At 38.0% G+C, this 72,089-nt stretch overlaps 4 protein-coding genes and 1 pseudogene across 4 annotated transcripts; 3 read left to right on the top strand and 2 right to left on the bottom strand.

Moving 5' to 3' along the window:
- Positions 1 to 2,033: 2,033 nt before the first annotated feature.
- Positions 2,034 to 3,022, top strand: LOC114710450 (olfactory receptor 508). Its single transcript, XM_028894613.1, is given in 2 exon segments — positions 2,034 to 2,796; positions 2,799 to 3,022. Coding segments are annotated over 2 exon segments (930 nt in total). The 5' UTR covers positions 2,034 to 2,090.
- Positions 3,023 to 28,292: 25,270 nt separating this feature from the next.
- On the bottom strand, positions 28,293 to 28,386 carry LOC114710468 (annotated as a pseudogene).
- Positions 28,387 to 32,694: 4,308 nt separating this feature from the next.
- Positions 32,695 to 33,639, top strand: LOC114710447 (olfactory receptor 502). The gene has a single exon (XM_028894610.1). It carries the CDS (start codon positions 32,695 to 32,697, stop codon positions 33,637 to 33,639), a length of 945 nt encoding a protein of 314 aa, XP_028750443.1.
- Positions 33,640 to 53,093: 19,454 nt separating this feature from the next.
- On the bottom strand, positions 53,094 to 54,132 carry LOC114710449 (olfactory receptor 502-like). Its single transcript, XM_028894612.2, has one exon. It carries the CDS (start codon positions 54,036 to 54,038, stop codon positions 53,094 to 53,096), a length of 945 nt encoding a protein of 314 aa, XP_028750445.1. The 5' UTR covers positions 54,039 to 54,132.
- A 9,271-nt stretch (positions 54,133 to 63,403) lies between these two features.
- Positions 63,404 to 64,360, top strand: LOC114710441 (olfactory receptor 10T2-like). The gene has a single exon (XM_028894599.1). It carries the CDS (start codon positions 63,404 to 63,406, stop codon positions 64,358 to 64,360), a length of 957 nt encoding a protein of 318 aa, XP_028750432.1.
- Positions 64,361 to 72,089: the final 7,729 nt, after the last annotated feature.

Raw genomic sequence — 72,089 nt, 5'->3', positions numbered from 1 at the left:
AAAAGATACATCAAATATACAAATATAATGACATAGGGGAGAATCTAAAAAAGAAACAATATCACTCTAAACATTAATTAAAGAAAATGGGAATTGCCACATGAAAATTTGACAGCTCAGAACAAAGATGACTAGGTATATACATAGGAGGGTGTTATATAATGATGAAGCTTTTGAATGACAAAACTAAGGGATGGGGAAGATATTGTATGTTGTCAGAGATGAAGGAGAGAATTGGGAAGAAAGGGATATTCGTGTGGTTATAATTGACATCATGAGAAATCCTCATGGTAGTGGACATGGTCTGTGTCTTGATTGTATCTCAATTCTGTCACTATACTGGTTGTGACATTGTACTAAGGTATGGAGAAATGCAACAAAGTACACATAGGGTCACTATAGTAATATCTCCCACTGTTGCATGTAAACTTTCTACTAATTAAAAATATAAAACTAAATTTAAAAATAAAGATGGTACCATTTAGAGATGTATAAAAAGCACTTTGTTTCCAGACAGCATTTGAGTTTGAGCTAAAAGTCTTTCACTGCACTGTAGGCTTGTTTGCTCCTGACAGTTCCAATAGTGTTAGAGGGATGTTTATCAATGCATGAAGTTTTCATAAAAAGTTGATGCACGCAAAGCTTAGTTGATAGGTGATAGTAGATAACATATTTATATGAACATGAATTTTCAGTCCTGATGGGGTTTCAGTGGAATTTTAACAAGCAAGTCAGGTACTCAAGGGGTCATTTCCCCTAAGACCCCATTTCTCATAAAACATAGCCTTGCTTTAAATTGGCAGTTCTCTGTTGTTTGTCCTTGAGGAACAGACACTGACAGGTAATAACTTTCCTTTTCTATAGATATAAGGATGTTTATTTCTCACTTTTTAAATAGAAATCATAAAGATATTTTAAAAGATATTAATAAATTATTTTCATATTTGCTCATTTCTATGATCAACATATGGAATTATGTATAGTATATTATTCAAATTAAGAATATCATGAGGTGGCATGTTTTAAAATAAAGCAATGGTGAGTGTTGTATAGTACATGTCATTTTTCTAGGTTTTCATAAATTGTCGGTGACAAAGTCAGACTCTTGTCACTGGCTTGTGTGGCTAAACCAGTCATGGCATTTCTGTATAATGTGTTTCATCCATGCCATACAATGCTCACTTCAGCTTTGATACTGTTATATTCATATATTTTCTATAAAAGGTTAAATTTCATTAACAAATTTTATACCTCTGCCCTGTAAAGAAGAGTAATACAATGGAGTTCAGACATATGAAAGTAAACTGTTAATAGTGCTTGCTCTTGCCAGTCAATTCACATATACCATTATTAACAAGTACTAACATATAAGCACACATATATGACGTGGATATAGACAGTGGACTATTTAGGAAGAGGAAGGGGAATAATGTGAAGAAGAATAAAGACAAGGAGAGGGTATCTGAGGTGCTTATGGTCAAAGCAGATGAGATACTTGAATAAAACTACCATGAACCTGTGGCTTTGTGCAGTGAATATGAAGTAATCATTTTTAAATAAACTGAAAAAGTAATGGTGTCTGAGCACAGTTTTAAAAGGCCAGTGTTGTGTGTGTGTGTGATGTGTGTCTGTGTGTATGTCTGTGTTCATGTGTATGTACCTGTGTGTCTGTATCTGTGTATGTTTTTAGTGTGTGTGTGTGTGTGTGTGTGTGTGTGTATGTGTTCACACATGCGTGAGTATCCACATGCATTTCACTGACATTGAATTCTTGAAAAAATAAAATGAGTTGTTCCATTCCAGTTATTTTTCATTCCTCATGTGAATACAAACTAACAACTTGAGGCAAAAATGATGTGAGTATTACAAAGAAGAAAATAAATGCTAATTTTTCCTGTCCGTGCATCAAATGATATTTACTGTTCTAATATTTATGTAAAGTAGTACATGAAAATATTTTTCCTAAAATTATACATAATATATGTATTTCTGTCATTTATATTATATAGCTACTATGAAAATAGTAGGTTGCAATTTTGTATTCAATTCTAATAGCTATTTTTCTCTCAGTGGCAGTATTCCTAACATAGATGGGACCTGAGAACTACACAGTTGTTACAGAGTTCATTCTTGTGGGGCTAACAGAAGATGCTACAATCTGTGCCATTTTATTTGTTGTGTTTTTAATAATCTACTCTGTCACCTTAATGGGCAATGTGAGCATAATCATGCTAATCAGAGGCAGCCCTCAGCTTCACACCCCCATGTACCTTTTCCTCAGCCATTTGGCTTTTGTAGACATTGGGTACTCCAGCTCAGTCACACCCATCATGCTGAGGGGGTTTCTCAGGAAAGAAACATTTATCATTGTGGCTGGCTGTGTGGCTCAACTTTGCTCTGTAGTGACATTTGGGTCAGCTGAGTGCTTCCTGCTGGCTGCCATGGCCTATGACCGCTATGTAGCCATCTGCTCGCCTCTGCTCTACTCCACACAGATGTCCTCCAAAGTCTGCATCCTCCTAGTGGGAGCTTCCTACCTGGGGGGATGTGTGAATGCTTGGACATTCACTGGCTGTTTATTAAATCTGTCCTTTTGTGGACCAAATAAAGTCAATCACTTTTTCTGTGACTATTCACCACTTTTGAAGCTTTCTTGTGCTCATAACTTTTCTTCTGAAGTCATTCCAGCAATCTCTTCAGGATCCATCATTGTGGTCACTGTGTTTATCATTGCTCTGTCTTATGTCTACATCCTTGTCTCAATCTTGAAGATGCGCTCCCCTGAGGGCCGCCACAAGGCTTCTCCACCTGCACCTCCCACCTCACTGCAGTCTCTCTGTTCTATGGGACCATCACATTCATTTATGTGATGCCAAAATCCATCTACTCCACAGATCAGAACAAAGTGGTATCTGTATTCTACACAGTGGTGATTCCTATGTTGAACCCCATCATCTATAGCCTCAGAAACAAGGATGTTAAAGAGGCCATGAAAAAACTGATGGCTAACACTCACTGGTAGCTACAAATACCCAGGATTTTAAACAGTGTAATGAACTCTGAACTTTCAGATGAATGGACAGTATGCTATGGAAATTTATAATTATATCAATGATATTTTAGACATAAATTTTATCATCTTACTATCAAGAACTTCATCATCAAAACAGTAGATTCATTATATAGCCACATTTAGCAATTTTCTTTTTTTAATCCTTTCATTGACCACCATTTTCTGCATCTGTAAACACAAGTCTCTCATATAAGTTCTGTTTTCTTTTAATGAAGCCTTTAGACTTGAAATTGTAGACTCATCTGGAATCCTTTGCATGAGAACAGTATTGCCATCCAAGATCTTAACCTGAAAGAAATGACCTCCTGGTTTACAGAAATCTAAATGTTAAAGGCAGAGGTGTCAGTGGCAGAAAACTTGTGTTAACAGCAGGATTCCTCTTGTGCTGTCTTGTCCAGTCAGCTCAAGAGGTTGCTCAAATTCTCCCTTATCTATTGACCCTTCCGTTTTAGCAATCTGTTGAACTCAATGTCTAAAGGAGCCCCTTAAGGACATCCTACTAGGAATAATTGGGGTGATCTCACTCCTGGAGAGATGAAGATGTAGGGATTCAGTTTTCTTGGATTGTTTCAGTCTTGGGATATACTGAATTCTGCTGTATTTTTTGAACAATGTGTTTCTTTGATGCCCTTGAAACTGGAAATTCATAGCATTTTACACCTAATTCTGATATGGTCACAATATTAGAAATAATTTTCCTGAGACAGACCAATTTTCAATTTTGTGCTTTAATTTACCCAGCTGGTTTTTGTATATCAATTGTCTTTTGTGCGAATATATTTTCATCAAAAAGCATAACGTTTTAAAAAATATTTTTGTCTGTAATAAAAATGTAAGCATCAGATTAATCCTAATGCATGTTGTAAGATGTTTTTTGACTGATAAGAACTACTACTATATTTGAATTTATCCAAAAGGCCAAACTGGGATTGATACTATTCAATTTTCAGCATTGTTTCTTCAATCTTCAAGATCTAGTTTGAATTCCTTAAGTATTAGATTACATAGCACCCACATTTCTTCACCTCTCTAGCAGTCAAGTAATTGAGAGGTTGGCTGAAGTCTCTTAAATTCTATTTCTCTAGGATTTTCCAATTATATTTCAATATCTAATTACCTGAATTAAATTATTTTCTGCTCCAAATAACTAGGAGCTGTTAGTCTTTACTTAAATAATCCCTTGAATGAAGTGTGTTAGATGCTTATTGAGGACTAAACACTACATAAATGAATGCCTCATGAATGTCATGATGTGCTCAGAAGACCACCTCACTGTGTCAAAAGAAAGAAAGAGGATAAAATGATATACTGTGGCTGGAGGTTTATCTAGTACTCAGAGAAATTTACTGACTTTTATGAATTTACAGCATACATTTTTTTAATTTTTACTGGAGTTTACAAATCAACAAGAAAGAAAGGAAATTAACTTAAATGTTTATTTTGATGGTGTCATAAATGTGTTTTTAAGAGGATGAATTCCATATGTGGCCTTGAAACTTTTATCCTCCCATCACACAAAACACAATGACATAAGATGATACCTCCACATTGCTTCATAAGATCAGACTGTAGGCCAGCCTCTAGGGTATGTTCTTAATTAGTGATTAATGGAGGCAGGCCCAGCCCACTGTGGGTAGCACCACCAGTAGGTTGGTAGTCCTAGGTTCTATAAGAAAGTATGAAAAATCAATTTGAATGTTTAGTTTTAGGGGTCTGTCATAAATATGTTCAGAAGAGGATACATTCCATATGTGTAATTTCCAGAATTTAACATTGGCTTAATGCCCTTAGTATGCAGTTTGAAGCCTTTGTCCTCTGTCATTCAAAACACAATGGAATGAAGTTAGCATCTAAGATAGCTTTCATGTAGTAGTTTGAAGGCAACAGTGTGCAATAAAATAGGCATATTAAGTATTCAAACCACAAAATTATGACTTATGTTTTCCCCTATCATCTATCAAAAATTTTATTGTATTCCTAAACAACATCAACTCTCCCTATATTTCTTAGTTAGAACTGTGTAAGCCCCTTTAAGGTGACTGTGTATTATCTTCATATTTTACTGCTTACCTGGTTGTAGAGAAGGCAGAGAGATGTGCTTATGTGATTAAGAACTTACCAGCAAAAGATGATGACAGGAAAGATCAGATATTTGGAAGTCTATCTAAGGAAATGATGATTGTGGTGGAGTATGGATCTAGTCTCACATGAATGGACATGGGAAGATGAAGAGAGTGGTGAAATCACCCTGAGATCAAGAGATAAGATTTCTTAGTGTGATTAAGGATTTTTTAAAAGTGTGGTTATTAAGCTGTGATTTCAGGTTCCTAGAGATTCCTCAAATTTAATGTATCATGATGTACACATCCTATGCAAGCCCTCTGTAATGCCCTTAGTCTCTTAGGTCATGGGGTGCAGATTATCAGTGTCTATGGCCCCTGTGATAAAAAGGTCATGTTTTCTACCCAGTCATCCTTCCATGTACCAACCTATCCATGTAATGTATACTAGTTAAGGACATAGTGCTATTAAGGTATAATATCAAGGAAATAAAGACCCAACCTTGTTCCTCAACATGAGAACAAAGACTTAGGAGAGATAGACTCAACAAATTAAATTAAATTGTTAACTAGGTTAAAAAATGCAAATATTTAGAATACTCTATACAGGCACAAAAAGAGAAATGAGCTTTTCTGGGAAGGCAGTATTCTACAAAGATCCTGGATGGAGTGTTTTACTGTATATCTCCAGATTAACTTTTCTCTGGACTTCTCACAAACATAAATCTGAATACCAACCTAAGATTTCAGTTACATTTCAGCCTAGCACAAACCTGCTTGGTCATCTGATGGCAAGTAGATCCAGCCTGGGAAAGATTAGATCATAATGCCAAGTGAAAGCTCTCACCCACAGTTTAGATTGTTGTCTTGTATCAATATGCCCTAAGCAAAAATATAAGCCACAATGCATAGAAATTGTTTCCAAGGGTTCAGGGAGGGATTCCTACACTAAAAATAACTCACTCTATTTGTTCTGTTATGCATGTTAGTGGCTTTGCGCAATTTGAATAATTAATTTCGAATGTCATAAGAAGAAGATTTTTTTTTTAGATTTAATCAAGAAATTAGTAGGGCTCTGCTTCTTCTGGGGGCTTTAGGAAGGAATCCATTTGCTTGTTTTTTGAGATTCTAGAAGCTATCATGTTTCTTGGTTTCTAGCCTTCTTCCTCAGTTCAAAATCAGCAAGATTTTGTATCTTTTTAAGCCATAATTTCCCTTGCAAGCCTCTTCATGCAGTTCTCAGCTGCCAAGATACTTGTAATTATACTGGATTCATTTGGATAACAGATTTTATCACGTGAATAGCTATCTTAATCTCATCTTTACAGCAATGCCTGCTTTCAATTAATCTAGCATATTGCTGGTTAATGATATTTGTTCTTCATCATTGTGATGGCTAATTTAGAAAATGTCCCACTGGACTGGTCTGTGGGCAAGCCTGTGGTATATTTTCTTAATTAGTGATTGATGTGGGAGGGCCCAGGCCACTGTGGGTGGTTCCACCCTTGGGCTTTTGTTCTGGGGTGTATAAGAAAGCAGGCATTAGGAAGAAAGCCATTAAGTAGCACTCCTCCATGGCCCCTGCATCATTTCCTGCCTGGAAGTACCTGCCTTGAGTTTCTGTCCTGAATTCTCTGGATGATGGATTACAAGCTGTAAGATGAGATAATACCTTTCCTTCCCAATTTGCTTTTGGTCATGGTATTTATCACAGCAGGAGAATCCATAACTAAGACAGTCATCTTTGAAAATACTTAGGATGCCTTCTACATTCAGTAGTAAGAGACATTTTACTCTAGAGAACTTGTGGTCATCAGAAACTTTCTAATTATTGCTGCCACATAATTAATATCTAAAATTTAAAATTTTTAATATTCTATACACAATTTACAAAAACCAAAATGTGAAACTCTAATTGAGTAATTGTTAGTTACTAACAAGTGTATAAACTGTATAAGTCAAGCATGCATCATAATACAGAGCATTATCATAAGCCTCAAATGTTCCCCTACCATCTACCCTAGCTGGGCTTCAATCCTACCCTATATGAAGCATCCATCAAGTCTGTTTATTTTTCACTGTGCTTAATCACAAATGTTCATACAAATGGAGCCAAACATTGCGCCCATTTTAGTTAGTATATTCATCAAATTTATCCATAACAAATTACTCTGTATGAGTAATTCAATATCATTTGTTACTAAATTGTATTTTTCTGTATATGCTATATATATGTATATATATATATAATAGTATGTGTATGTATATAATATACTATAACATATGATCCTTTCTCTATGAATGGAAACCTGAGTTATTTCCATTTTGTTATTTAAAATAAAGCTGGAATAATAGAAATTTGTTTTTAAAAATAATTGAAATTTACCCTCGCTATAAGGATTGGTTGTCCTTTCTTGGAGGCCTGATCATTTCTGAAGAGGAAACAGAGGAGGAGTGGATCTGGGGAAAGGGGAAGGTAGGAGGAGCTGGGAGGGGCAGAGAGAGGGAAAACTGTGTTGTGTGAGAAAATCTTTTTTCAATAAAAAGTAAAGTTCAGTAAAGAAAAATCAATGAAACCTCAAGTTCTCTGTTCAAAGTGAACATTGTAAGTAATAAGTCAGATTGACCAGTACAAAGTAAAAGGCAAATTTAAATAATCAGACATGAAAAGGATGTGAATTGAGATTGGTCACTGAAGGAGTTAGACATCGGGCAATTATGGAAATTTTTGTTTTATTTCACAACAATTGAAGCAATGGTTAGTTTCTTCATGCCACATGAAAAACAAAGACCTGTCATTGTGCGGGGATGTCTATTTAGCCATAACACATATATAATTTAAAAAAATGCATCTTCAAAAGACTAAAATGCTCTGCAATATCATTAACATTGTGCATTTGATCTCATTTGTAGGCTTTTCAAGAAGTCCATGGAAAGAAATACATTAAAAAAGAAAGCTGATCTGCCATGATTTGGAAGACAAATTGACTTACAGTACTCTCTTGAATATGCCATTCACTTAATAAATATTCATAAAAGCTTTTAAAAGTGTCAAACTCTAACTTCATTTGGTATCCACTTGTCTAGTAAGCCTGTTCCTTGAAGTGTAATTTACTTTCTTATTTTAATTTCATTAAAACCTACCTCAGTCTCCCTTCTTAACCAGAAAATGGATTCTAAGTGTGGTGCCCATAACCTTGGACCACTTCACTTGGACTGAGGTATTTTCTTGTCCTCTCTGAACAGTCTTGGTTCCACTTTTTGATTTGCCAACTCTGGGTGCCTCTGGAACTTACTCACTTTCCCACACTGTAGTGAATCTTTGGAGTAAACTTTTACTTTTATTGTTGCAATAATTCTTGCCTTTGTGGTCTGTGAGTTGAATTGTTTCTTTGGCAATCCAAGAATCTCCTGAACTCCTAGATGTAGCTAGAGTTTTCCTGCCTTGCCCACAGTCAGGTCAAATCTTTGTCATCCACCAGTCCCACAGCTGCTCAAACCCAACCAAGTAAACACAGAGACTTATATTGCTTACAAACTGTATGGCCACGGCAGGCTTCTTGCTAACTGTTCTTATAGCTTAAATTAATCCATTTCCATAAATCTATACCTTGCCACGTGACTTGTGGCTTACCAGTGTCTTCACATGTGACTTGTCATGGTGGCAGTTGGCAGTTTCTCTGACTCAGCTTTCCACTTCCCAGAATTCTTCTCCTCTTTGTCCTGCCTATACTTCCTCCTGCCTGGCCACTGGCCAATCAGTGTTTTATTATTGACCAGTCAAAGCAAGAGATTTGACATACAGACCATCCCACAGCACCTAGACCCAAAGACTCCTAGATCCACTTACTTGTCTTAAATGAAAACAATTATAAAATTAAAGTCTGTGGGAGTAGCCAACCAATGACTGATTTGACTTAAGACCCACTCCATGAGATGGAATGCACACCTGACACTGCTTTAGTTACCAAGAACCAGAGACTAAATAGCCCAGAGTCATCCAATTCCAAGGCATCTGATGTTCTCTTCCAAACTCTACAGGTACCATAAATTCATGTGATTCACAAACATCCATTAGCACAAGACACTCATATATATATAATAAAATAAATATTTCTTTAAGCCTTCAAAGAGACAGGAATTTAGTTTAGTTGGCAGAGCACTTGCCTAGCAAGCTGGAAGCCCTGGGCTCAATAGCCAATACCACCTAAAAGGGATGTGGTGGCATACAGCTGTAATCTTGTGGCTCTGCTTCTTCCTCGGTATTGTGGGCTGCACTGGTCCACAAGGGTGGAGGGAGCAGAAGCAGGGAACGTGGTTTGGAGGGCTGTAGGTACGATGGAAAAAGCCCTCTGGGAGATGACTTCAATGAGTTAGCTCAGCTTTATTCCAGAGTATAGAAACCCCTTTTTGTTTCTGATTTTGTTAATTTAGATACTGAATATTCTCTCTGCCTTATAGTTAGCTTAAATAAGTGTTTGCTCTTGTTGATTTTCTAAAAAAAAAAGTTCTGTTTCTATTTTATTGATTTTAGCCTTCAGTTGATTATTCTGTGCCATCTACTCCTCTTGAATGGGTTTGACTCTTTTTGTTCTAGAGCTTCCAGGTGTGCTGTTAGGTTGCTAGCATGAGATCTCTCCAAATTCTTTGTGAAGGCACTTCACAAAGTTAACTTAACCTGTTAGCACACACAGCTTTTATCCTGTTCCATAATTTTGGTTATGTTATGCTTCATTTTCATTGAATACTAGGAAGGCTTTAATTTCCTTCTCTATTTCTGCCTTGATCAATCAAGTGGTCATTCAATATAGTGCTGGAAGCTATGCTCCAGATGGGTTCAATGACCTGGGACTGATGTGTAAAGTCATCACTAAGAAGAGACTGTGACCACCTGTTGTTCAAGCAAGTGGCCCAGGTACCCTGGGCTTTCTTTATTTATCTATAGTTTCAATGGTTTGCATGAACAGTTTTACAATTAGTTTTTACTTTCTAAGTTTCTAAAAATGGTTACAATAATTGCCAGTTTATTCCTTGCTTCTTTCCCCTTCTGTCCCTCAACTTTCCCACTGGTAACCATTACCTATTTGATCTATGGCTCTGCTATTAAAAGCATAAGTACTGTTGCAAGTCACAAAGGAAGTTTTCTAACTAGTCACACCTACAGGTAGAACAGTGTGCCCAGTTGGCAGCATATGTGGTTACAGGGTCATGCAGGGCAAGAGACAGTTTTGTCTCTAGTAGCTAATATTTACACCTGGTGGGGCTTGGGTTCTCATAATCAACTCACTAGCCAAAGTTAGATCAATTCATTCCACATTCTGTACTGATCTATCTCCTCTAGGGATACACTAAGTTTTTCTATTTATCCTATAGGCAACATAACTTGAAAACTTACTCTTAATAGTTGGCACTGTTTATCTCTTGTTCTCATGTCCTTCTCCATTAAGTTCTTGGGGTATTGGCTCAGTTGTTAGAAATGGGGGAACTGTGGGTTTCTATGATTCTGCTTCATTCACTGTCTAGACTGTTCCCATTAAGTCTTGATATCACCTATTTATTAACATTTCTCAAAGACTCTCTTGGTTAAAATCATTCTTTGCAGAACAGTTATGCAAACATGTAATATGAAACTTCATGAGCTACCATGACTTTCAGTGAATGGTCCACAGGTTTTTGCCAAGTGGGTCAGGGTCTCCACTGCCCTGTCACAAGGAGAGCCATTTGTGCTATTCTCTGCCCTTTTTCCCAAAATGTCATATGGCTCCCACCAGTATAGAGTTGTTCAGTTTCCCTGAGTTTTTAGGCTTTCTGTTGTTTCTGTTGTTGCTGAAACCCAAGTTTAGTCCATGGTGGACTGTGGTGGTATTGTGTTCGCCAAAATATTATGCACACTAATAAACTTATCTGTGGTCACAGAACAGAACGGTCACAGTATTAAACACAGAGGATAGGCAGTAGTAGCACACACCTTTAATCCTAGCATTCCAGAGGCAGAAATCCCTCTGGATCTCTGTGTGTTCAAGGATACAGCCAAGCATGGTGACTCACACCTTTAATCCCAGAAAATGAGCCTTTAATCCCAGGAAGCGATTTAGAAATTAGGAAGGTATATAAGGTGTGTAGACCAGAAACTAGAAGAATTTTGGCTGGTTAAGCTTTTAGGCTTCTAGCAGCAGTTCAGCTGAGATCCATTAGGATATTATGACTTGTCAAAGCACTCGCCTTATATTTAAGGCAACTTTTATAGTGCAGTTTGCCCATCAGTTTGCATTGAGGATATGAGGACTCAGAGGCTTCCAGTCTGAGGAAACAGGATCAGCTGAGGAATTGTCAAGGTGAGGTAGCTGTGGCTTGGTCTGCTTCCCTGATCTTCCAGCAATCACCCCAATACCTGGCTCCAGGTTTGTTCTCATTAATAAGACCATTTAGGATTCATGCTACAGTGGACTGATAGGATACAGAGGGATATTTCAATTTTCTTGTATCTGTTAAGACTTGCTTTGTGACCAAGTATGCAGACAATTTTGGAGAATGTTCAGTGAGGTGCTGAAAAGAAGGTATATTCCTTTGTGTTTAGGTGAAATGTTCTGTAGATATCTGTTAGATGTATTTGATTCATAACATATGTCATATCCATTATTTCTCTGTTTAGTTTTATCTCTGAATGGCATGTCCATTGGTGAGAGTTGGTTGTTGAAGTCTCCCACTATCATTGTGCAAGAGTCCATGTGTGATTTAAGCCTTAGTAATGTTTCTTTTACAATCGTGGATGACCTTGCATTTGAGGTATAAATTGTCATCATGGTAGAATTTTCCTTTGATGAGTATGAAGTGTCCTTCCCCATCTCTTTTTTTTTGGTTTGAAATCTATTTTGTTAGATATTAGAATAACTACACCAGTGTGCTTCTTGGGAGCATTGGCCTGGAAAACCTTTTCCAACCTTTTACATTGAGGTAATGTCTATCTTTGATGTTGATGTGTGTTTCTTGTATTCAGCAGAAGGATGGACCTTGTATTCTTATCCATTCTGTTAGCAGGTGTCTTTTTATTGGCAAACTGAGTCCATTAATATTGAGAGATATCAATGACCAATGATTGTTAATTCTTGTTGTTTTGTGGTAGTTGTGTGTGTGTGTGTGTGTATGTTTCTTCTTTGGGTTTTGCTGGTGTGAGATTATTTATTGCCTGTGTTTTCATGGGTGTAATTAACCTCCGTGGGTTGGAGTTTTCCTTCTGGTACTTTCTGTAGAGCTGGATTTGAGGATAGATATTGTTTAAATTGGCTTTATCATGGAGTATCTTGTCTTCCCCATCTATGCTGATTGAACATTTTGCTGGGTTCAGTAGTCTAGGCTGGCATCTGTAGTCTTTTAGAGTCTGCAGCACATCTGTCCAGGCCCTTCTGGCTTTTAGAGTCTACATTGAAAAGTCAAGTGTAATTCTAATAGGTCTGCTTTTATATGTTACTTGGCCTTTTTCTCTTGTAGTTTTCAATATTCTTCCTTTGTTCTGTGTGTTTAATGTTTTGATTATTATGTGGTGAGGGGTCTTTCTTTTCTGGTCAATCTATTTGGTGTTCTGTAAGCTTTGTGTACCTTCATAGACATGTCTATTTTTGTAGTTAGGAAAATTTTCTTCTCTGATTTCATTAAAAATATTTTTTGGCTTTGAGCTGAGATTCTTCTTCTTCTTCTTCTTCTTCTTCTTCTTCTTCTTCTTCTTCTTCTTATTCTTATTCTTATTCTTATTCTTATTCTTCTTGTCCTCCTCCTCCTCCTCCCCTCCTCCTCCTCCTCCTCCTCCTCTCTTCTTCTATTCCTATTATTCTTAGGTTTGGTCTTTCACACTGTTCCAGATTTCCCAAATGTTTAGTGTCAGGAATTTTTGACCAGTATATCTACTTCTTCAATTGTGTCTTCAATGCCTAAGCTTCCTTCTCTTATATTCTGTTGGTGAAGCTTGTCTCTGTAGTTCCTTTTTACTTACCTAGATTTTTCATTTCCAGAATTCCCTTGGTTTGTATTTTCTTTATTGCTACTATTTCCAGTTTTGGGTCTTGAACAGTTTTATTCATTTTCTTCAACTGTTTGTTCTATCTTGGCTTTCTTTAAGAGATTTATAAATTTCCTCCAATTTTTGTTTGATTTTCCTTGCTTTCTTTAAGAGAATTATTCACCTCCATTTTAAGGACCTCTATCATCTTCATAAAGTTGGTTTTAAGATCTTTTTCTTGTGCTTCAGCTGTGTTGGAATATTCAGGGCTTGCTATCATGGGATGTCTGGGCTCTGGTGGTGATATATTGCTCTGACTATTGTTGACAATGTGCTATAAGCCACAGGAATATAGTAAGAATTCAGCTGATTATGATAAAGCTATTCCTAGAAAAATCAAGGCATTCTTCTAGAGGAACCAAAATCTCAAGGAGTATTTGGTATCATTCAGCTTTCAATATATCAACTGTCTCCTGCTATAAATTTCACATGTGCTCATAACTTTCCTAAGAACTTTTAACAGTATATTTTACCTGAAATTCTTCTCAAGCATCCGAGGCCAAAACAGAAAACAGTCTCCTGAATTAAGGTAAACACCCTTCTGGAGATAGTGCCTAGGAAACAGGCAAAGCTAGGTACATAGCTTTGTTTCTTGTGCAGATGAAACTCAGACCCTCGTTTCTCTTACAGCCAAGTAGCATTCTAGAGCATTTGACTCAGAACAAAGGGCTTTTTGCATATGAGGTGCAGTGTAACTATGAGGCAGGTTTTCTAGCTCCAAGCAGAGTTACCCCACCCTGCCAGTATTTGGTAACATAGAAATAGAGAGGCAGTTATATTTTAGTGATGTATAGACTCTTTTACCTAACCATGTGTAAGATTGTAGTTTGATCAAATTTATGATAGAATCATAACATTCCACCTAACCACTTATAAGAATATATTTTGAGCATATAAATTCCCTTTCTGACTTATTCCAGGTCTTATCTGACCCCATCTCTTCTATTTACTCCTTTTTTGGGTTGCAAATGAAGCTAGCTATCACTACTCTTATAGGGACCTTAGAAGCTTGGCATGATATTGTAAGAGTCAGTCGGCTGGTAGTACAGAGACTGGACTCTGGAAGAGGAAGAGGAAGGAACAAAGATGAAGAAGAATAACAAGGATGAAGATGAGGACAGAGACAGAAAGGAGTTAGAGTTATAAGAGGACAGGAGGAGAAGGGACAGAGAAGAGCTGAGTATTAGAACAGAGCTGAAGCCATTTAGAGGGAGAACTGACTCAGAAAAACAAAGCAAATAAACTAAAGAGTTTTGTGTACATGGATTCATTTAATAGCATCAAAGATTAGATTATCAGCTGGTTGTAGATTCTTCCCAGACCCTGGGAGAGGGCTTTCAAGGGTCTGGACCCCTATAGTCCTCATTAACTATGTTCTTATGCTGGTGTCTAGGAGTCTGAGTTTGGGGTGGTTATAGGTCTAAATGTGGATTTCTGAGTTTGTCTTTGTTGAATGGGTGTTTTGTTCCTTTGCTTTTGTTTTCTTTCAGGTCATGCATCCTGTGTGGCCTGTGGCTGAGCATAGGGTGTAGCTAGAGTTTTCCTGCCTTGCCCACAGTCAGGACAAATCTTTGTTACCTGCCAGTCCCACAGCCGCTCAGACCCAACCAAGTAAATACAGAGACTTATATTGCTTACAAACTGTATGGCCATGGCATGCTTCTTGCTAACTGTTCTTATAGCTTAAATTAATCCATTTCCACAAATCTATACCCTGCCATGCAGCTCGTGGCTTACCGGCATCTTTTCATGCTGCTTGTCAGGGTGGTGGCTGGCCGGCAGTGAGTCCTTCTGCCTTCGTGTTCTTTTATTTCTCCTCTCTGTTAGTCCCGCCTATCCTTCCTGCCTAGCCATGGGCCAATCAGTGTTTTATTTATTGACCAATCAGAGCAACTTGACATACAGACCATCCCACAGCACAACCAAGTGCAGACCATCTCAGACACTTGCACTCAGGCCCGTGGTCCTAATCATCCTCTATGCGGACCTGCTGGATGAAGCCATGAGGAACCCGAGAACAGGCTCCCACAGGACATACAGAACATCCCACAGCAATAGGGTCTTCACCTGAGTTGCAGGGTGGCCTTCTGGCTGTCAGTGTTGCCTCTTTGTTGAGCAGGGGTCTTCACCTGAATTCAGGGCTAGGACACAGTGATGAAGAGAGCACAGGGAATTGGGGATAGTGTTTGGGAGGAGGTACTGAGTGAGTGGAGGAGGTTTGTGAGGTCACATACACATTACCAGAACTTCAGCCCTCAACTTGGGTGGCAACTCTGGATGAAAGGCCATCCAAACCAACTCAAGCAGAGACCCTCTACTCAACTGCAGGTCACTCCAGCCAAAAAACAGAGAGGACAGAAAACACCCATCCAACAAAGACAAACCCAGAAATGGGCACCTACACCTATAATCACTCCAGTCTCTTTTTGGTCTGTGGCAGTACAGTAGTATCCCAAAGGTTAGGGTAGCCCAGAACAAGTGTATAATACTCCCTAAATGCTCTGAGTTGTTTCCCATCACTCATTTGCTTAAAAATGGCCTTAGATGCATTTGAAAAATATGAGTATTATGAATCAGAGAATAGATGAATTTTCCTTCATCTGAAAAACACTAGGTCTCCAAAACTGTTTCAGGAATAGGAATGGGATGAGGAGGTATGAATACATTGCACATGTTTCAGATCAGGCCTGTGATCTCTGACTTCACAGTTCACAGATATCACAGTTATCAAGCACAGTCTCGCTGGTTGCCCATCTGTGTTCCTAAGGAACAACTAGAGATTCTCTGAGTCACACATTTTTTAAATGCTGTGACAATTAACCATTGTCAACTGACTGGATTTGAAACTACCTAGGAGATACACCTCTGGACATGTCTGTGAAGACTTTTCCAGAGAGGTTTAAGTGAGAAGGGAAGACCACCCTGAGTATGGGTAGTGCCATCCCATGGAATGAGGTCCTGGATTTAATTTAAAAAACACAAGAAGGAACAAATAAGCTGAGTCCTGTGTTTATCTCCCTCTGCTTCCTGACTGCAGCCACCTCATGCCCTGCCACCATGATGAGCTTTATCTCTTCTTAAACCATTATACAAAGTAAACCCTTCCCTCCCTAAGTAAATTTTGTTGAGAATTTGGTCACAGAAATGAGAAAAGTAATCAATACATATTCCATGTTATGATAGCTAATCTCAGTGTGGTATATTTAAGCACACATACAATCTTTGACCCACTCTAGGGTTTTAGTATCATTCAAATTAGATCCAATTTTAGAATAGTGTGTCTTGTTCATATCCCTAGGCTACATATTATAGCTACTTCAGTACTTCTTAAAATATTTATGTTCCTTCACCAATCAAGCTCTGAATGGCATGGACTAGAAGATTCTGTGGACCCTCCTTAGAATGCATACTTGGGCATATACATGGAATATAAACAATGAGCCTAGAAAGATTTGTTGTAGAGCACCTGAACTGAGCCCTCTCCCCAATTCCCATACCTAGCCTAGGTCACACATCCTCTGGTCAGGCACAGTTGGATGAATCTTCTTGAGCCTGATATATCCCCAATGTTCTGGCTAGTTTTATGTCAACTTGACACACAGGCTAGAGTTATCTGAAAGGAGGGTACTTCGTTTGAGAAAAAGCCTCAGTAAGAACCAGGTGTGAGGCATTTTCTTAATTAGTTATTGGTGTGGGATGTCTCAGTCTATTGTGGATGGGGCCATTCCTGAGCTGGTGGTCCTAGGTTCTGTAAGAAAGCAGGTTGAGCAAACCAGGAGAAGCAAGCCAGTAAGCAGCTCTCCTCCATGGCCTCTGCATCAACTCCTAGCTCCAAATTTCTGCCCTGCTTGAGTTCCTGTCATAACTTTCTTTGATGATGAACTGTGAAGTGGAAGCATGAGCTGAACAAACCTTTTCTCCCCAAGTTGCTTTAGTCATATGTTTATCACAACAACAGTAACCCTAAAATACCCAATCTCTGATCTTAGTCTCAGTCACACATTTTGTGCACTATACCAGCCAGTGAATCCACATGATTCTAATTTGCCTCTTCTATATCTAACCTCCAGGCCTAGGCCAGGTCTCATATCCTTTGCTCTTGTCTAGTCCAGTCAGTTCCCTGGACCCTAGTCTGCCTACACCTGCCTCAATACCCAGACATAGCTAGCCTAGCCTCTTGAGCTCCTGGTACCTTGACTGCCCAGGTTATCCCCAACACTCAGGGGTAGCCTAGGTTGGAAAACTTGTATACTGGCCTAGCTTATTGAGTGCCCAAGACCCTAGCCACCCATGTCATCCTCACACCTCCAGATATAGCTCAGTTAGTACAGCTTGCACATCAGCACACCAGCCCAGGATATCCAGCTATGTCTGGGAAGTGTGTGTGTGTGAGGGTATGTAAGTATGCACATGCAGGTAGTCTGAGACATAGGGAACTCACCAGACTGGGCTGGTACATATGATATGTGACTGAAGATGAGACTTACCAGTCTGGTCCTACTTCACTATTCTGAGACATCAGTCTAGCGAGGACATAAACATAAAGAAGCCTGTGACACAGAAGACAAACTATTTAGGTAACAGGACAACATCAGTGTTGGTGAAGGTCTTAATGGTGACTTTGTGTTATTCATGAAAATATATGTAATTTGTTTTGGGGCATTAAAAACATAAAAATGGTTACTGACTGACCCACACACTTTATTATTTATTATCCCCTAAGCCCACCAATGGAGCATTCTCCAATTTTAGTTCCTCTTTGTGCACATCTTTGTGGAAGCTGCTTTCTAGGTCTAACACAGTTGACTTTTTCAATCATGGGAGGTCATAGGTTCTCTTGACATGGCTAGAAATAAAATTTATAGTTATTTTCTGTAGATGGAGTTTCCCTATTCTACCAGCCTGCTCCCAAATCACCACACAGAGACTTAATATTAATTACAAATGCTCAGCCCATAGCTCAGGCTTATTACTAACTAGCTCTTACAACTTAATTTAACCCATTTCTTTTAATCTATATGCTGCCACATGGTTCATACTTGTTACCTCATTTTTATATGTCCTGCTCCTCTGTGTCTGACAGCAACTCCTCTTACTCAGCCTCCTTCTTCCTTGCCTCTTCTGTGTCTGGCTGACACACCTATACTTCCTGTCTAGCTACCAGCCAGTCAGCATTTTATTAAACCAATCTGAGTGATAAATCTTCATAGTGTACAAAAGGATTATTCTCTCTTTTGTCTAATTAAAAAGGAAGTTTTTAACTTTAACAAAGGAAAATTATATATAACAAAACAGTTATTAGATAAGAATTATAGTTACAATATCCAGTCCATTTGTATTTGGCAAAATTAGAGAAAATATTCTATTATATATCTTTTTAAGTCTAAAGTTTCATATCTAATTTACCTTTTTATCATAACTAAAGAAAATTTTAAGTCTAATTATTTAATCTTTAACTCCAACAAAGACCCTAGAAAGATAAAATGTCATCTAACAACAGGGACATCTTGCTGCCTGGATCCTAGGTTCTTTTATAACATTAGGGAATCCAATTTTGGCCTACAGGCCTTGTATATCTGACAGACATTTTTGAGAAGCAGGGAATTTTGAATAACTGCCCTACCTTGTCTTGGCAAAGTTTGGTAGTCACTTTCTTTTGCATCCTGATCATCCAGTTTGGAAAATATACTGTCACCAATTTGAGGCAAGAACAGTTTAATTGCCCAAATGGCTAGCTTTTTCCATAAAAAAGCAAAATCCATATGGACATTCTTCGATGCCCATCATCTTCTTTTGACATAAATGGGTGCTGTCAGGAGCACACATGTATCAGTGTCATGAAAAGCCCCAGGTTATTAAACATATTAAATGCTCTATTCTGTAGGTTTGAAGATCATCTATCTATCTAAATATATCTGTGTATGACCTTAAAAACATGCCTAACATGACTATAAATTTGACTATTATAGATGACTATTAATCTGTATTTCTTAATTATACAATATATATTAATGAGCTGCATAAACACAATATACCAACAAAGAGTAGAAACATACATATAGTATGGCAAAAATAACCTCAAATTTGTATCAATATATAAAAGTCCATACCCATGTAAAATATGTAAGACTAGTAGTTGCTCTTTTGGTTTAAAAGTAGATTCAATAATCTACCCTTTTATTCTTTTATTTCTACATGCCCCCTTTTTCTTTCCAGAATGAGATAACTAAATCTAATCTCCTTTGTTCAGCTTTTTTCCTCATCATTACCAATAACAACTTGTAACCAACCCTCTTAAATGATGACAAATATCCATAACCCACTGAATGACCAAAACCCACCCATACCACATCTCCTGGGAATGTGGGCATCATTCTCTAGACTACTTCCTGTTGTTTGTGGTCACTGGTATCTTTGGGGGGAACCTTCAGAAAACCAGGATAATTGTTAAGTCTTGGCTGGAGTATTTTGTGAGGCTGGACCATCTCAGCCAGCAGCCTTGAAGCTGTTTAAGATGTAGAACACACAAACTGTAATGGTGGCATTCTGAGATGTTGGATCACCTGGGCCATCCATTTTTATTGGTGTCTTGTCCCCCTGTTCTAAAATTATATAAATTTTTAAAGGTAACATACATTACAAGTAGGGAATACGTGGTGTGTACAAGTCAGTTAAAGCTGGTTTTTTTATGTTTGAGCCGGTAAAATATACATGTTTTCTAGTTTTTCTAGGTTTATTTCTTTATATCTATAGCCAGGATTTCAGAAAGTTTTCCCCAATCAAGCCTGATCCATAACAACCTGGAAGGAATCCACAGTCTCTTATCTCCTATGGAAATAAAAGCATAACCTCTTCCCCAAAGTAACCTATCTTTTGACTTCCATTTTGAAGTCAACACATTTTTTAAATATATAGGTTGGCTTAATCCAGCAGTTTTCAAAATCCAATGTGTCTTAGCATCTTTCATTTCCTTATTAGCAATCAGAAAAATCTAAAGACAACACAGTAACATACAGAATCCAGACTCTATGTATTTCCCATCTTTAATATATGTGTGTGTGTATGTATATATGTATATATACATATATATACCAACACTAGCACATGGCAGTTGGCTTCATTCTGCAGGCAGTAGCCAGGGAATTCCTTTCTGTATCATGGCCCACCTGAGAGACTGTGGGAACCTGCCATGAAGCTTAGCTCATGGTGTGCTGGCAGGGCTCATGCTGGCAGCTCAAGCCTACAGATAGTGGCTGGGAGATGTATCTCTGTACTGTGGCCAGGAGGAGAGAAATGAGACTAGGAACCATGCTTGGCTCTGTGTTTGTGTGAATCCTTTTTTAAGCTTTGTCAGGTCTTAGTGGAAATTCTGGCCCATGTTTGGACATCATTTGTAATCAAAGTTTTCCTGTCCCATCAGCCCATTCCCAAATTACCACACAGAGACTTAATATTAATTATAAATGCTTGGCTGATAACTCAGGCTTATTACTAACTCACTCTTACAACTTAAATTAATCCATTTCTTTTCATCTATGTGTTGCCACATGGCTCTTGGCTTGTTACCTCATTTTGTACATGTCCTATGTAGAGAACAGAGCCTTGTACACACATATAAGCACTGGAAAAGCCAGGAAAATTTAACACACAGCTTACCTATTCAATGGGATGAGGTGCAAGGCTGCTCTTCCTGGAATGCTAGGAATGATGTTGTTTTACAATCTGGTTATCCTTTGCTGTGTGATGGGACAGGCAATCCTTTCTCTCCCAGAAATTATGTTTTTACTCATCTAACACCTTTTCCCCCAAATCTTGAGCACTGCTTTTATACCATAAAACCCACTCTTATGAGTAATGTCACTTGCACTTTACAACAGCCTAAGTGACTTCTAGGTTTTCTTAGTACCATGCCAATCCTGACACCCACAAGCATTATGTTTACCTCAGTCAAACTCCCTAGACCCTAAGTCTTGGGCACTATCTCTGAGTCAACAGTACCTATTCTTGTGAAAGAAGCCAGATGTACTTTGTAGAAATTTCAATGTAAACATGTCTTAAATTGTTGTACACTTGGAACTGAGTTAATAGTTACCTGAATTCCTTTTTCCAAAATTGTTCTATGCTTAAATATGGCTAAAGTAAAATGATCTGGGTCAGACTCTAGAAGTCTTGGTTCAGCACCAACTACAATTAAATCGGGCTGAGCTGAGTTTCATTTTTATCTCTTCATGGATCACTTCTTCCCCTGACTGCTGTAAAGTCAGCAGGGGAATCACCACAGTCTTGCTCTTCTTTATCTAGATGGTGACTCCTTTGACTCCACCCTCCTTCCCAGCCTCTTCTGTGTCTGGCTGTCTCACTTATACTTCCTGTCTAGCTACCTACCAGTTAGCTTTTTATTAAACCAATACAAGTGACAAATCTTCACAGTGTACAAAAGGATTATTACACAGCAATTTTCCAAGACAAACTTTAGGCTTAAGTTTTTTGAAGATGTAGATAAAATGATGTTTCTGTTACTCTATAATTACATTGTTGTAACTTCCAGAGAATGATTGTTTCAATATTTGAGTTTTCACTTAAATGTACCTAACTATAATATACTTCAATGTCTTACTGAAATTTTTCTATACAGTGATAAAGTGAATAAAAGTAGTTTTTACAAAAAGAGGCCATTCAGCCAGCAGGTGAGAGAACACCACCCCCACCACCCACTGATATCTGTTCTCCCATGATCCACTCTGCCTCCCAACCCTACCTATCTCATCATCCTCCCCACTGACCAACCATCCATCACAACATCAGCAGCCCCTATAGGCACATACACCACCTACATCAATTGGAAGAACAGGTGAGTGACTGGTCTCACAGCTAAACTAGCCCAATTTTTAGGCTCTAAGTCTCAGGGAACATCAGAACATCCTGGGCCCCTCCCTCTCCCATCTCAGTACCAGCAAAGCAGCTGGGCCCTTCCCCCAACTCTGGTGGAAATCCACTGTACTGGTATAGTCCCCCAAAGCCAGCTAGCAGATAAGAGATCTGTGGGCAGACCACAGCACCACTGCTGTCACCACCCACTGGACTCTATACATTCTATGACCCATTCTGCTGCCCAAACCCCCCAACACCATCATCCTCTCCATGTACAGCCCTCCCCCACATCAGCAGACCCTATAGGCACAAGCACCACCCACACCAGTTAGCAGAACAGACTCCATAGGCACTGGCACAACCCACACAAGTAGGAGGAACAGACTCCATAGGCACAAGTAACGACCACATCAGCCAGAAGAACTGGTAATACACTGGATTTAGGAACCCAAACCCTCACAGACCTCAGCTGAGGCAACCCTACTGTACCTGATGACCATCAAGTCACAAGAACTCTTGGCCATTCAGGCCAAAGGACAATAAAGGAAACAGATAATAAAGGAACAAAAGACCCAACCAACAAAGACATCTCAAGAATCAATATCTGTACCTATAATTATCCCAAAGCCAGATGGGTAAATACCAGTATAAGAATACGTTAAACAACATAAAGGGCAATATGGCACCACTAGACTCTAGTAGTCCTACAACACCTAGACCAGAACATCCCAATGAAGATGAAGCAGAAGAAAATGACCTTAAAAATAACTTTATGAAGATAATAGAGGCCCCTAAAGAGGAAATGAAAAATTCCCTTAAAGAAATCAAGGAAAGGGCAAACAAAAATTGGAAGAAATCACTAAGTCCCTTAAAGACAGCTAAGAAAAAAAGAATCAAACAGGTGATGGAAATAGTTCAAGACTTTAAAATAGAGGCAATAAAGAAAACACAAACTGAGGGAATTCTGGAAGTAGGAAATCTGGATAAGAGAACAGGAACTACAGATGCAAGCATCACCAACAGAATACAAGAGATGGAAGAGAGAATATCAGGCATTGAAGATACAATAGAGGAAATAGATTTATGGGTCAAACAAAATGTTAAATCTATAAAATTCTTAACATAAAGCATCCAGGTAATTGGAAACACCATGAAAAGAACAAATCTAAGAATAATAGGAATAGAAAAAGGAGAATTCCAGCCCAAAGGCACAGAAAACACATTCAACAAAATCATAGAAGAAAACTTTCCTATCTTAAAGAAGGACATGCCTATGAAGGTACAAGAAGCATACAGAACACCAAATAGATTGGATGAGAAAGAAGAGTCTCCTTGCCACATAATCATCAAAACACTAAACATACAGAATAAAGAAATTAAGAGCTGCAAAGGGGGAAAAGGCCAGGTAACATATAAAGGTAGACCTATCAGAATTACACCCAACTTCTCAATGGAGACTCTAAAAGCCAGAAGGTCCTGCACAGATGTTTTGCAGACACTAAGAGACCATGGATGCCATTCCCAGACTATTATATGCAGCAAAACTTTTGATCATCACAGACAGAGAAAACAAGATATTCCATGACAAAACCAGATTTAAACAATACCTATCCACAAATCAAGCTTTACAGAAAGTGCTAGAAGGAAAACTCCAACCCAAAAGACTTAGCTGCACCCCCCAAAAAAAAACAGGCAATAGATAATCTCACAACAGCAAAACCCAAAAAGGAGAAACACACACGCACACTACCAACAACAACAAAACCAAAAAATGATAGGAATTAACAATCACTGGTGATTAATATCCTTTAATATCAATGGACTCAATTTGCCTATAAAAAAACACAGGCTAACAGAATGGATAAGAAAACAGCATCCATCCTTCTGCTGCATACAAGAAACATACCTCAACTTAAAAGTCAGACATTACCTCAGAGTGAGTAAAGAGTTAGAAAAAGGTTTTTCAACCAATGGACCTAGCAAGATAACACTTGTAGCTGTCCTGGTATATAACAAAATAGACTTCAAACTGAAAGTAATCAAAAGAGATAGAGAAGGACATTTCATATTCATCAAAGGAAAAAAACAACAAGATGAATTCTCAATTCTAAACATTTATGCCCCAAATACAAGGGCACACACATTTGTAAAAGAAACATTACTGAAGCTTAAATCACACATCAAACCACATACATTAATAATGGGAGATTTCAACACCCCATTATCACGAATGGACAAGTCTCCCAGACAGAAACTTAACAGAGAAACAAGGGAACTAACAGATGCTATGACTCAAATGGACTTAATAGACAGCTACAGAACATTTGGCCCAAACACAAAAGAATATACCTTCTCAGCACCTCATGAAACTCTCTCTAAAATTGACCATATCTCAGTCACAAAGTAAATCTCAAAAGATTTGAAAAAATTAGAATAATCTCCTGTATCTTATTAGATCACTATGGATTAAAGTTAGAATTCAACAACAACACAAACTACAAAAAGCCTACAAACTCATATAAACTGAACAACTCTCAACTGAATTACCACTGGGTCAAGAAAGAAATAAAGAAGACTTCCTAGAATTCAATGGAAATTAATCCACAGCATACCCAAACTTATGGGACAGTATGAAAGCAGTGCTAAGAGGAAAGTTCATAGCACTAAATTCCTACATTAAAAAAAGTGGAGAAATCTCACACTAGCAACTTAACAGCACACCTAAAAGCTCTAGAACAAATAGAAGCAAACTCACACAGGAGGAGTAGACAGTAGGAAATAATCAAATTTGGGGCTGAAATCAATACAATAGAACAAAGAGAGCAATATAAAGAATCAATGAAACAAAGAGTTGGTTCTTTGAGAAAATCAACAAAATATACAAAGCTTTATCCAAACTAACCAAAAGGCAGAGAGAGAATATCCAAATTAACAAATCAGAAATGAAAAATGGGACATAATAGACAATGAGGAAATCCAGAGAATCATCATGTCATACTTCAAAAAGCTGTACCTGCAAAATTGGAAAATCTAAAAGAAATGAACAATTTTCTGGACCGGTACCACATACCAAAATTAAATCAGGACCAGATAAACAATTTAAATAGACCTATAACCCCTAAGGAAATAGAAGCAGTTATTAAAGACTCCCAACAAAAAAAGCCCAGGGCCAGATGTTTCAGTGAAGAATTCTACAAGAATTTCAAAGAAGAGTTAGTGACAATACTCCCCAAATTGTTCCACACAAAAGAAACAGAAGAAACATTGCCAAATTCTTTTTAAGAGGCTACAGTCATCCTGATATCCAAACCACACAAATATTCAATAAAGAAAAAGAATTACAGACCAATCTCCCTCATGCACATTGATGCAAAAATACTCTTTAAATAATGGCAAACCAAATCCAAGAACACATAAAAAAAATCATCCACCATGATCAAATAGGCTTCATCTCAGAGATGCAGGGATGGTCCAACATACAAAAAATTGTCAATATAATGTGCCATATAAACAAACTGGAAAAAAAGCATACATTCATCTTATTAGATGCTGAAAAAGACTTTGACAAAATCTAATAACCCTCCATGATAAAGATCTTGGAGAGATCAGCAATACAAGGAACATGCCTAAACATATAATAAGCAATATACAGCAAGCTGACTGGCAGCATCAAATTAAGTGTAAAGAAACTCAAAACAATTCCACTAAAATCAGGAACAAGACAAAGCTGTCTGCCCTCTCCATATATCTATTCAATATAGTACTCAAAGTTCTAGATAGAACAATAAGACAACAAAAAGAGATCAAGGGGATGCAAATTGAAAAGGAAGAAGTCAAACTTTTGCTCTTTGCAAATGGTATGATAGTATACACAAGTGACCCCAAAAATTCTACCAATGAACTCCTACACCTGATAAACACCTTCAGTAATAAGGCAGGATACAAGATTAACTAAAAAAATCAGTAGCTCTTCTATATACAAATGATAAATGGACTGAGAAAAAAATCAGAGAAATAACACACTTTACAAGACATTCAGACAAAAAGGAAGAACAAGGGCCATTAACAAAGTTCCACAGTTGACAGATGGTCCAGACAGACAGGCGCCCAGAGAGGGAGCCTCGATTATACCAAAGGCCATATTGATGGGGTGGGGATAAGTCAACAGAGTCTCCTGATCCCCAGAGTTCTCAGATACACAGAGGGGACCCTTGTGGGTCCCTGGCAAAGTGACCTCAGACTTGAGAGCCCTGCCTAGACAAGGAGAGGAGACGTATCCCATACTCTTCCAGGTTCACTTGTCCACCAAAGCAGAACCTCTCAGAAATGGACAGCTGCTGGCAGCAATCAGAAATAGGAAGGAAAAACAGAAAACAGAAACAACAAACAGGCAAAACAGACTCACCTGATCAGCCAGTGTAAGCGTTCAGGGTTTGGGAGTCTGGAGGGGTTGTCATCTGGGGGGGTGTCATCTGGGGATCCCAGACGAGCCCCCAAATGTTGTGCCCAAGTTGCGAGACCCCCTAAGAGACCACCGGGGGCACAGACTCACAGAAATGCAAAAGCAAGGTTTATTGGAACAGTTCAAGCCACGGCAGGGACCTCGTCAAGCACATCAATGTAGTGGGGGCTAGAGGAGGTGCCCCTCCCTGAGTACGCACAGTTTTTAAAGGCAAAAACCACAAGGTTACTGTAGAAGTAACCATCTTATTAAATAAGAAACACAGAGCCAATGTAAAGATAAGAGCACAAGAGGCCAGAGCTAATAGCCTTACCCTTCCTGCTTCAGTGATCCTCTTCAGCCAAGAGAGAGACCTACTTCCTGTGTGTTTATCTTTATATAGACTTTCTGTTCTGCCTTCTCATTGGTTGTAAACCCAACCACATGACTGCCTGTCTGTACAGACCTCCAGGTCTTCTATGGTTGGTATTGAGATTAAAGGCATGTGTCTCCAATCCTGGTTGTATTCTTGACCACACGGAGATCTACCTAGCTCTGTCTACCAAGTACTGGGATTAAAGGCATGTGCCATGAATGCCTAGCTCTACTATGGCTTGCTACTAACTCTGACCCCCAGACAACTTTATTTATTAACATACAAATAAAATCACATTTCAGTACAAATTAAATATCACCATAGGTTACCATATCAGGGGGGTTTCTATATGGGTACAATCCTGATTGGTTCATGCTTAGGGTATTTCCAGAATTCTGCAGTTATCTCATGTCCAGTTTAACTCTTGTCATTTGTTAAACCCTTTTCCTGAGCTATCTTCGGGTTGGGACATTCTGTGGTTAATCAGTTGCCACCAGATGGCCATTCCTGACATCCTGACTTTGTACTTTCTGGTTCCTGGAATTTATGTCAGCAATATTGAGAACTCAAAACCTAAGGTCTGTTGCAAAAGTTGGAGAGGCTTACAAGATGGAGGGGCCTTGGTTCTTCACTATCAATCACATCTTATCTTCAATATTTATTCTCATAACTTCAGATCTTACAGCAAAACAGTCAATGCACTATTCTAAAAACTGAAGCAAAGGGCTGAGAAGATAGTTCAGACTGCAAGATGCTTGATGATTAAGCTTCAGGACCTGAGTTTGATCCCCAGCATCTGTGAGAAGAACTATGTGGTGGCCCCTCCTTGTAATTCTAGCACTGAGGAGGCAGAGGCAGGAGAGCCCCCTGGAGTTCACTGGCCAGATAGCCTAGCCAAGCCTATTTGGAGAGTTCCAAGACAGTGAGAGATAATTAACACCCTTCCCCAAAGGGGATTGCTCCTTCAAAACAGTGCCCCAGGTTGTCCTTTTGTTTACACAAATGCACACACACACACACACACACACACACACACACACACACACACATATACACACACTCATGCAACTAAGCTATGTTCATTTTTTAAACCGAAACACTGCATATAAATTTATTTTTATTTAAGTTGAATTTATTTTTAACTAGTACAAAAAAGCAAAATGGTACATGACTATGGAGTATTATGTGATCTTTTGGTGCAAATACATAATGTCTGCAGTATACAGTAATTTAAACATAGATAGTGCCTCAAACACACATCATGTCTTTTCCAAAGGTAGTTATCAACTGAAATAAGTTAATGGCCGTCATGGTGGCATTTCTATATAAACACATTTCATGCTTGGTCATATCCATCATGCCTTCTCTCTGTAGTGCCCCTCTTCTCTCTGCCCTACCTCAATGCTCTTCTCAATACTTAATAGTACCTCTTCAATTTTCAAGCTGCATTTTTGTAATTTCTGATAAGAACAGATACTACTCATGACCTTAGCCAAAAGGCCAAGAAGTGATGACAAAATTTTTAATGACTGAATAACAACCCATAGTGTATGTAGAGCATCCTTTCTTTATCCATTTTTGTTGATGATCACCTAGGCTGCAGATGTATTTTTTCTGAATAGTGATACAATATAGGTACTTATGTAAATGGTTGTTACATGATGACTTAATTCTCTCTGGATAAATATCTTGAAGTGGTATAGATAAATCACCAAATATAGAGAACTCCATTACTTCCTGTAATGGTTATACAAACTTACATTCCTACCAATATTATTAAGGAGTTTTTTCTACACATCCTCACCAGCATTTGTTACTATTATTATTTTTGATAATAGACATCCAAGTTTGGTGGAATGAAGTTTTAATTTTCATTTCCTGATGGTTACACATAGGAAGCATTTCCTTATATACACGGACTAATTATTCTTTTCTTTGAGATAAGGTATTATTGTGTGGCCTAAGCTGGCCTCAGACTTGCTGTGTGGCTCAGCCTGTTCTTGGATTTATAATCTTCTTGCCTCAACCTCCTGAGTGCTGGTATTACAGGTGTATAGTACTATGGCTGCCTTTGCACTTCTTTCCTATGTTTATATTTTCATTACTTTTATGTTAATATATAATTTTTGTGACATTTTCTTACATATATCTTCTTCTTATATCACGTGAAATATATATCAAATATATATATAGGTATGGAAGTAATCATGGTATTTGTTTTTCTAAGTGGCTTATTTTACTTAACACAATGATCTTAGGTTCCTTCCATTTTCCAATAAATTAATTTCTTTCTTCTTTACAGATGAATAAAGTTCTACTGTGCAAATGTATCATGCTTTCTTATCTGTTGGTAAACCTCCAGGCTGTTCCATGTTTAGGCTACTGTGCATAGTTCAACAATAAACATGAGCATACAGGTATCTCTGTGGCCTTCTGACTTAGGATCCCTTCAGTTTATACTGGAGAGTGGTATGATGGATCATATGGTAGTTCTATTTTTTATTTTATTTTATTTTTTGGTCTTTCAAGACAGGGTTTCTCTGTGTAGTTTTGGTGCCTGTCCTGAATCTTGCTCTGCAGACCAGGCTGGCCTTCATCTCACAGAGATCTGCCTGGCTCTGGCTCCCAAGTGCTGGGATTAAAGGCGTGTGCCACTACAGCCCAGCTGGTAGTTCTATTTTTTAAGTTGTGTGTGTGTGTGTGTGTGTGTGTGTGTGTGTGTGTGTGTGTGTGTAAGAGGGGGTTAGAGAGAGAGAGAGGCCTACAGAAAGTATAATAATTTCTTTTCCCACATCCTCTTCAACAACTGTGGTCATTTACTTCCTTCATAATGGACCCCCAATATCATTTTAATTCCTATTTTCCTAATGGCTAATACTACTGAACATACATTTTTCACATTCTTTTTTTTTTTTTTTTTTTTTTTTGGTTTTTCGAGACAGGTTTCTCTGTGTAGCTTTGCGCCTTTCCTGGAGCTCACTTGGTAGCCCAGGCTGGCCTCGAACTCACAGAGATCCGCCTGGCTCTGCCTCCCGAGTGCTGGGATTAAAGGCGTGCGCCACCAACGCCCGGCCATTTTTCACATTCTTGCTTGTGATTTTTATTATAATTTTGAGAAATGCTTAATACATTAATATGTAGATCATCTGTTTTGTGTTTGTGTTTGTTTTGGTTTGTTTTTAGTTCTTTATGGAGTGTAGATGTCAATCCACTACTAGATTTTATAGGGGTATGAATCACAGTACACAAATTCTTTGAACTCCAGTCTCTGCTCTATCTAATGAAAACTGATAATAATAAAATCATCTATACCCTAACATATTTTGAACATTCACTATGTGTAAAATGCTTAGCAACGTTATTAGTATAAAAGGATGTTGATAGGAATATTGGCTGTAGTTATTGTAGTGTTTGTTGACTCAACACTGCAATAACAGGGCTACAAGGGATTCTGAAGTTAGGGTTAGCAAGAGAACTAAAGGACCACTGAGTCTTCAGACTGAAGAGTTGGTGTTCTGCCGAGATCTATCTACCCCAAGGGAACTAGCCAAGAGGTGATACTTTGCCTCTATTTCCATTCTTCGAGGCACCCAGGTCATTTAACAATTCTAATTGTTCATGCAATTTTAAGACTTTCATGCTCTGTCTTCTTATACACTATTGGAAATGTGTAAAACTTTTTTGTTATTTAAAATTCAACTTCATATGAAATCCCACCTCATGTTCCCCTGGGGTACTTGATGGCACATGTTAAAGATGGCAATTCAAAGGACTTAGTGATAAAGATATTGAATGGATGAAACTAGGTTTAGTTTTTATATTTGAAGTTTAGGATTATTTACTTCTTAAAAATATCCAAGTAAACTTGGAACTAATTGTTCATAAGAAAATTTGTTATATTTTCATGTCATAAATAAGAAACAAATCCTTTTTTCTTCAACTTTTTAATCATTTAAATCTTTTTTTAATAAATATCTTTATTTTATAATTAATTTAATTTTACATATCACCCACGGATTCCCCTGTCCTCCCTCCGCCCACCCCCAACCTTCCTCCCATAATCCACCCCCATTCCCACTCCCTACAAGGCAAAGTCTCCCCTGGGGAGTCAGATTCAGTTGAGGCAGGTCAAGTCCCCTCCTCCCTGCACCAAGGCTGAGCAAATCCTACATGACTATGCATGAACACCTAGAGAGAACAAAATAATGAATGGACCACTTGAGAATTGATAGGATCTTGGGAGCTTAGTTGTTTTGGCCTGTGAATTGAGTCACTCAGTATCCACCACAGATAATAATGCTACTTCAGAATTCATATTTGAATTTTTAGCGTCTTCAGAGATTTGTCCCCGAAGGAGGATAAAGTTAAAAGATGACTCCCTAACCACCAAAACTTTGACTTTTCACTAAAAGATGAATGCGTTCTCACTTCAAGAGGTAAGACTTTGCTTGTGGTAATGAATCTGGATGACTGATTTTCATTTACCATCTGAGAAAAACATTTATGTACTCAGTCACAGTGCTAAAATGGCAAGTGTAATCAAGCAGTCAGCCTGTGAAGCCACCTTGGCTGGCTGTATCTATCATAAGTTTAATGACATGAAACAGTCATAATCAGATACCAGGATCCCTGTTTACCTACATACAACACAGCAAGTCATAATTTTTTAACATCATCTAAATGTGTCACTGTTAAAAGGGTTGAGGGGCTTTGGGCATTTACTGATATTTAATGACTCAAGTAAAAGATTTAAAAGTTATTAAAAATTGTGCACAAAGGTTTACCTTTGCTTAGAGAAAGTTTACTATATTGTATACATATAAAGTATGTTGAATATAAGATTATTTCATCTGATAAAAACCCAGATAGAAACCAGTGTTATAGCAAGAAGTCATTTATTTGAATAAGTCTGTTTCAGTTATCTAGTATCTAGTATGGTTTTTTTCATGATTGCATATATATCCCAAATTATTTCTTAAAACATTTTCTGTTTCAAATATATAAAAAACTAACAATTTTACACTACATAATTTTATTGATAATTTAAAATTTCTGTCTATTTGGTGAGTGAATATTAATTTTATTTATGTAAGAAACTCTTATACAATATCTATTTAAAATCCATTAAAAACCTGCCTTCCCATTACTTCTGGTATATAGGAATCTAAGGTTTTTGTTATATCATTATAATATTATGCAGATGTTAAATAGAGGGGTTCAGACAGCTTGGGGCTATAATTCTGATTTTACTGGCTATTATGTACCACATTAAAGTTAAAGAATCTCTTTCAAAGTTGTTAAAATATAAAGTGATTAAAATAATATATTGTGAAATTGTAATAATTTATGTAAAACCAAAACATATTTATGAATATCACAGTTTCATAAATTGCCTATTTGCATCTGTGCACAATTCCTAGATTAATGCTTGTTTTTTAAGAAACATAAAATATAAGCCACTATCAGAGTATTTCCTCCAAAGCTCTTTGCATTCATCTTCATTAATATACCCAAGATTTATTTCTGTTATACTCATCTATCTTCTATTTTTATATTTTGTTTTAAGGTGTACTTAGTTAAACAACATAACATGTAAAGAAAGGGGCATATCACATGAGGGAAAGTTTTTAGGTGATTGTGCTAAAGAACTTAAAAATTATAGAATGATTCATCCCTGCAGGAAAATAAACATGGATGCTTGGACATCTTTAAATATAATTGTATTGTTTATGTATTAATGAAAATGAAACTACCTATTTACAAATCTCTTCCTGTAATGTCTCCATCATAGCTGTGTTCTGGCAGCAGCTACGCTGACCCATGGCTTTTCTGGAGGATGGAAACCACACTGCAGTGACAGAGTTCATTTTATTGGGCTTAACAGATGACCCAGCCCTTAAAGTCGTCCTCTTCATCATCATCCTGTGCATCTACCTGGTGACTGTGTCTGGGAACCTCAGCACCATCCTTCTCATCAGAGTCTCTTCCCAGCTCCATCACCCCATGTACTTTTTTCTCAGTCACTTGGCTTCTGCTGACATAGGCTATTCATCTTCTGTCACTCCCAATATGCTTGTCAATTTTCTGGTGGAGAGAAATACTATCTCCTACCTTGGTTGTGCCATCCAGCTTGGTTCAGCTGTTTTCTTTGGGACAGTTGAATGTTTTGTTCTAGCTGCCATGGCTTATGATCGCTTTATAGCAATCTGTAACCCACTGCTTTATTCATCCAAAATGTCCACACAAGTTTGTGTCCGGTGGCTTGTGGGAGCCTATATTGGTGGTTTTCTTAATGCTTCCTCCTTCACCCTTTCCTTCTTTTCACTTCTCTTCTGTGGACCAAATAGAATCAATCACTTTTTCTGTGATTTTGCCCCATTAGTAAAACTCTCCTGTTCTGATGTCAGTGTCCCTGCAGTTGTTCCCTCATTCACAGCTGGTTCCATCATTGTGGTGACAGTGTTTGTCATAGCTGTCTCCTACATCTACATCCTCATCACCATCCTGAAGATGCACTCCACTGAGGGCCGCCACAAGGCCTTCTCCACCTGCACCTCCCACCTCACTGCAGTCACTCTCTTCTATGGCACCATCACATTCATCTATGTGATGCCCAAGTCCAGCTACTCCACAGACCAGAACAAGGTGGTGTCTGTGTTCTACATGGTGGTGATCCCCATGTTGAACCCCCTCATCTACAGCCTCAGGAATAATGAGATTAAGGGTGCTCTGAAGAGACAACTTGGTAGGAAAATGCTTTCTTAGAGACATATGTTAGTTTTAAAGACTTGATATAGAAATAATGCCTAATTGATATAATATTAAAGTGAGTGTAGTGTTTGAAAGAACTTAATGACAGTGTTAGCATATGAGGAGCTTTTCAATAAATATGGGCATTCAAATTTTATACTGCATAGGAAACTAGATATTTCTCTAATAAAATCAAATACTTTTAAAATTGAGGGCATAAATCTAATCAGACAAACATAAATTGCTAAACATACTTTTGAAATTACATAAATATTTCCCAAACTTGTTCATCATTAACCAAGATACAGATTGGAGCTTAATTGTCCCCAAAGTCTCATGTCATTGGTAAAAACCTGTTCCTTAATATGGTGCTTTTAGGGAATGCTAGAAACATTTAGAAATTGAGACTAGTTGTGATATTTACTTTACTCAAGGCATGCAATAAACATGACATGTCACTCAGAGCTTTGTTTATCTTCTTTATTGGCCAGGAGGTGAGAGTCTTTGTTCAACCCCCCATCCCTACTACGAGGTGCAAACATAGACCACACCAATGGCCTCAACTCAGTAACACCTGAGACCTCTAAAATTCTGTTCCAGGAATAACACTTTTCTTTTTGTAAGTTGATTATCTTAGTTATTTGTTATATTAGCAGAAAGCTGTATAATACAGAGTTCAATCTTTTGGGCTGTGTTTTTTTCTTTTTTTAACACTACATTCTCTTGAGATGAATCTGTTAACTATATCCATCCTATTACATGATAAGAAGCAACAAGAGACTAAAATACCTAGGAATATTATAGAAAGGTTATCTGTAACCATGTAGACTCATAAAACTTCATATCTCTAGTCCAGGCCTCTGGTCATAGCCTAATTGTTGGGTCTGTAGAGAAGAGTAAGGAATCCACCTCTAATTAATATGTGAAATTCTATATCTAATAAATTTTTCTATTTTGAAAGTTTCATATATTATAGTATGTATAATGATCATATCTACCCACTGCTATTTTCCCTAACTTCACGTACTGTCCCTGCTCCATGCACCCCCAACTTTATATCCTCTTTTAAATATTTTAAATTATTTCCTTTATTTGGGAGATTATAATATAATTACACTCCCCTTTCTTCACTCCAAATCCTCCCATATGCCCCTCCTTGCTCTTTCAAATTCATAGCTTCTATTTTTCACTTTTATTAATAACTCCTGAGTCCAATTAGTGCTGCACATATGCACATGGGTGTGTGGACATCCACAGGGTAAGTAACATATCAGCAGCTGTGTTCACAAAAGAGAGTGACTCTCCATCCTCAAGAACCATCAGCTGCCAGTAGCTCCTTTGACAAGGATGAGACCAAGCTCTTCTTCGAATTCTGCTGGAATTTTGATTGGCTTAATCTTGTGCAGGTCACTGTATTAATTGTGCAACAGCCATGTTATATCTAGATGTCAGCATTTCATAGCACTTCTCTCTGCCAGCTTTTACATTCTTCCCAACTCCCCTTCTGGAAAGTTCTCTGGGACTATTAAGGTGGATATTGGTATTGATGACCCATGTTCAGATAGGCACACAGAGTACTTTGACCAGCTATAGGCCTCTTCTTTAACCACCACCCTCTGCATAAAGAAGCATGTCTGACCAAGGTTGAGAGCAGTACAACTTCTTCCCTGGGTTCATAATTCCTGCCTCCATGAACTCCTGACCTTTGTGTCCCTGCAAAGCTCTGGCCTCTTGCCTGGGCTTTTGTGTGTGTTTCGATGCCGGGTCCAAAGTGTGAGTTCTTGTGCTGGAATGAGCAGGTTCCCAAGTTTCCAAGAACTAAGAGAAACAAACAAAAACAGGTTCCCAGAAGAATCAAGCTTCTAACTTCAACCATGAGACTGAAAAGAGGAAAGTTTTAGAAAGACTTCATGGCCAGAGACACATCCTGCTCTGCATGCTGGGGCTGCCCTGGTTGTCTTTCCCTTGAAACTGTGGTTACCTTCAGTAGAGATTCAGGCAGTCTTCAGATGATTATGGCTATCACACTCATTCTTTCTCTTTTCCTATCTCTGCCTGATTGCTTCAGAAAAAAATTCCATCTCTGAATATATTTTAGAATTACAGTTTGCAATTCTTACAGGTAAGGGCTCTATTCTACATCACTGGGGTTGCAAATGAGAAAGAGTCTGTTACTGGAGGGCTTCAAGCTGGAATGGCTACCCACTACAAGAGTCAAAATAGAATTTATCTTCTATGATAGGATTCCAAGAATGAAAATTAAAAGTAAGTGATGTGGACTATGAGTTTGGGTTGAGTGCTTTGAGGGGAAATAGGCAAAACAAGATAAATATAAACAACTAAAAAAAAAAAAGAAAACCAACTGAGTACAGGACGTTGATGTGCTTTGGCACAGAGTGTTCAACATAATCATCACTGGGAACCCAACACCCTCACAAGGACTGTAGAATGATCTTCCATTCATCTTAGATGGGGTGCTATTTTTATGCAGTTACTTGTGTGAATTCAATGCTCACACATGTGAATGCAATTTACTTTTGAGTTTTCACTTGCAACAATGGCAGTATTGGTCATTTTAATCTAACCCATGGGGGCCACAGCTAGAACAGTTATAAATATTGAGTTCAATATCAAAATAGGGTTTACAGGATAAGAATTCTGTGAACATTCCTAGAAATTATGAGAACCAAGAGCAGGGGAAATCTAAGATTCAAATATTCTCTCCCAACATAAATGATTTGATAACTCAGAAGAAAGTACTACCAACATGCACTGTAGGTTTAATGTTCTTTAGGGATGGTTGGTGGCAAAGCCAAAACTAGAGTATGTCCCTAGGAGACATGTTATTGATAGACATCACATATATTCTCAGGAAAACAGGAAATATAAATAAGCAAGCCATGCACAGATAGCAGTCACAGAGCTCTAGCCTTTAACTTGTATTCAATATGGTCAAAAACAAAAGACATCTCAAGGTAAATGGAATAAATGAAAACAACTTGAGGCCCAAGTTTTTCTATCAAGTGCACAGAAAGATTGTCAAGCCAAAGGAATCCAGGAATACTAAGTATGAAAGTCGGTGAGAGCAATATATGAAAGAAATGAAACCAGTAACATTTGATTGATACTGGGATGAATCAACAGACCATTATATATTATTTTTATTAAAAATATCAGAGCTACTTAGAATATTTCTATACATAATCACAGAAAATAAAAAGTAATGTGCAGACAACATCAGGAGTGTTCAGGGTGACATAGCCATATATTAACATTGAGGATGATTTGTCTCTACTAGAGCCCAGTAACCCTACCACTGCAGGTCCTGAGAATTGCAACATAGCTGAAGCATAAACCTTAAAATAGCCTTTATGAATATGACAGGGGTCCTTAAAAAATGAATTAGTAGGCCAGGCGGTGGTGGCGCACGCCTTTAATCCCAGCACTCGGGAGGCAGAGGCAGGTGGATCTCTGTGAGTTCAAGGCCAGCCTGGGCTACCAAGTGAGTTTCAGGAAAGGCGCAAAGCTACACAGAGAAATCCTGTCTCGAAAAACCAAAAAATAAAAAAATAAAAAATTAATTAATTAATTAATTAATTAATCTCTTATGGTGGTTTGAAAGAAAATAGCTCTCAGATGATATGGAACTATTAGGAGATGTGACCTTGTTAAAGTAGGTGTGACCTTGTTAGAGGAAGTGTATCACTTGTGGGCATGGACTTTGAGGTCTCCTTTTCTCAATCTTCACTCAAAGTAGTACTTAGACCACTTCCTGTTGCCTACAGGCCAAGATGTAGTACTCTCATCTCCTCCAGCACCATGTCTGCCTATACACCATTGCTGTGGGATATCTTTCTGTATGCTGTGAATACGTGTTGCTCTGATTTATTGATAGATAAAGCTGCATTGGCCTATGGTAGAGCAGGATAAGATTAGGCAGTACATTCAAACTAAAGATGAGATGAAGAAGGGTGGAGTCAGAGAACACACCAGCCTGCCACCGAGAAGCAAGAAGATGCCAGCAGACCAGCAATGCCATGGCACATGGCAACATAAATTAATAGAAATTGGTTGAGTTAATTTATAAGAGCTAGCTAGCAAGAAGCTGACCCATAGTCCATATAACTTACAATTAATATTAAGCCTCTGAATGATTATTTTATAAACAGCTGAAGGACCGTGGGGCTGAGTGGGACTGGAGAAACTTACAGCTACACACCATGATGATAATGTACTAAACATCTGAAAATGTAAGCCATCCCAATATAATATGTTTCCTTTATAAGAGTTGCTGTAAGCTACACAGAGAAACCCTGTCTCAAAAAACCAAAAAAAAAAAAAAAAAAAAAAAAAAGTATTGCTGTGGTCATGGTACCTATTCACAGCAAAAGAAACCCTAAGACAGAAGTTGGTAACAGAGACTGGGGTATTGTTGTGATAGGCCTAACCATGCTTTTGTTCGAATTAATATGGACCTTGGGACTGTGGATTAGAAAAGTAGTTGAACACTTTAAGTGCTGCTTAATGGGCCATCCTAATAGGAACATGGAAGACTATGGTGCTGAGTGTGGTTTTATAAACTGTGTGGACCTGGCTCAAAAGGTTTCAGAGGAGAGGAATATTAAAATGTGGCCTAGATATCATTCTTGTGATATTGTGGTAAAGAATATGGCTGCTTTTGTCCTTGTCCAGAGAGTCTGCTTGAGACTAAAGTGAAGAGATTTGGATTAATTCCATTGGCTGTGGAAATCTCAAAACAGCCTAGTATAGACTCTGTTGTGTGGTGACCAGTGCTCATGCTTATAAAGATATATAAGGAAAAGGAATAAGCTGAGCAAGGAAAAATAGAAAATGTAAAATTTGAGGAGAAGAAGTGCACCAAAACTATGTCCTGTTTTCAAGGAGATAAACAGATCATGAAATGGAATAAAGGGAGTGGTTATCTCAGGGAAAATCCCATCCAGCTAAGTTTCCAACTTGTGAAAAAGAACTAAAGAAAAGCTTAGAGCCAAGTGAGGCGGCACATGCCTTTAATCACAGCACTCCAGAGGCAGAGGCTGGTGGATCTCTTAGTATGAGGGCAGTCTGGTCTACAGATCCATTTCAGGAAAGCCAAACTTAGACAGTGAAGGAAACTACCAAACACAGAAAGATGGTGAAGATGTAATTGAAGAGGCCATGTTCCAGCTCCAGCAAGCAACAGAACTCGGCAGCTTTGTCAATGTGATTCAGTCTGTAGAGTCAAGGACAGACAAAAGGGGTTATGGAATATTCCTCCTTGACTAAGGTAAGCCACTTAGGCAAGGCATGTGTCAGGGGTGTCCCTGAATGGAGGTCTAGAAAGGCCACTGTGTGAAGCTGTGAAGGTGAAGCCTGGATTGCCTTGGAGACCCAAAGATTTTGAAGATGCCAGAGCCATTGGATACCTGCTCAGGACAGTTGCTAACAGGAAGTGAAACCAGCCCAAGAGAGAGAAGTGTTGCAGTTAACGAAGCTGGAAAGAGTGAAATCTGAAGAGCCCTTTGACATCAGACATGGAGATGCAGCAATGTTTGGAGTTTGCACAGCTGGTTTTCAGTCTTGTTTTGGTCCAGTATTTCTTCACTATGACCCTTCCCTATGTTTTGGAATGGTAATGTATATCCTGTGCCATTATGTTGGAAGCATGTTATCTGTTTTTTTTAATTTTCACTCTACAAGGGAATACAGTTAAGAATTGCATGAATCTCAGAAGAGACTTTGAACTTTAGACTTTTAAATAAGTTTCAGACTGTTATAGACTATGTAGATTTTTGAAGTTGAATTGGATGCATTTTTGCATTGTAATATGGCTATAAGCCTTTGATGGCCAGGGAGGGAAATGTGATGGTTTGAAAGAAAATGGTGCCCAGAGTTAGTGACACTATTAGGGGGTGTGGCCTTGTTGGAGTAAGTATGCCTCGTGAAGGAAGTGTTTCACTTTGAGAGTAGGCTTTGACATCTTTGCTCAGCTTCACCCAATGTGACATTCAGAGCATTTTCTGTTGCCTGTGGGTCAAGATTTAGGAATATTAGCATGTCTGCCTGCATTCTACCATGTCACACTATGATAATAATGGACTAAACCTCTAAAAATATAAGTCACCCCAATTAAATGTTTTTCCTTTGTAAGAGTTGCCATGGTCATGGTGTCTCTTCACAGCAATAGAAACCCATAGACATCTCTTAAAGAAATCTATGAAAAACAAACAGTGATAGGAAGTAAATGAAACAATCTAAGGGCTGAAAATAAAAATAGAATAAATAAAGAAAATCAAAACTGAGGGAAATCTATAAATGAAAAATTTAGGAACTTCAAGAGTAACCTCAGAGGCAAGTCTTACCAACAAAGTACAAGAGATGGAAGAGTGAATCTCAGGCATTGATGACCTGATAGAAGAAATGGATACCTCAGAAAATGTTAAATCTAAAAACTTCCCAGCACAAACCATACAGGAAATCTGGGACACTATGAAAAGATAAAATCTAAGAATAATAAGCATAGAGGAAGGAGAAAAAACCCAGCTCAATATTTTCAACAAAATCATAGAAGACAATTTCCCAAGCATACAGAACACCAAATAGACTAGACCAGAAAAGTAAGGACCCTCAGCACATAAAATCAAAGTACTAAACATACAAACCAAAGAAAGAATATTAAAAGCTGCAAGGGAAAGAGACAAAGTAACACACAAAGGCAGACTTATTAGAATAACACACAATATCTCAGTGGAGTCTCTGAGAACTAGAAGGCCCTGGACATATGTTCTACAGATTCTAAAAGAGCACAGATACCAGGCAAAACTTTCTGTCACAATCAATGGGGAAAATTAGATATTCTGTGATAAAAAAGAAATTTAAGCAATTACCTATCTACAAATCTAACTAAACAAAAGGTGTTCAGGAAACCCCAACCAAAAGAAAACTACAACTACAAGCAAGAAAACACAAGGAAGAAAGAAAAAAATCCCAGAACAGCAAATCAAAAGAGGGGAAATAAACACACATACACACACACACACACACACATCGCCACCATCACCACCACCACCATCACCACCACCACCATCACCACCACCACTACCACCACCACCACCACCACCACAACAACAACAACAACAACAACAAAATAACAGGAACAACAAATACTGCTATTGATAACTCTCAACATCATTAGTATCAAATTCCCAGTAAAAAGACACAGACTAACAAGATGGTTTCTAAAACAGGATCCATCCTTCAGCTGCATCCAAGAAGCACACCTTATCATCAAGGATAGACATTGATTCAAGGTAAAAGGATGAAAAGAATATTCCAAGCAAATGTACCTTAGAAGCAAGCTGGTGTAGCCAAGTCAATGTTTGACAAAATAGAGTTCAAACCAAAACTAGTCAGAAGAGATAGGGAAGGACACTACATACTCATCACAGGGAGAAAAATCCACCAAAAGGACATTTCAATTCTTAACATCTATGCCCCAACAAGAGCACCTAAGTTCGTAAAAGAAACACTACTATAGTATAAATCACATACTGACCATCACACACTGATAGTGGGAGACTTCAACACCCCACTCTCACCAAGAGAAGGTCATCCAGACAAAAGTAAATAGAGAAATGCTGGAGCTAACAGATACTATAAACCAAACGGATCTAACAGATATTTGCCAAATATTCACCCATACACAAAAGACTATATCTTTTTCTCAGCATCTCATGAAACTTTCTCCAAAATTGACCACATACTCAGTTGCAAAAAGCAAGATTCAACAAATACAAGAAAATTAAAACAACACCCTGCATCCTATCTGAGCACCACAGACTAAAGCTAGATATCAACAACAGTAGAAACAACAGAATGCCTAAAAACTCATGGAAAATGAACAACTCACTACTGAATGAAAAATGTGTCAAGAAAAAAATTAAGGACTTTCTAGAATTGAATGAAAATGAATATGCAAAATACCAAAAACTCAGGAACTGTAGTCAGACAAGGCAGCTGCTGGACACATCACTGTATTTTATTTTGGCTCTTAGGTTTTGTATCCGTACAGTGAGATTGCTACCAATACAAGGTAATTATGTTGTGAAATTAAAAGAAATGTTTTATAAAATTAAAAGAAATACTATCTCTAGAATTCCCAGAGGTATTTGGTCACATGCCAGAATTAAGTAACTTTTAAAATTAAATAGGAATAGCCATGTGTGATGGCACTGACCTTTAATCCCAGCACTCAGGACAGGGGTAAGTGGATCTCTGTGAGTTCGAGGTCAGCCTGGTCTGCCTAATGAGTTCAAAGACAGTCAGAGCTACATAGTGAGACCCTGTCTCAAAACAAATTAAATAGGAATAAAATATTCCTGGGCTTTTAGTTATTCAGTGTTTTGATGAGATATATTATTTTATTCATTCAACATTTCCGGGAATTTTCACCATAAATCTAAAGGAAAACAGGAAGAACAGAATTTGATGTTTTCCCCACTCTTGACTAAACTGTTCCTTTGCATGTACTGTGCTTTGCCCCTCTTTTCCTCTCCACTGGACACGGAACATCTAGAGCTCTCATTGGCACACTTCCTGGTTGACACAGATCAGTGACCCTCTGTCTTTTCCCTGGATCTATTAGCCACTTCTTTAGATAAATAGTGGGTATAGAAGGGAGTGCTTAATCTGTCTAAATACTTGACTTTTTCCTCTGATTTACTTTTCATAGACTCTTCTGCTCAAACTTAGCAATAGTTTTGCCACTGACCATTCACATTACTCTGAGCACCCTAGGAAGGTCCAGCTATACCAGGATGGCCATTGCAGAGGCTTTCTTGTGAAAACAAGCTTTCCACAGGAGTCAAGAGCTAAAACTACTGAAGCAGTTCTGTTACTTTAAAATTCTTCTTGCACTAATAACAATTTTAAGGCTAGGTGGTATGGCACACACCTTTAATCCCAGCACTAGAAAGGCAGAAGCAAGAGGATCTCTGTGAGTTCAAGGCCAGCCTAGTCTACAGAGCAAGTTCCAGGACAGCCAGGGCTACACAGAGAAACCTTGTCTTGGAAAAAAATTCATCTTAAGGTATATGAATGTCACAGTTACCTATTAGAAGCAGAATTATTGATGCTCAATTTGAAAGAAGACTCTATAAAGTAGATGCATCCCATTTATTCTTATAGTTGAAAACCACACTAGGAACCACAGACTGCACCAGCTTGTTTAGGAACATACTTACACACATGTGGTGAAGATGATGTCAGGAGCTTGTATGATGGTGTGGGAAAGGAAAAGGCAAATGTCAACATGACAAATACTCTGAAGCTACTGATATTTGTCCCTTTGAGATAAAATCCATGGGCTTGTACATGAATGACTTATGGAACCAGATGGCTCTTTAAGGCTTCTCTCTAAGACTTGTTTAATATTTACTACAGCAAATTGTAATAACTTTCCTTAAGAAAAATTAGTTCCAGATCTTGGGGGATATTGATTCCCAATTTTCTAAGAAAGTGCCATATTGATTTTCAAAGTGGTTGTACAAGCTTGCATTCCCACCAGCAGTGGAGGAGAGTTCCCCTAGCTCCACATCCTCTCCAGCATAAGCTGTCTTCAGTGTTTTTGATCTTAGCCATTCTGGCAGGTGTGAGGTGGTATCTGAGAGTCGTTTTGATTTGCATTCCCCTGATGATTAGGGATGTTGAGCAACTCCTTAAACGTATTTCAGCCATTTGAGTTTCCTCTGTTGAGAATTCTCTGTTTAGTTCTATGGCCCATTTCTTAATTGGACTGTTGGGCATTTTGATGTCTAATTTCTTAAGTTCTTTATATATTCTGGATATCAGCCCTCTGTCAGATGTGGGGTTGGTGAAGACCTTTTCCCATTCTGTAGGCTGTCGCTTTGCCTTGTTGACTGTATCCTTTGGAGCTCCAGGAGTCCAATTGGCAAGAAAAAGGAGGGTTTGTATGAGTGAGAATTGTTGAGAGCAAGACTGGAAAAAGCACAGGGACAAATAGCCAAATGAATGGAAACACATGAACTATGTACCAATAGCTAAGGAGGCCCCAACTGGATCAGACCCTCTGGATAAGTGAAACAGTTGATTGGCTTGATCTATTTGGGAGGCATCCAGGCAGTGGGACCGGGTCCTGTCCTCAGTTCAGGAACTGGCTGTTTGAAACCTGGGGCTTATACAGGGACACTTGGCTCAGCCTGGGAGGAGGGGACTGGACCTGCCTGGACTAAATCTACCAGGTTGAACTCAATCCTCAGGGGAGTCTTTGCCCTAGAGGAGATGGGAATGGGGGGTAGGCTGGGGGGAAGGCATGGGGGCAGGATAGGGGAGAACAAGGGAATCTTTGGTTGATATGTAAAATTAAATTAAATTATAAAATAAAAAATAAAGTACAGTATCAAGATGCAAAAATGAAAAAAAAGAAAAAAGAAAGAAAAATTAGTTCCAAGTTTACACTGAATCTAGTTTCAACCCTCCAATTTGTATTTGAGAATAAATACTTATATTGCTAACTGTTATGTACACCATTAAGTACCTTGGAAAAACATAAGGGGATCTGTATGCAAAGTCGTGTTATATAACAATACTTTTACTCACATCTCAGAAGGAAGAACATCAATGCCTTGAAAGTAAAATATTTTACTTTACACATGTAAAAAAATTACAGAAGAATGGCAACAGTGCAGTGTCAACTCTCACTCAGTGTGTTGATGCAGGTAGATCACAGCAGAATGTCAACTCTGCAACCCAAAGGCTCAGTCTTACTCTGTTTCTCTTGCTAATCCTAACTTCAGAAGCCCTTGTAGACCCACATGTAAGGGAATATGCTAAGAACCACTACAGTAGTTAGAAGTAATATACCTTCAGACCTCCTTCACACTCAAAATTATGCAGAGCATTTTACACATATTGAACTTTCAATGTAATTTTAGAATGCAGTTGCTTTTATCATTTTCATTTTCACATGAGAGAACAGTGACTTTCCCACTTCCAGTGCCACCCACTAAAGTCTCCACATAAATGTTGAATCTCTTTCTCTGAAAACAAAGGTCCTCTGGGAGCCCATTCTTGCTCACTCCATGTACAAGCACAGGGAAGCAGCCTCACCTCAAATAAGTGAAGCTGGAATTCAGCATATACTCATTATTCTCTTAACTTCCAGATGGAAAATTCCAGAATGTACTCTCTGAGATTCCTACATGTCCCAGTGGTTGCTCTTGTTCTAGCAGTGACCTGGATTATGCCATCAGAAATATGGACTTTATGGGAACAAGGGGAATATATTCGTTACAGGAACATAGAAAGGGAATTTAACTTGTAAATACCTAGCTTAATATAAATATGTATTCATTATATTTTGGAATCCATAAATCACACTAAATAAAAAATTTAAAGCTACCTCATGGTGCCTTTATATGACTATATATAAGATGCAGATTAATATAATATTAATGTAGTGTTAGGATATTAAACATATAAAGTCTTGGGTATTTTTATATTTTGTCAAAATTACTTCAGAGATAAGTATGAAGTTCTCTGAATGCATATTATAATACTGATAACATCATTCTAAAAACAATGCAAAGATTTTTTGCTTAAAATGACAATAGAAAAATTAAATTAAATTCAAGTAATTCATAAAAAGTGATGAAATATGATAAAATAATAAATATAAAGAGAAGCAGCACCTTTTTTATATTTTATTGATTCCAGCCCTCAATTGATTATTTCTTTCCATCTTCTCATTTTGGATGTGATTTCTTCTTTTTGGTTTAGAGCTTTCAAGTGTGCTGTCAAGTTACAAGTATGAGATCTCCCCAATTTTTTAATGAAGGCAGTTAATGTTATGAACTTGCCTCTTAGAACTGCCTTACTTATAACCCATGAATTTCAATATTTTGTGTGTTCATTTTTCATTCAGTTCTAGAAAGTCTCTTTTTTTCTGTCTTGACCCATTTTTCATTCCGTAGTGAATTGTTCATTTTCCATGAGTTTGTATGCTTTCTGTTGTTTCTGTTCTTTAGTCTGTGGTGCTCAGATAGGATACAGGGTATTATTTTAATTTTCTTGTATCTGTTGAACCTTGCCTTTTGCATCCAACTATGTAGTAAATTTTGGAGAAAGTTCCATAAGATGCTGAGAAAAAGATATAATCTTTTATGTTTGGGTAAAATGTTCTGTAGATATCTATTAAGCCTATTGGTGAAATTATTAAGGCCACTCCATGTAGTTAAAAGGAAGATTTATTTAGTGGGTGACTTACAAATGAAGGAATAGGTAGATTGCGGGGGTGTGGGGAAGGTGTTTCGCAGTCCAGCGGTGTTCTCTGGAGCTCTGCTCAGTCAACCTCTACCGTCTAGGGTCGTGGAACAGAGAGAGCACTCGCCCATCCAGGTCTCGGGTCTCCAGACGTCTCCCTTGGCCCCGCCTCATAGGCGTGACAGTTGCCAGAGTCTCAATGGGGGTTGGAACTTCCAGATCCAAGCTGGAATGGCTACCCACTACATCTCCCCCTTTTTGTCTCAGGGATTGGTTGGTTTCATACTCAGGGATTGATTTGTTTTCATGCTGAGTTGTTCAAGGACAGGGCGTGTTACTTTGGTTCTGGTTTCAAGCCAAGGTGTGTTTTATTGTGGTTCAGGCCAAGGTGTGTTTCACTGGCCCTTTTTAACATTTTGGTTCTGATTTCAGGGCCAGTGAATTAGCTCTGGTCTCAGGGTCAGGGTATATTTCTTTGGCTGGCTCTTTAACCCTACAGCCCTCTCCTATCTCTTCTGACTAGTTTTGGTTTGAACTCTATTTTCTCAAATATTAAATTGGCTACACTAACTTGCTTATAAGGTATATTTGCTTGGAATTTTTTCTTAGTAAATGAATAGTGTTTTTTTTAACTAAGAAAATTTTTTCATTCATTTTACACACAAATCAAAGATCCCCCTCTTCCCTCCTCCTGCCCCCCAGCCTCCCCCCAACCCACTCCCCACTCCTCCATACACACAAGAAGCAAGGCCTCCCATGGGAAGGCACATCCAGTAGAGACAAGTCCAAGCACTTCCCCCTGCCTCAAAGTTGCACAAGGTGTCCCATCATAGGTATTTTCTTTTCATCCTTTTACCCTGAAGTAATGTCTTTGATGGTAAGGTGTGCTTCTTAGATGCAACAGAAGGATGGATCCTGTTTTCAAAACCAACCTGTTAGTCTGTGTCTTTTTACTGGGGATTTGATACCATTGGTATTGAGAGTTATCAGTGAGGAGGGTTTGTTGATTCCTGTTATTTCATTGTTGTTCTTGTGGTGGTGGTGGTGATGGTGGTGGTGGTGGTGGTGGTGGTGGTGATGACAGCGGTGGTGATGGTGATAGTGGTGGTGGTGGTGGTGGTGTGTGTGTGTGTGTGTGTGTGTGTGTGTGTGTTTCCCCTCTTTTTATTAGCTGGTCTGGGATTTTTTTCTTCCTTGTGTTTTCTTGAGAGTGATTGACCTCTTTTGGTTGGAGTTTTCCTAGCACATTTTGTAAGGATGGATTTCTAGATACATAATTGCTTAAATTCGGTTTTATCACAGAATGTCTTATTTTTATCCATCAACTGTGACTAAAAGTTTTGCTGGGTATAGTAGTCTTGGCTGATATCTGTGCTTTCTTAGAATGTGTACAATATCTGTCTAGGCCTTTCTGATTTTTAGAGTCTCTACTAAGAAATCAGGTGTTATTCTAAAAAGTCTGCCTGTATATGTGTCTTAATTATGATTTATATTGCTGTGGCCAAACACCATGAACAAAAAGCAAGTTAGGGATGAAAGGGTTTATGCCAGGAGCCATCCCCAGCAGTGGACGGGTCCCAGCAGAGGGTGTAGGGTGTTGGTGAGGGAAGGAATTGAGCCAGACCATGATGGTTAGGAGAATCTTGCAGCCTGACTGACTAGCAGCCAAAGTGCTTCTTTATTTATACAGAATTTAATAAGCAGGGATACATTCATGATGCTCCAAAACATAGATCATATCATTTTTGGTTTTGGACATGTGTTTCACTTCTTTTTGCTCATCTTTTAGTCATCATTAATAAACTAAAACAGAAGAGAGTTATCATTTCCAATAATTTTCCCTCGAGTTTTGACATCATTAATAAACAGATTTATCATACTTATTCATTAAGCCAAAACCCAATTTTTAAGAATTGAGAGGCAGCCGAGCAGTGGTAGCACATGTCTTTGATCCCAGCACTCGGGAGGCAGAGCCAGGTGGATCTCTGTGAGTTTGAGGCCAGCCTGGTCTACATAGTGAGATCCAGGACAGGAACCAAAACTATACAGATAAACCCTGTCTCAAAAAAAAAAAAAAAGAATTGAGAATCATATGACAGCCTATTCTCAGGCTGGTAGCTTTGGTTGCTTCAAGGACACTAGACCAAAATAAAACTTCAAGCCACTCTGGACATTTTGCCATGTTCCAAGGAGTGTATTAACTCTTAATGGTCAGAGTGCCCAGGAAAAATCCTCAGGCTAAAGCTGCTGCAGTTATTATTCAAATTCTGGCATAACACAATATTCACATTTGTATGTTTATAGAATTTGTCTATATGTCTAATCTTGGCATTCTCTTGTTCCTTGGTCATATGACACCACAGTGGCTCTGCATGTGCTAACTTTTCTAAGAAAGGGAGGTCTTGACATCTCGTTCTTTTATCATCTTTCCACTCCATACTTGGCTCATCAATATGTTTCTGTGTAGTGCAGAAGTATGTGCCAAATAATTGTCTGAGTATAGAGTGGGAAGAGGCTTGTAATCTGAACTGTGGACAACTCTTCTAGCCCACTGAGTCTTGTTGATCTTTTTAAGTTTACTTTGTTTTGATTATCTTATTCCTGAGTAAATACAGGAACAGATGTTTTAAGAATGTCTCATAGCCTCATGAAGAGACCTCTGGCTTCTTTATGTATCACAACCTCCAAGGCATAAGGAAGACCTTCAAGTAGATAAGAATAGCTCCCTAAAAGAGGGGGGGTAGTGTGTTCAGGACTTTCCGGGGGAAGCTTAGAAACAATACTGCTGGGAAAAGGTTTAAATGATTCATACAAAATTTTCCATCAATACAACATCCCCAAACTGTATAAATATTAAAGGTGCCCCAAGTATGCAACAGGTGGAGATGAAAACCAAAGGTGACATGGCAGCCATCATGTGGTTCAGCTTTGCTGGATCATTGTCAAGTGGCTGTGCCAGTCTTATGACTTCTGCCATTTCATTCAGATATGACTGTGCCAGGTTTATTTGGCTTACACTCGCATCTTGCTGTTAATATTAAAGGAAGGATCCTGGAGGCAAGAACTGATGCAGAGGCCATGGAAGAGTGCTGCTTACTGTCTTGCTTCTTATGGCTTGCTCAGCCTGCTTTCTTATAGAACCCAGGACCACCAGCCCACCATGGGCTGGGTCCTCCCCTATTGATCAGTAATTGAGAAATTGCCTTACAGCTAATCTCATGGAGGCATTTCCTAACCGAGACTCCTTCCTCTCTGATGACTCTAATTTGTGTCAAGTTGACACACAAAACAAGCCATTACAATATGTTACTTTGTCTTTTTCCCTTTAAGCTTTTAATATTTTTCTTTGTTCTGTATGTTTAGTGTTTTGATTATTATGTGCCCAAGGGCCTTTCTTTCCTGGTCTAGTCTGTTTGGTGTTCTTTCTGCTTGAGAAATTGTCTTCTATGATTTTGTTGAAAATATTGAGCTGTTTTCTTCTTCTTTATTTATGCTTATTATTAACCTTAGGTTTTGTCTTTTCATAGTGTCCAGATTTCCTGGATGTTTTCTGCTGGAAGATTTTTGGATCTAACATTTTCTTTGACTGAGGCATCCATTTTTTTTTTCTATCAGGTCTTCATTGCCTGAAATTCTCCCTTTCACCTCTTGTACTTTGTTGGTGAGATTTGCCTCTGAGGTTCTGGTTCAAATGCTTAAATTTTTCATTTGCAAATTTCTCTCAGTTGTGCTTTTCTTTATTGATTCTATTTCTATTTTTTGAATCTTGGATTGTTTTGTTCACTTCCTTCCACTGTTTGTTTTTCATAAATTTCTTTAAGGGATTTATTAATTTCTTCTTTAAGGGTCACTATCATGACAAAGAGGATTTTAAGGTCTTTGTCACATGCATCAGCTACATTACATTTCTCAGGACCTATGTTAGTAGCGTTGCTGAACTCCAGTAAGGACATATTGTCCTGGCTGTTATTATATTGCCATGCCACTCTGAACATTTTTTATATCATCTTCACATTATTTTTGATTTTCTGTAATTATATACATTTGAAGTATCTGTGATCATTCTAATAAAATTAATATATTATGACCTGGATTTATTCTTCCCAATATCAACCAAATGTTTCATTTCTTTTATATGTTGCTTTCATTAACTTCTACATTTAGTATTCCTGTGTTCCTATTCACTTAGCAATCTTTCTCTGCACTTGATAGGAAAACTTGAGCTAAAAGTTGTTTGTTGATTTATTCAATTTGCCTTGAGATATCTCTTGTTTTTGACCACATTGCATAAAAGTTCAAACCCAGAGCTCTGTGGCTTCTATCTGTGAATGGTTTGCTTACTTACATTTTCTGTTCTCTTTAGAGTATGTGTGATGTCTATCAATAGCATGTCTCCTAGGGATATAACCTAGTTTTGGCTTTTGCCCTACCTATTACCAAAGAACATTAAACCTACAGTGCATGTTGGTAGTACTTTCTTCTAAATTATCAAATCCCTAAGGTTAAGAGAGAATATTTGAATGTAAGGTCACCTACCCATGTTCTTATGCTTTCTAGAGATGTTTACAGAATTGTTACCCTATGAACACTAATTTGATATATAACATATCACTTATTACTTGTTCTAGTTGTGGTCCCTATGAGGTTGATTAAAATGACCAATTCTGTCATTGTTGCAACTGAAAATTCAAAAGGAAATCTCATTCACATGTGTGAATACTGAATTCATACAACTAACTGTACAAAGAGAGCATCCCATCCAAGATGAATGGAAGAACATTCTGCAGTCCTTGCTGGGGTATTGAGTTCTGAGAGATGACTATATTGAACACTCTGTGCCCTAGCACATCAACTTCCTATACTCAGGTGGTTTTCTTTTTTGTTTGCTTCTGTTTTGTTTTGTCTTGTTCCCTCAAAGTACTCAACTGAAACTCATAGTCCATATCACTTACTTTTAATTTTCCTTCTTGGAAACCTATCATAGAAGATAAATTCTATTTTGACTTATTTTCTATCATAAACCCAGTGACATAGAATAGAGCCCTTACTGTAGGAATCAAAAACAGTAATTCTAAAATATATTCAAAGATGGAATTTTTCTGAAGCAATCAGGCAGAGATAGGAAAATAAAAAGAATGAGTGTGATAGCCATAATCATCTGAAGACTGCCTGAATCTCTACTGAACATAACCACAGTTTCAAGGGAAAGACAGCCAGGGCAGCCCCAGCATGCAGAGCAGGGTGTGTCTCTGGCCATGAAGTCTTTCTAAAACTTTCCTTTTCTCAGTCTCATGGTTGAAGTTAGAAGCTTGATTCTTCTGGGAACCTGTTTTGGTTTGTTTCTCTTAGTTCTTGGAAACTTGGGAACCTGCTCATTCCAGCACAAGAACTCAAACTTTGGACCTGGTATATAAACACCACACATTAGCACAGGCAAGAGGCCAGAGCTTGGCAGGGACACAAAGGTCAGGAGTTCATGGAGGCAGGAATCATGAACCCAGGGAAGAAGCTGTGGCTTTTAACCTTGGTGAGACATGCTTCTTTGTGCAGAGTGTAGTGATTAATGAAGAGGCCTATAAATGGTCAAAGTACTCTGTGTGCTCATCTGAACATGGGTCATCAATACCAATATCCACCTTAATAGTCCCAGAGAACATTGCAGAAGGGTATTGGGAAGAATGTAAGAACTGGCTGATGGAGAAAAGTGCTATGCAATTCTGACTTCTGTATAGAATGCGGCTGTTGCCCAGTTAATACAGTTACTTGTGCAAGATCAAGGCTATCAAAATTCTAGCAGAATTTGAAGAAGAGCTCTGTCTCAACCCTGTCAAAAGAGCTACTGGCAATTGATAGTTCTTGAGGATGGAGAGTCACTCTCTTTTGTGAACACAGCTGCTGGTATGTTACATACCCCGTGGATATCCACACACCCATGTGTATATGTGCAGCACTAATTGGACTCAGGAGTTAATAATAAAAGTGAAAAATAGAAGCTATGAATTTGAAAGAGCAAGGAGGGGCATATGGGAGGATTTGGAGTGAAGACAGAGGATATAATCCTATTATAATCCCCCAAATAAAGGAAATAATTCAAAATATTTATAAAAGGATATTAAGTTAAGGATACATTGACTGAGGGCACTATATGAAGTTTGGGGAAGATAGTAGATATGATCAATATACATACTATAATATATGAAACTTTTAAAATAGAAAAAATTATTACAAATAGAAATTTACAGATTAACTAGAGGTGGATTCCCTATTCTTCTCTACAGACTGCCACAATTAGGCTATGACCAAAGGCCAGGACCACAGATCAGAAGTTTTATGTGTCTACACAGTTCAGCCTTACAGATAACCTTTCTATAATATTCCTAGGAATTTTAGTTTCTTGTTGCTTCTTATCATGTAATAGGATGGATATAGTTAACAATGTATCTCAAGATAGCTTAACATTAAACACACACACACACACACACACACACACACACACACAGCCCAACAGATTGAAGTCTGTATTAATCAGCTTTCTGTTACTATAACAAATATCTAAGATAATCAACAAGCAAAAAAAAAGGTGTTGTTTTTTGATAAACAAAAAGCAAAGTGTTATTCCTGGAACAGAATTTTAGAGGTCTCAGTCTATGGTGAGTTGAGGCCATTAATATGGTGTGTGTTTGCACTTTATGGTAGAAATGAATGGTTGAACAAAGACACTCACCTCCTGGCCAATAAGGAAAATAGAAAAAGTTCTGAGTGATATATCGTGTTTATGGCATGCCTTGAGTAAAGTAAATATCACAACTAGTCTCAATTTCTAAATGTTTCTAGCATTCCCCACTAGCACCACAATACGGAATAGGTTTTTGCCAATGACATGAGACTTTGGGAGCAATTAAGATCCAATCTGTAACATGATTAATGATGAACAAGTTTGAAAAATATTTATGTAACTTCAAAAGTATATCAGTATGATTAATTTATGCAATCAATTTTAAAAATTAATTTGATTTTTATTAAACAAAGTTTTAATTTTCTATGCATCATGAAATTTGAATGCCCATATTTGTTGAAAAGCTCCTCACATGCTAACAGTGTCATCAGTTTTTTCATTCAGGACACTCACATTAATATTGTATCAATTAGGTATTATTACTATAGCAAGTCTTTCAAAATAACATATGTCTCTAAGAAAGTATTTTCCTACCAAGCTGTCTCTTCAGAGCACCCTTAATCTCATTGTTCCTGAGGCTGTAGATGAGGGGATTCAACATGGGGATCACCACCATGTAGAACACAGACACCACTTTGTTCTGATCTGTGGAGTAGCTGGACTTGGGCATCACATAGATGAATGTGATGGTGCCATAGAAGAGAGTGACTGCAGTGAGGTGGGAGGTGCAGGTGGAGAAGGCCTTGTGGCGGCCCTCAGTGGAGTGCATCTTCAGGATGGTGATGAGGATGTAGATGTAGGAGACAGCTATGACAAGTACTGTGATCAAAATGATGAACCCGGCAAAAAATGAATCTATAACTGTAAGGATGCTGTTATCAGAACAAGAGAGTTCAACTAATGGAGTAAAATCACAGAAAAAGTGATTGATTCGATTTGGTCCACAGAAGAGGAAAGAAAAGAAGGAAATGGTAAAGAAGGAAGCATTAAGAAAACCACCGATATATGATCCTACAAGCAACTGGACACAAATTTGTGTGGACATTTTGGTTGAGTAAAGCAGTGGGTTGCAGATTGCTATAAAGCGATCATAAGCCATGGCAGCCAGAAGGAAACATTCAACTGTCCCAAAGAAAACAGCTGAACCAAGCTGGATGGCACAACCAAGGTAGGAGATGGTATTTCTCTCCGCCAGGAAGTTGACAAGCATATTGGGAGTAACAGAAGATGAGTACCCTATGTCAGCAGAAGCCAAGTGACTGAGAAAAAAGTACATGGGGTGATGGAGCTGGGAAGAGACTCTGATGAGGAGGATGGTGCTGAGGTTCCCAGACAAGGTCACCAGGTAGATGCACAGGATGATGATGAAGAGGACGACTCTGAGGACTGGATCATCAGTTAAGCCCAATAAAATGAACTCTGTCACTGCAGTGTAGTTCCCATCATCCAGAAAAGCCATGGGACAGTGTAGCTGCTGCCAGATCAAAGCTGTGATGGAGACATTACAGGAAGGGATTTGTAAATAGGTAGTTTCAGTTTCATTAATACACAATACAATTATGTTTAAAGATGTCCAAGCATCCATTTTTATTTTCCTGCAGGGATGAATCATTCTATAATTTTTAAGTTCTTTAGCCCAATTACCTAAAAACTTTCCCTCATGTGATATGCCCTTTTCTTTACATGTTATGTTGTTTAACCAAGTGCAGCTTAAAGCAAAATATAAAAAGAGAAGATAGATGAGAATAAAAGAAATAAATTCTGGGTATATTAATGAAGATAAATGCAAAGAGCTTTGGAGGAAATACTCAGATAGCAGATAATATTTTATATGCTTCTTAAAAAAACAAGTGTTAATCTAATAATTATGCATGAATGCAAATAGGTAATTTATGAAATTGTGATATTTTCATAAATATGTTTTGGTTTTACATAAAGTATTACATTTTCACAAAATATTATTTTAATAACTTTGAAAGAGATTCTTTTATATAAATGTGATACATAACAGCCAGTAAAATCAGAGTTAGACCCCCCCAAGCTGTCTGAACCCCCTACTTAACATCTAAATAATAATAAAGTCAATTAATAAAAATCTTTGACTCCTATATACCAGAATTGATGGAAGGCTGTTTTTTAAGGTTGTTAATAGATAATGTATGAGTTCCCTACATAAATTATTATTCACACACCTACTAGACAGAAATTTCAAATTATCAATAAAATTATCTACTGTAAATTTGTTAGATTTTTTTATATATTTGAAATAGGAAATGTTTTAACAAATAATTTGAAATATCTATGCAATCACTATGAAAAACCACACTAGATACTCCACACATAACTAAAATGGGCTTATTCAAATCGAATGACTTCCTGCTATAACACTAGTTTATAATTGGGCTTTTATAACATGAAATAATGTTGTTTTCCACATATATGCAGTGGCATACAATATAGTATGCTTTTTCCAAGCAGAGTTAAGTCTTTGTGCACAATTTTTAACAACTTTTAAATATTATACTTGAATCCTTAAATTTCAGTAAAGACCCAAAGCCACTCAACTCTTTTAACACATTTAGAAAATGTTGAAAATTATGACTTACTGTTTTGTGTGTAGGTAAACGGGGATCCTGGTACTCTGATTATGACTGCTTGATCTCATTAAACTTATGATAGAAACAGAGCCAGCCAAGATGACTCACGGACTGACTACTTGATTACACCTGCTTTTTTAGCACTGTGACTGAGTACATAAATGTTTTTTCTCAGGTGATAAATGAAAACCAGTGAGCCAGATTCATTACCAAAAGCCAAAGTCCTACCTCTTGAAGTGAGAACACATTCATCTTTCAGTAAAAAGTCAAATTTGTAGTGGTTATGTAGTCATCTTTTAACTTTTGCCTCCTCTGGGGATAAATCTCTGAAGATGCTGAAAATTCAACTGTGAATTTGGAAGTATCATGGAACATTATTTTCTGGTGTGGACACTGAGTCAATTCATGGGCAAAAACAATTAAGCTTCCAAAATCTGTCAATTCTCAAGTGGTCAATTCATTATATTGTTCTCTATAGGTGTTCATGCAAAGTCATGCAGGATTTGTTTCTTATTTACTACATCATAATATAACAAATTTTCTTATGAACAATTAGTTCCAAGTTTACTTGAATATTTGTAAGAAGTAAATAATGCTAAACTTCAAATATAAAAACTAAACCTAGTTTCATACATTCAGTATCTTGACACTAAGTCCTTTGAATTGCCACCTTTAACATATGCCATCAAGTACCCGAGGGGAACATGAGGTGGGATTTCATATGAAGTTGAATTTTATTTATTTATTTATTTATTTATTTATTTATTTATTCATTCATTCATTCATTCATTCATTCATTCATTTATGGTTTTCAGGTTTTTTTGTTTTTTGGGGGTTTTTTTTGAGACAGGATTTCTCTGTGTAGCTTTGCACATTTCCTGAAACTCACTCTGTAGCCCAGGCTGGCCTGGAACTCAAAGAGATCTGCCTGCCTCTGCCTCCCAAGTGCTAGGATTAAAGGCATGCGCCGCCGCCGCCGCCGCCGCCGCCACCACCACCACCCGGCAAAGTTGAATTTTAAATAACAAAAAAGTTTTACACATTTCCAATAGTGTATAAGAAGACAGAGCATGAAAGTCTTAAAATTGCATGAACAATTAGAATTGTTAAATGACCTGGGTGCCTCCAAGAATGGAAATAGAGGCAAAGTATCACCTCTTGACTCATTCCCTTGGGGTAGATAGATCTCGGCAGAACACCAACTCTTCAGTCTGAAGACTCAGTGGTCTTTTAGTTCTCTTGCTAACTCTAACTTCAGAACCCCTTATAGCCCTGTTATTGCAGGGTTGGGTCGATAACCACTGCAAAAACTACAGCCAATATTCCTATCAACATCCCTTTATACTAATAACTTTGCTAAGCATTTTACACATAGTGAATGTTCACAATGTGTTAGGGTGTAGATGATTTTATTATTATCATTTTTCATTAGATAGAGCAGAGACTGGATTCAAAGAATTTGTGTACTGTGATTCTGACCCCTATACATCTAAAAATGGATTCATATCTTTCATGTCTATAAAGAACTGAAAACAAACCAAAACAAATGCAAACACAAAACAGACTCCACACATTAATAAATTAACAATCTTGAAATAATAATAAAAATTACAAACACATGTATAAAACAAAGGGAAAATGTGTTCACTAGACCTAGTCATTAGGGAAATAAAAATTAAAATTATATTGGGGGTCCATTATGAAGGAATAAATGACCACAAATATTGGAGAGAATGTGGGGAAAGGAATTATTAAACACTTTGTAGGTCTCTCTGCCTCTCTGTCTCTCTCTCACACACACACAAATTTGAAAAAAAAATAGAACTACCATATGATTCATCCATACTGCTCTCCAGTACAAGCTGAAGGATTCTAAATCAGATGGCTACAGCGATATTTGCATGCTCATGTTTATTGTTGAACTGTGTACAGTAGCCTAGACATGGAGCAGCTTAGAGGTTTATTAACAGATAAGCAAATTATGAAAGTGTGATATATATACACAGTAGAATTTTATTCCTCTGTAAAGAAGAAAAAACTAATTTATTAGGAAATGGATGGAACTTAAGGACATTGTATTCAGTAAAATAAGCTACTCCAAAAAATCATGTTTTATCCTATATCTAGGAGTAAATATATTTGACTGTATTTCATGTCATATAGAACAAAATATAAGGATATATATTTGTATGAAAATGTCACAGTGAAGTTACATACTAACCAAAAATAATGAAAATATAATCATAGGAAAGACGTGCAAAGAAAGTCATTGTATTTTACACCTGTAATACCAGCACTCAAGAGGTTGAGGCAAGAAGATTATAAATCCAAGGCCAGGCTGAGCCTCACAGCAACTTTGAGATTAACTTAGGCCACACAAAAATACCTTTTCTCAAAGAAAAGGATATATATAACGATAAAGGGATAAAGGAATATATATATACATATATATATATAATGCTTCTTGTGTGTAACCATCAGGAAATGGAAATCAACAGTTCGTCTCACCAAACTTGGACGTCTATTATCAAAATTAATAACAGTAACAACTGCTGGTGAGGCTGTGCAGAAAAAGAAATCCTTAATACTGTTGGTAGGAATGTAAGCTTGCATAACCATTAAACAAAATAATGTGCAGTTCTCTATATTTGCTGAACTACTGTATGATCTAGCTATACCACTTCAAGACACATATCCAAAAGTAATGAAGTCATCATGTAAGAGCCATTTGCATAAGTACCTTTATTGTACTTTATTGTACCTAGCCAAAATACATCTTCAGCCTAGGTACTCATTAGCAGAAAAATGGATAAAGAAAAGATACTGGACATACATCATGGGCTATCATTCTGTCTTTAAAAACCTGTGATGTAAAGGAAAAATATATGCAACAAGAAAAATCTTTATGAGCCAAATATATCATTTAAAACATCCAATGTTCTCTTTCATATTTAGAAAATATTTTAAAAAGTTGGCTGAATATAGAAAAGGGACTACTAGACATTGAGAAGAGTATTGAGGTGGGGCAGAGAAATGCATTGACTGTTTTACTGTAAGATCTGAAGTTTTGAGAATAAATATTGAAAATAAGATGTGATTTACGGTACCATAAGTGGTAAAGAATTTGATACTGAAATGGGCATTTAAAGCCATTTACAGGAAAAATAAATCAGGGCAATAAGCAGGGATCTGTATGAAAGTAAATGTTTTCTATAAACAATATCTTCTCAACAAAGTTGTCTTATGAGAAATGAATGACACAGATTATATTACTTGTTTCTTGTTTTTATGTCTGGCTTCTTCTGTTTTCCCAGACAATAATCTCATAACACTCATTTTTAATATGTAAATACAGTAGCAGAAGACTGAAGGACTTGGCAAAGTTCCAAAGTCATAAAATAAATGGTGTTATGTAAGAGGTAAAAATTCTGCCCCACAGAATCCATTGCACCCCAAGATATTTTTAGCAAATTCGTATTCAGCCATTTTCAGATATTTATAGAAATAATAATAAACAAAAGAAGTTCCCTTGCATCTTAGGAATTAGAACACCCTGGGTGGATAGGACATTGGATGAGAGCCCCATAAACACATAATTTCTAGTATCTGAAGCAGTCTCAAGACAATCATCTCCAGTGGCCCCAGGACTCTCATTAAAACCATGAGTGTTCTAAGCCCCACCCTTAAGGAATGCAGAAGATAACTCCTTAAATTATGAGACAGTTTCTGAGACTTGTCACAGACATCCAACTCGCAGAAGTGCTTCATTGCTTGTCTCTGCATTATGAGATGGGTGAAATTCCAGAAAGAACTGCAGAAGGCCACCGCTGAAGTGAGAGATGAAATTCTTCAGATGCTCGTGTTTCTTCTTGGTTTTAAGAGAATGGACGGTGACTCTCCTCCTTGAGAAGGTGGGGGTTTGTGAGTTGTTGTTTCTTCTTAATTGGTTCCTTGCACTGAACATTTGTTTGTTTTTTCATAATAAAGAGCCAATGACTATTTATTGCCCTGTAGAAGGTATTATGGGAAATGTGGGCACTAATGACCTGGAAATTAATAATGTTGCCATTTTCTTGTTCCTTGTAGAGATGAAGCCAAGAAAAATGCACAAGAAAGTGATGGACTAACAGAGAACAGAATGGGAAAATCCAGATATAGGTCTGGATAAGGTCCAGAGGAAAAAAAAATCAGTTGTGACAATATTGTAAGTATCTTGTTGTCCAGTGGCAGACAAGGATAAGAGAGGATTGAAATGGCCTCACACTAACCTTGTTCCACTCTATTTTAATAGATTGGGGAATTTACCATCACATACATGAAAAGTATCAAAAAATCATTGTGAGACCATCAGCCAAATTCATTGTTGAATTCTGTAGAAACTAGAAATACCCTGATACCCTGATATTACCCTCTTGAAAACACCAAGAGCTTTTAGTTAGTTTGAGGGGAAAGGATTTGGGGTTTGGGGTTTTTTTTCACAAATTCTAGAAATTTTGACATTCCCTTAATAGAAGATGACTTGTGCATATCAGGTGTGATTTATACTGCATCAAGTAGGGATAGTGGACAAGAATGTACAGATAATTTCTTTCTCCCAGGCTCTAAGAAACCACTCCTGAGATTGTTATTACCTTGTTAGCTTGTTCATTATTCATAAATGCAGTTAAACAAGAAAGAGTAAAATACCTACACATTCATTCACAGTGCTCAGTGTACAGAGTCCTGAGATCACTTCGGAACTGTCAACTGCCAAAATGAAGCAAATACAAATCTATTTTATAAAAAAAAAAACTGCACTGTAAAGGAATTGGCACATGCACATAAACGTTAGTTATGGAAAAGTGTCTAGAGAGCACAAGAGTTTTTTCTTATAGCTACCGAGCTAGCCATGATCAAAAATATATATTCACTAGACTGACACTCTAGGATGGGGGACATAGCATTTTAAAATGACTCACTTTCCTGCCAATGATAAAGTTAAGCTTGTTTTAAGTTCTCTCTCTCTCTCTCTCTCTCTCTCTCTCTCTCTCTCTCTCTCTCTCTCTCTCTCTCTCTCTCTCTCCTCCTCTCTCTCTCTCTCCCTCTCTCTCTCCCTCATTCCTCTCCTCTCTCTCTCTCTTCTCTCTCTCTCTCTCTCTCTCTCTCTCTCTCTCTCTCTCTCTCTCTCACACACACACACACACACACACACACACCTTTAAAAGATAAAGTGGTGTATAAACCCAAAAGAAATGATTAACACAGGCAGAGAGATTTAGGAAGTTTTCCCAGGCAAGTAACATTTGAACATTCTGTCAGAAAGGGCATTGCAGGTGATAGCAACAACACACATAGTAGAAGATCAAGAAACAAGTTGCTACAACTGGGAATGGTTTCTCACATAGGGGAGCTTGGTAGCAGGAAATGAGGATGGACAGGTAAGACCTTGAACCCTTGCACTTGGGAAACTTTACAGTTAAATAGACAAGCAGAGGTTCTCCAAACTCCTGTTGCCTGGCTATCAATATGCCACACAGGTACACTAACTACCTGTGGAACAAATACCTCTCTGAGCCATAGTTTCCTTATCACAGGGAGGACCAATGCTGTAGAACTTACCTCTTATAGTAACTGTGAGGATATAGAGTACTGGACAACAGAAATAGCCAATAAAAGTTAGAAGAAACTAAGAAACTAGTAAAGCACACCACTGGGTGTATCTGTGAAGGCTGTCCAGAGAGGACTGAATAAGGTGGAGGAACATGACCTGAATGTGTGGGATCATCCCAGGCTGGACAGGCACAGATGGAACAAGAGGGACACGGTGAAGAGAACCTAGAAAGCAAAGGCATTCTCTGTTTCCATGAGGCAAGCAGCCTCCTCTCGAATGAGCTCCCATGTCACCATGCCCTCAGGCCCTAAGCAATGGAATCAGACAACCGTACACTGAAACTATGATCCAAATAAACAGTCCTCCCTTTTAGAGTTCCCTTTGGTATTCAGGTCCCAGTTATGAAAAGATAACTAACATGGAAATCATGGAAGCAACAGTTTCTACAAAGAAGAGAAGTACCATGATGGAAGATTTGATATGGAAGAGTGTAGGAACAGGTAAACAGAGACAAGAGACTACTGCAAAAATAGAAATGAGTGATAAAGTAAAATGGAGGAGGCATTTTTAGCTAGGATTCCAGAGCCCAGAGAATGTCAAATGAGTAAAAAAGGAAATGAATTGAAAACATGTAAAACTCTAATAAAGAGGGGAAAGTTGAGCAAAAACAATACCATATGCAAAGAAACAAGATTTGGTTGCATTTATAAAGCAGAGTGCATCATCTGGTTTAACTGTAGGATAGGTAGGAATAGAGTAGGAAGAGAACCAAGAAATTTTTCTATTTGTTTGTAAACAATATTGAAATTCATGCTGGGATATTTGTATTTTCTTCTATGAACAGTAGATATATACACTATTTTTGACACTATAAATGGCTTGATTAATATATCCTGTCCTTAGAAATCTAACATCTACTCACAGTATGATGAATGAAGTAGGGGGATGGAGAGAGAAAAGGAGAGAGAGGGGGAGGGGAGGGGTGGGACAGAGAGAGATTAATAAGCCTAAAAGATGCAATTTTACTCCATAGGAAATAGCCAATGCAATTAACAGCAGACCTTGTATTTAAAATGCAATACAGCATTTGAAATGCAGAAAATAGCTTGTTGGGTGTAAAGATGATAAACATTACATCATCTGTACATCTGGATCTACACTGTGTTGTGGGGGGCAAGGAAATGCATATGATGGATATTTAGTCAATATAAACTGAATGAAGTCATGACTGCTACCAGTCACCCAGGCACTCTTTGTAAAATCTGAGTGGTGATCCCCATCACATATGTTTATGAGGGTCATGTGAGCACTGTATAACCCCAGCATATTTTGTAGTTCACCATCTGTATTGAATGGATGCTGGTCACATGGCTGGACTCTTATTATATTCTGTTAGTGAATCTTCATTACTAATTAGAAAAGAGCAACTAGTGAATCTCATTACTAATTAGAAAAGAGCAACTCTTCAAAGAACATTATGACACATATCATCTTTTTTATAAATCCCTGTGAATTCTACAGATTAATTTCCAGCCAGTATCTCTTTGTCTCTCTCCACAACTTCCTTTTCAATCCCTGCCTTCTATGATTTAACAGTGACTGGAATTAAAATCAAAATAATATGCACAGTCCTCATGTCATTCTTGCTCATCAGTTTCTATATAGATGGACGATTAGAAACATGATGTGAAAACTGATCTTAGAAATATAAAGTGATTCCTTCAGGTCTCTAATGCAAAGCCACTGAAGTATACCAGCTGGGGGAAAATGCTGATCAAACAATTATGACCAAATTTGACGGTCTGAAATGACACTATTTTCAGAACTCACTTCAACTCCAGGTAAATTCAATGTGGTATTCTGAACAACTTCAAAGTCATTGATTTATTCTAAGAACTAAGAATATTCTAAGTACTAATAGTGGCATTATTGTGAATTTGAAACAGGCTGAAATTACATGGTAAATTGTTTATCTGGTTACTTTCAACATTGTCACTGTGATGGGTAATGTTGGTTGTCAACTTGATTACAACTGGCACCAACTAACACCCAAGCAGCTGGGCACACTTGAGAGGATTTTTCTTGATTGGATCATTTGAGGTGGGAAAACACATCCTTAATCTTGACTATACTTTCTGGTGGCAGGCTATGTGAAAGGACATGGGAGAAGGAAGCTTTGCCTACTTGTCCGCATTCTCACTGACAAGTTCATCTATCCTGCTGCTGAGGCAATACTTCACTGGTGTTAGAACCCACTTCTCTGGAATTCCAGTGTAGACTGATGACCAGCTGAGTCATCCAACCTCACAGACTGAACAACTCCCAGATTCTCGAACTTTCCAACATAACATGAGGTAGCCACGGTTGGACTAGACAGTGGACCACAGACAACAAGCCTTAGCCATAACCTATGGAATTGGAACAGATTTACATACTAGAAATATTCTTACCACTTAGACTCCTAATTTTGCCCTCAGTCACAGGCATCCAGGTCTCTCCTTGTGGTTATTGAATTCACTAACCCATGTGATCTTGATTAAATCTGGTGACATCAGTGCAGAATCTCTTCACAATCATGTCTGAGTCTTCACCTTAAGTGCACATTCTGCCCTGGTCAAAATTGCTGCTGCCATGAGGATGGGCAATCATACCACAGTGACCACATTCCTTCTATGGGGATTTTCCAGCTTCCCAGAACTACAGAATCTACTCTTTGTTGTGATTCTCCTCTCCCATGTGACCATCCTCCTAGCAAATGCATCCATCATGGTAGCCATCAAGCTCAACCACAACCTTCACACCCCCATGTACTTTTTCCTCTTTGCCCTGTCATTTTCAGAAACCTGCACCACTATGGTAATTCTACCTCGAATGTTAGTGGACTTGGTATCAGAGAACAAGGCTATATCTCTCCCCGAGTGTGCCACACAGATGTTTTTCTTCTTTGGATTGGGAGGTAATAACTGCTTCATCTTATCTGCCATGTCCTATGACCGTTACACTGCCATCCACAACCCCCTGCATTATCCAATCCTGATGACTCAAAAGATCTGCTTTCAGCTCATCATGGCCTCTGCTGTGCTTGGCTTCTCAGTTTCTCTGTGCATTGTCATCATAATATTCAACTTGTCCTTTTGTAATTCCAATGTCATTCAGCACTTTTTTTGTGATATTGAGCCTGTGGTCTCCCTTGCCTGTAATTACACCTTTTATCAGAAAATGATTCTTCTTGCATTCACTGCCTTTGTGTTGGTGGGCAGCTTTATTTTGATCATGGTATCTTATGTCTTCATCGTGACAGTAGTTGTGAAGATGCCCTCTGCCAAAGGACGGTATAAGACCTTTTCAACTTGCTCCTCCCACTTCACTGTGGTGTTCATACATTATGGGTTTGCTTGTTTTGTCTATCTGAGGCCCAAGAACAGTGACTCTTTCAGGGATGACACACTGCTAGCAGTGACTTACACTGTTCTGACGCCTCTGCTCAATCCCATCATTTACAGTCTAAGGAACAAAGACATGCAGATAGCTCTGAGAAAAGACCTAGGAAATATAATCAACTTTTTCCCTAAAATGACAATTAAAAGATCCTAAAAGGCTTGAAGGTGTGTATGATGTTAGGGAGGAAATGGAGTACTTATTAGTTAAAATGGTTATTTAGTGAAAAAAAAGCAATTGTTTTCTATTTCATTATTTTTTTTTGAGACAGTGTTTTGCTATGTAACTCCAGCTGGCCTGGAACTCACTGTGTATACCAGGCTGACCTTGAATACACAGAGATTGTCTAGTATTGCTAGGATTAAAGGCCTGAACCATCACATCCAGATTTTATCCATTATTTTCTAATGCCAGATCTAATCAATTCTCACTCTTCTTACTACAAAACTCAATGAAATGCTAAAATACCTACATATTTATATGTGTGTATATATTGTATATGTAGAAATTCACATACATATACATGCTAGACATACAAAACAGATTTTCTAATGCCATATTTTCATGTTATTGACTTTGGAAGAAATAAGGGCATTTAACTGAAAAACAATGAGGACAAATAGAAGAGGGGGAGGAAGGGAAAGGGGGAGAGAGGAAGAAAGAAAGAGGAGGAGGGAGTGAGGAGAGGAGAGGGAAAGTAGAAAGATCACAATTATTAATATATGTATATTATCCCATATAAATGTAGAATTCAAAAGGGAAAATTACCACCACACAGAAGAATTTCAAAGGATTTTAAGAAACCTTTTGATTTACCTTGATTTCAGTAAGTTATGAAAATGAGACTGCAATGAATAAAAAAAAATTTTGAAAGCACATACTGACTAAATGTGATAATAAAATGCTTGACATGATATACTTCTGTAACAATAGCACTCAGGAGGATGAGGCAGGAATACCATAACTTTGAAGAATCCTATTGTTCTTCCTGAAGCCAGAAAGAAGATGCTTGCCTAGGATTCTGAGGCAAAACCTTTCTTGCAAGGTCTGGAAACTTCCAGGACTTCTAGAACCTGTGTATCTGCAGGGTCCAGTGCTCCAAGAGGGCCACAGCATTTAGGAAATAAAAGACACAGGGTTCCTGGGGTGCCAAGGTGGTGGAGTACAGGGTACCAGGGTGAGAGAGAAAAACCAAATAGACAGACACAGAGAGAAAAATTTTAATATACCAGATTCTATACAAGCTATAGACAACTCTGCCAAAACTGATGTTTTCCACTCCTCTACAATGTATTAGATTAGATGGTTCAAAATCGACTTCTTCCTGTCTTCAAACAAGTGTTTTGTGCTAGGGATATAGCTCAATGGTAGAGCACTTGCTTTGCATGCAAGAAGGCCCAAGGTTCAATCCCAAGCACTAGAAAAATAATAATCCTATTGTTAAAATTGATATAGACAATAGAATACTTTGGATTGCTGCATGTAACTACAATCTCACTGAAAATAGTGTAGTGAGGTTCTCAGGTGAATTGTGGGGGAGAAATAGATGCTAAGAGAAGGACTAAGATTCTAAGCTTTTTCAGGTCGCATTAATGACTTTCTGCCATTAATTACACATTACTCATTGAGTAGGGTAAAAGATTGCGACCTGGGCAAAGTCTTTAATAAGTGAGAAGAAGAAAATTGTAGTTCAGTACCACTCTCAGGACAATGGTACTAATGGCATCAATGCTTTATAATGAAGATTGCCAGTAATTGATTTATAAGTGGAATGAGAACCCAAGAGAATGTCAATAGTGGGTGCTGGTGCCTATAGAGTAGGAAGTGAGTGGTGTCTCTTCAACAGAGCTTTGAAGACAGTGTACTTTCCTCAGATACCCAAATTTAACTAATATTGAGAGTCAAAGAATAGTTAGTAAGATAGAGGAAAAAAATTCTAGAACAAAATAAAGAATTTTGGGGAAGAGCCAAGGAAAGAAGAAAATATCTAAAGAGAAGAAGCCCAGTGCTGGCCCTGGACAGAAGTTCAGTGAGATGAGTTTGTGAGGACCAGAGGTTGGGACCTAAGCATGAAGAATGTCAAAGTCTATGGGGACTAGAGATCTCATGCTTAACTCAACAATGGATCACAATCTGCTGTAAATTCTCTCTCTCTGTGTCCAACCATTTTACATTCTATTTTCCTGAATACTCCCTCTTAAGTATTAAGAGTGTGGACTTCCTCATGTTATAACATTTTAGCTTATTCATATGGTGATTAATTATTAAGGCTCATTTTGAAAGTCTACCAAGTTCTCTCTTTAGCAGCACAATAATGCATGCGCTGGTTGGTTTTCTGTTTGTTTTTTTATGTTTTGTTTTGTTTTGTTCAAGTTGACACAGCTAGAGTCATCTGAGAGAAAGAACTCTCAATTGAGAAAATGCTTTCCTACAATCATTCTGTAGAAAGCCTGTGGAACCTTTTCTTAATTTATGATAGATGTGGGAAAATCTGGCTCACTGTGAATGGTGATAGCCCTGGCCTGGTAGCTCTGGATGATGAAAGAAAAATGGCTAAGCAAGCCATGGGGAGTAAGACAGTAAGCAAAGCTCCTCCAACAGCTTTTGTTTCAGTTCCTGTCTCCAGCTTTCTTCCTGTTCTGACTTCCTGCCTTTGGTGATAGAGTATGATGTGAGAGGTGTAAGCTGAAAGACTCCTTTTCCTCCCTAAGCTACTTTTGATCATGATGTTTCATCAAAGCAATAGAAACCCTAGCTATGATAACCCTGCTGTGGGGTGGTCTGTATGTCAAATTGCTCTGATTGGTCAATAAAAAAAAACACTGATTGGCCAGTGGCCAGGCAGGAAGTAGGTGGGACAAGGAGAGAGGAGAATTCTGGGAAGTGGAAGGCTGAGGCAGAGAGACACTGCCAGCTGCTGCCATGACCAGCAGCATGTGAAGACGCCGGTAAGCCACCAGCCACATGGCAAGGTATAGATTTATAGAAATGGATTAATTTAAGCTATAAGAACAGTTAGCAAGAAGCCTGCCATGGCCATACAGTTTGTAAGCAATATAAGTCTCTGTGTTTACTTGGTTGGGTCTGAGCGGCTGTGGACTGGCAGGTGACAGAGATTTGTCCTAACTGTGGGGAAGGCAGGAAAACTCTAGCTACATAACCCATCTCTTAAGAACCTAAATAAGCAGAGCTATGAAGAACACAAATCCTTGGTGGCACTCTGATTTTTCATTCCTTTAAAGAGGCTCCTACTAAAATGTAAAGTTCAGAGTTATTTACTGGAACACAACTATTTTCCATCTTAAAAGATATTTTATTAGTCCTTTGAGAATTTCTTTTTATCCTTTCATTGAAAATAGATTTTTTTTTCTCACAGAATATATCCTGACTACAATTTCCCATCCCTCTACTCCTCTCAGGTCCTCCCTACATCATTCCCCCTCCAGATCCACTCACATTTTTGTCCCTCATTAGAAAACAAACAGGTCACAGAATCTGCCAGCTCTGATTGGACCAAGAGGTGAGAGACACTTCTCCTACCCAGAGAGTCCTGCCTCTAGGACCTAGGCCCTGGGACACAACCAGTAACTGGGAGCCCCCACCCATCACTGCCCCAGTTGCTGGCCACCAGGGAAGGCTCCTACAGGCAGGCGCCCCCACTAAAACCCCCCATTGGACCCTGTAATTAGTCTACAAGTCCTATGCCCTACCCCAAACCTATACATCCTCCTGCAACAGCAGTGGCTTCCAGGGACACAGAATTGCCAGCTCTGATTTGACCAAGAGCACCTTCCTGAGACACAGAATCTGCCAGCTCTCATTGGACCAAGAGCCCTGATAGAACCAAGAGCAGCTCCCTGAGACACAGAATCTGCCAGCTCCATTTAGACCAAGAGCTAACACTGGACCCAGAGTGGTCCCCTGAGACACAGACACAGCAAGCACAGATTGGACCAAGAGCAGCTCACTTAGACACATGCACCTCCTGCACCTATTGGAGGAAGAGATGGGAGACAACAGTGCAAAAATACATCCAATAATATAAAAAGCAATGTGGCATCACCAAAACCTAGCAGTTATACAACAGTAAGACCTGAACAGCCCAAAATAGAAGAAGAAGAAGAAGAAGAAGAAGAAGAAGAAGAAGAAGAAGAAGAAGAAGAAGAAGAAGAAGAAGAAGGAGAAGAAGAAGAAGAAGAAGAAGAAGAAGAAGAAGAAGAAGAAGAAAGTGACCTTAAAGATAACTCTATAAAGACGATAGAGGCCCTTAAAGAGGAAATGAAGATTCCCTTACAAAAAATGAGTAAAAGACAAATTAAAAATTAGAAAAAAATCAATAAATCCCTTAAAGAAACCTAAGAAACCCATGAACAGTTCAAGACCTGAAAATGGAAACAATGAGGAAGACACAAACGAAGGGAATGCTGAACATAGAAAATATGAGTAAATGAACAGAAAATACAGATGCAAACATAACCAACAAAATACAAGAGATGGACTAGAGAATCTCTGGCATAGTGGATACAATAGAGGAAATGGATTCATCAGTCAAAGAAAACACCAAAGTCAAAAAAGTCATAACACAAAATGTCCAGGAAATCTGGGACACCACAAAAAGACCAAACATAAGAATAATGGGATAGAAGAAGCACAGAAAATGTATTCAACAGAATCTTAGAAGAAAACTTTCCCAAGTTGAAGGAAATACCTATGAAAATAGTTCATACAAGATGTTTATAGAACACCAAATAAACTAGACCAAAAAAAAGTCCCCTCGCCACATAATAATTAAACCACTAAACGTATGGAATACAGAAAGAATATTAAGAGCAGCAAAGGAAAAAGACCAAGTGGCTTATAAAGGCTGACCCATCAGAATACTACCCAACTTCTCAAGGGAGACTCTGAAAGCCAGAAGATCCAAGACAGATGTAATGCAGAAATTAAGAGACCACAGAAGCCAGTCATATTACTATACCCAGTAAAACTTTCAATCACCATAGAAAGAGTGAAGAAGACATTCCAAGACAAAACCAGATTTAAACAATACCTATTCACAAATCTAGCCCTACAAAAAGCACTAGAAGGAAAACTCCAACCTAAGGAAGTCAGATGCACCCATAAAAACACAGGAAATAGATAACCCCACAGCAGTAATTCCAAAAGAAGGGTAATAAACACATACACACACACACACACACACACACACACACACACACACACACACAACCACCAAAAGATAACAGGAAATAGCAATCACTGGTCATTAATATCCCTTAATATTCAATGGACTCAATTCATCTTTAAAAAGACACAGACTAACAGAATGGATATGAAAACAGGATCCATTCTGCTGCTGCAGACAAGAAACATACCTAAACTTCAAAGAGAGACACTACCTCAGAGTAAAAGGCTAGGAAAAGACTTTCCAATCGAATGGACTTAAGAAACAAGTTGTTGCAGCTATCCTGATATCTAAAAAATAGACTTCAAAATAAAATCAGTCAAAAGAGATTGGGAAGGACATTACATATGCATCATGGAAAAAATGCACCAAGATAAAGTCTCAATTCTGAACATTTATGTCTCAAATACATGGGCACCCACATATGTAGAAGAAACATTACTAAAGCTTAAGTCACACATCAAATGCCACACATTAATAGTGGGAGACTTCAACACGCCACACTTACCACTGGACAGGTTTGCCAGACAGAAGCTTAACAGATAAATAAGGGAAGTAAAACAGTTATGACTCAAATGGACTTAATAGATATCTACAGAACATTCCACTGTAACAAAAAAGAATATATCTTCTACTCAGCATCCCATAGAACCATAAACTTGTCATAAAGCAGACATCAACAGATACAAACAAACAAACACAGAAACCAGAATAACCTCCTGTATTTTATCAGACCACCATGGCTTGAAGTAAGATTTCAACAACAACAAAAATTACAGAAAGCCTACAATCTCATAGAAATTGAATAATGCTCAACAGAATCACCAATAGGTCAAGGAAAAAATACAGAAAGAAATTAAAGGCTTATTAGAATTCAATGAAAAGGAATGCACAACATACCCAAACTTATGGGACACTATGAAAGCAGTGCTAAGAGGAAAATTCATAGCACTAAATACACACATAAAGAAGATGGAGAAATCTCACAATAGCAATGTAACAGCACACATAAAAGCTCCAGAACAAAAAGATGCAAAGTCACCCAGGAAGAATAGACACCAGGAAATAATCAAATTGAGAGCTCAAATCAATAAAATAGAAACAAAGAGAACAATACAAAGAATCAATGAAATAGAGAGTTGATTCATTGAGAAAATCAACAAGATAGACAAGCCCTTATCCAAACTAACCAAAAGGCAAAGAAAGAATATCCAAATTAACAAAATAAGAAATGAAAAGGGAGACATAACAACAGACAACAAGGAAATACAGAGAATCATCAGGTCATACTTCAAAAACCTGTACTCCACAAAATTGGAAAATCTAAAAGAAATGGACAATTTTCTGGAGCGGTATCACATACCAAAATTAAATCAAGACCAGATAAACAATTTAAATAGACCTATAACCCATAAGGAAAAAGAAACAATCATTAAAAGTCTCACAACCAAAAAAAATCCCAGGACCAGATCATTTCAGTGCAGAGTTTTACCGGAATTTCAAAGAAGAGCTAATACCAATACTCCTCAAATTGTTCCATACAGTAGAAACATTATCAAACTCTTTTTATGAGGCTACTGTTACCCTGATACCCAAACCACACAAAGATGCAACAAAGAAAGAGAGTTACAGACCAATCTCCCAGGAATCTACAAGGGTGACCCCACCTTAGACTTCTAGCAATAGTGAAGAGGGTGCCTGAATTGGCTTACCCCAGTAATCAGATCTGTGAATACCCTAACTGTCATCATAGAGCCTTTCTCCAGTAACTGATTGAAGCAGATGCAGAGATCCACAGCCAAACACCAGGCTGAGCTGCAGGAGTCCAGTCAAAGAGAGAGAAGAGGGATTCTATGAGCAAGGGGCATCAAGATCATGAAGGAGAAACCTACAGAGACAACCAAACCAAACTAGTGGGAAGTCGTGAAATTTAGACCAACACCAGTGGAACCTCCATGGGACTGAGCTAGACCCGCTGCATAGCAAGACAGTTGTATAACTTGATCTGCTCAAGGGGCCCCCTGGAAGTAGGATAAGGATCTATCCCTGGTGCATGAGTTGGCTTTTTGGAGCCCACTATCTATGGTGAGACACATAGCACAGCCCTGAGGCAGGGGGAGGGGCTTGGACCCCCCTCTACTGAACGTACCAGGCTCTGCTGACTTCCCACGGGAGGCTTACCTTCTTGTAGGAGGGAATGGGAGGGTAGGTAGATGGGGAAAGACTAGAGGGGTGGGAGGAGGGAAGAGGTGGATCTGTGATTGGCATGTAAAATGAATAAAAATTTTCTTAATAAAAAAAGAAAGAAAGAAAACAAACAGGTTTCTAAGGGACAATAATAAAATATGACATAATAAGATAAAACAAAATCTAACACACCAGATTAGGATAAAACAAATAAAAAGAAGAAAAAGAGACCAAGAGAACAACACACCAGAACCAGATTCAGAAAAAGAGATCCACTAATTCCCACCCCCAGGAATCCCATCAAACAATATACTGAAACCATTATATACATGAAAAGGACCTAAAAATGAGGGAGAAAATAATATATATAATATAATAAAATAAAAATAAGATTTTTTAAAAAAATGAAAAGCCCTGGGACTGGATAGATGGCTCAGCAATTAAGAGCACTGGCTGTTCTTCCAGAGGTTCTGAGTTCAATTCCCAGTGACCACATGATGGCTCACAATCATC

Source organism: Peromyscus leucopus, chromosome 1 (genome assembly GCF_004664715.2).
Source record: "Peromyscus leucopus breed LL Stock chromosome 1, UCI_PerLeu_2.1, whole genome shotgun sequence".
Lineage (NCBI taxonomy): Eukaryota > Metazoa > Chordata > Mammalia > Rodentia > Cricetidae > Peromyscus > Peromyscus leucopus.
Note: the sequence above shows the minus strand (reverse complement) of the source record. Positions and strands in the feature narration are given on the sequence as shown.

Excerpts from the sequence above, each read along its gene's own strand:
- LOC114710447 (XM_028894610.1), top strand. The coding sequence starts at position 32,695 with ATGGCTTTTCTGGAGGATGGAAACCACACTGCAGTGACAGAGTTCATT.
- LOC114710449 (XM_028894612.2), bottom strand. The coding sequence starts at position 54,038 with ATGGCTTTTCTGGATGATGGGAACTACACTGCAGTGACAGAGTTCATT.
- LOC114710441 (XM_028894599.1), top strand. The coding sequence starts at position 63,404 with ATGGGCAATCATACCACAGTGACCACATTCCTTCTATGGGGATTTTCC.